Here is a 72089-nt window from a genome sequence, read left to right on the forward strand (position 1 = left end):
ACTATCTATATCCATCCATGTATAAGCAAATTCCATTACTTCATTTTTCCTAACAGCTGCGTAGTTCAATGCTCTAGCTTTTTAATGCAAAGTGGAATTGTATGTTGCTTCAAAAATCATAGGAGTTTCGGGACGGAGCAATAGTCCAGCAGATAAGGCCATTGCCTTACATGTGACAAACCCAACTTTGAGTCCCTGCCACATGATACGGTCCCTGGAGCTGGTCTGAACTGATCCCTGGACACTAAATCAAGGGGTAAGCCCTGAGCACAGCCTTACAAAAGCAAAAAGAAAGAAAGAAAGAAAGAAAGAAAGAAAGAAAGAAAGAAAGAAAGAAAGAAAGAAAGAAAGAAAGAAAGAAAGAAAGAAAGAAAGAAAGAAAGAAAGAAAGAAAGAAAGAAAGAAAGAAAGAAAGAAAGAAAGAAAGAAAACAATAATAATGGGGAGAGGTTCATCAAAAGACGCACAGGTTCTGTTTCAGCTGGTACCTGCTATAAGACTATCAGTGATAGAAACACCCCCCTGTGTAGCTAGGGCTGAAAGAGTGTAAACATATTTGTGTGATGTTTCTAGAGCCCGGCACTGCAAACATCATCCAGAAATCTGCAGCTCCTTTTAGTCATCCCACAAAGAGCTGCTGTGTCTTCGGTTTCAGTGAACAAACAATTTGCAATGTGAACAGCTGAAGCAAGCTGTGTCAACAAGACAGGGTTTGAATTATGACATGCTGCTGTGTCTATGAAAGCAGAAGAAGGGAGTACATGATTACGGCCTAGAGCATGTGGTTAGGAAGGGAGTAATGGTAGCTATCCAGCATTAGTTGTTGATGGAAAACATCTGCTTGCTTCCTTGTCCCCTTGAGAGAGTCTCTTGGGAAATTGGCCCTTGATGCTATCACTGTGAACCAGGTCATTCTCTCATCAGACTTGTGAGGCAATATTTGAATCTGTTGAGAAAATCAGGGGAAAAAAATAGAACAAATAACGTAGTTGATAGAATAAAAGGGGATGTGAGAAGGAAATGTGAATGCTTACTGCATTCTCAGCCTTAAAATATCATCTGTGCTTTAGCTCCTAATTTTCACACTTCACAGCTGCTAATGGATCTCAGCGGAATTAAAGTAAGACTGTTGAAAGACAGATACGTCTTTTTGTCATCTCTGTAATGTTTCTCTCCTGATTTTCATCTAGAATTTGCTCCGTTGGCTTTATGCCTCTTGATATCAGCTAAGATCCTTTTTTATCTTTCTTTAAATTTCTTTTTTTTCATTTGAGGCTCCCTCTTTAAAAATGTTTTCTGCAGCCAAATGAACGAGGTGATGAGGATAAATAACTCCCCATGTCTGGATTTGTATGAGTCAATAAAAACTAAACAAGGTAAGGGATCAGGAGTTCTGCCCTGGTTATGCCCTGCTACCATGAGCTTGAGGCAAATGTTCCAGGTGTTGGGGACCTCAGAGGCCCCATAACTGGGACGCTTCCAAACAAAACAAATTGCACTTACATTGTTCTCTGAAGATTCTTAACCAGGGTTAGGCAAAGAAATTTCAAACTGATTCACTAATAGCACGAAATCTAAGGGATCAACAAGAACTAGAAACAGTTCATTCTCCAGAAAATTTGATGACATTGTATGATGATAGCCAAATTTCATAGACTCCTGGGGTTTCTCAACTGAACAAAGTTCTAAATTGCTTTCTTCATCAGTTGGTTTCCCTTTAATATGATGGAGTTAAAATGCCATTCATCTATTGGCATCATCTGATTTTCACTTTGATGGATTTTCACCATAAAATATAATAACTCCATGCCCCCAAATTTTATTTCCTACATGTTTTTTCTTTCATATATATGTATATATAATATTTCTGTGGGATAGTTATTGCTGATACAGTAAAATAAATACCAGCAATTTTTTCTTTTTGCTTTCATACTGTTTTTATAGACTACAGTGATGGCACAGCAGGTAGCACATTTGCCTTGCATGCAGCTGACCCGGGTTCGAATCCTCCATCCCTTTCAGAGAGCCCAGCAAGCTACTGAGAGTATCCCACCCACACGGCAGAGCCTGGTAAGCTACCTGTGGCATATTCTATATTCCAAAAACAGTAACAACAAGTCTCACAATGAAGACGTTACTGGTGCCGGCTCGAGCAAATCGATGAACAATGGGATGACAATGCTACAGTGCTTTTATTGTCTTGGTTTGCCTTCTTTTGTTTTCTGCACCCTAAGGATGAGGTCCCATTTTATTTGCAAAAAGCATAAGTGGAAAATTTTATGACTTCTTCTAACTAATTACCATTTGCTATTTTTCACAGCATTTTCTATCAGATTAACATGATATTTTCTTTTAAAAGATCGTTTTACTAAACGGTCAATATTTAATTCACTGTATCCAGACAATAAATTTTTAAGATATTCTTGTTTTATTACTTTGTTGCTTATCATTTTGAGTACCATTTTATTTTACTCTTTTGACATATTTTTATCAATCATTTGAGCTTTATATATTTTAAAACAAATAATACTACACAAGTTTAAATTGTGTGGAATTTTATAGGTCATAATTGTATTTGGGGGCATGATTATAACAAACCAGAAAATATATTCAGAGCAACCAAATTTAGCTGGATAAAAAAGTTTTTTTCAGAGTATAGCTAGAAAGTTAGGCAGACTATTTACATATAAATACTTGAAATCATATTACACCAATTCAAACTCTTTTCATTTAAAACAATCATTTCACAAGTATTTGAAATCTTCTAGGTCTAATGAAAGGATTATGAGCTTTGCAATCAAAGATAGCTGGTTTTGATTATCTATCTGACCTTGGAGATTTAACCTCTCTGAACCTCAGTTCTCATTTATTAAATGGATTTAATAACAACAACTGCAGAGTATGGTTGTGAGGATTAAATGAATTTAGATAACATCTGGCACCCAGAAAACTCTCTGAATATATAATATTTCAGGAACTGTAAATAGCACAATTGAAAGATGTCTACTTCCCTTCTGTCAATAAATATTTTTTATTTAATATAGTACCTGACAGCAGGAATTTTGCTACATGGCATAAAACTAAAATGACATTTGTCACCAAATACCAGTGATGTTATCAGAGAAATAGAAAAAAAGCATGTCACCAAGTACTCAGTAAATGTTATCTGAAAAACAGAAAGAAAGAATAGTTTAATAATTAGGAAATAGATGCACAATGAATTGAGGCTTGTTTGGTCATGAATAATACACATAATTAAAATGGACCATATAAGAAAGGGTCATTGACATGAGATAAACCCATTAAAGAGGGTTTATTGATAGGATTGCTGTACCATATCAAGGACAGTGCAACCTATGTGATGAAATGTATTGGACTTAAAATAAGGCTAGTAACTGTTTGGCCAACTTTCTAAAGAATTTCAAGATATTGAAGAATACAATTGTGGTACATTATTTTTATAGAAAAAATATTTTGATGGCAACTGATTACTATCAAATCCTTCTATTATTGGATTATATAATATTATAATGGGGTAGCATCTGCTTAGAGTGTGTCTTCATTTTAATTTCTATTGTAAGTAAAGAATTAAAAGTGCAGATCATCAAATGATAGAAAAGCAAATTCCTTGTATTTACAGAGTAATAGCGATTATCAAAAGTAATAAATATGTTAGTAGAAGTAAAGTTGCTGGGATTTACAATGCACAACAATGAACACTTTTCTTCATGCATTTAATTTCTATAAATTATAGATAAAGATCCAAATGTATTGCATCTAGAAGTCCTAGAGTTGGATTTATAGAAATGTTGCACATATAAACAGTAGACATACAGAAATGAAATAGATATAGAAAGCAGGAAAATGAAAGATGGAGATACAGACTCAAACTATAGTACATAACTAACAAACTATAATGTGCAACTTCACCAGTTAGACAAATATTTTGTCAAAGTTTGACTATTTTATTATGGTAGAATATAATGCATGGCTTGTTCATTTTCTGCTTTGTATGCATTTGTGTACGTGAGACATTATTGGTGGGCAAATAGAATATAATTTATTTTAAATCTTAAATTGTTTTCTTTTTGCATCTTAAAATCTCAATGAAAGAAAATCTGTATTGGGGAGCAAGTATTTGGGTGAGGTGAGTGTAACTGCTATGACTAGTCATTATGCCTTTTGAAAAGAAGATCAAGATGAATTAAAGATAATCCTTCGAAACAAGGGGTAGGAATATCAATTGCCTTGGAAGTTCAAAGAGAAAAATATGGCCATTAATTTTGATGAAAAGTTCACAGATAGATTTCCTAAAAGCAATTACCACAAAGGACAAGAGTAGGTAGTTACGAGTCCAGTGACTAATAATTCATAATTATTCGATCATAGAAGTGGGAAGTATTTTCTGCAGAAAAAATGAAAAGAAAGTTGTCTTTATTTTGTTTTTGAGAGAGAAGATCTGAGTAATCTTGCAAAAATCATGAAACATTAATGCAAATAATATTGGAAATACAGGGAACATATTGGAAAAACATGCTCTTTGTAGAAGTCAAGATGAAAAGGGATTAAAAGCATTGAAGTATTAATACAGGAAAACAGGTGAGTCTTTTCCAAAGAAAAGGAATTTCCTGACCCCATCTACTCCTTTTAATGTCTTATCTAATTCAAGAACAGACACTGAAAATGCTAAAAGTTATTGTAATAACAACTACTGTTAAAAAAATGAAATACTAATGCATTTAGTATTTCAATACTAATGCAAAAAGTAAATATGTTGAGCTGTAACTAGGACTCTGAACATAGGTATAGTAATTATTACATCCAATTAGTAATGATATGCCTTTTGATATATCATTATAAGCAAAATGGAAGAGTAAGTGAGTAAAGAAATCACCAGGATATGTGGTAACGTCTTGAGGAGTGCAATAGAGACCAAGTAAATGAGTGAGTTAAAGGTTCATTCAAAAGGATATTGAAAGAGCAGAATACAATACCCAGTCAAACCAGAGAGGTTTAGTGGATTCAGTAGAGTTTCACAAACATTTATAGGAGGTCTCCAGTTTCAAGGCTGGGTACGAGGCCCCTGTAAGTGAAGAAAGAAAAAGCCCAGGAAAATGAGCAGGTGCTGAAGGATCAGAGGTCACCTTGAGAGCAGAGGCAAAATGTCTAACAGCAGATGTGAAAGTGGAAAGTGGAGAGAAATAAAAGCTGTAAGTAGCTGGAAAATAATTTAAGTTCCAATTGTAGACAAGGTTTGAGGTTGAGATTTTCCAGTTGACAACTATTTAATTGTTCATCTCTGCAGTCGAGAAGGTCAAGGATTTGTGATGCCGCAAAATGATGCCACATAGATTAATAAGATGCTCAATAAAAAGTATTAAAGTAGAAAAACAAAATACTACGAGGAAAGAAGCTCATCAATGAAATCATCAAAATATACCTAAAGAGCCAACAATGGTAGTCATAGGTTTTAGAGGGAAAGGGAGACATCTTTAACTTCTGAAGAAAAGATTTGAATTACAGTAGTAATGTTCTAAACCAGCAGAGAGTGATAAAAGATAAACTATTAAATCCTTTTGATTCGATATCTTAGAAGTACTGTATAGAAAGGGTGGTTGAAATTTATCCGAAGCTGAAAGCTGGCAGTTGTTTACATGATTCTTCTGGGTTAGCAAAACAAAAAACAAAGTCTTTGTGTGTGAAATGATAAAAGTCATAGGTAGAAATATTATTTTCTCTCACTAACATCTATCTTCTTTGTTGTCTTTATGTAAGCCTTAAAATGTTATTCTTTAATTAGTTATTGAACAATATAAACAGGTACTCACATACACCACAGATAATACATGTATGTAATCTCTGTAGTACATATCATGAGGAGTGATTAGTACACATAGAAAAGTTTGAACAGAGTAATAAGTTGGAGCAAGGTCATCAAGCTTTTGCAAGACAAATTGCAAACTAAGGACAAAGAGAAAAGAATGTGCTTTTAACAAAACTTTGTCTTATTCAAGCAATTTGCCAGAAACAGTCAAAGTAGACAGAAGCATTAATTTTCTAGTTTTATAGTTTGAGGTGAATTGCTTTAAGGAATGCAGAACTAAGGCTCTTTTAAGTCTTTGTAGGCAGTATAATTAGAGGGAGACTGATTACCTCAAAAGGAGCAACAGGATTTTGTATATAACAGTAAAAATGTGATTTTTGTTGATTTTATCATCACATGAAACACATTTTAAAGTAAATTGTTAAAATGATTAATTTAGTAATTATAAATAAAATGGTATAAAGCAGAGCATAGAGATTGAAATGAGTTAGCATTAAATAACCTAGCAGAGCAGACGAATAAAAATTAATTTTGGATCCAAACAGCCTTGGGGTATGGTAAGTTTTTACTGCTTTATTAGAAATGAATGAGCTGAAATGAATTGTTTAGGTCATTAAATAAGTTATAAACAAAAAACAATGATTCTCTAAAATTATTAGGTGAAACATTTATGTAGGTGATTATAAATTTTACATAGCTTCTCAAAAGTATGAATCCTTTTGTATTTCAGCAACATACATGTGATAGACTGGAGCAATAACACTGCGGGTAGGGCATTGGCTTGCACGTGGTCGACCCAGGTTTAATTCCTTCATACCTCTCAAAGAGCCTGGCAAGCTACTGAGAGTATTGAACTGCTTTATAACACACACACACACACACACACACACACACACACAAACACACAAACGAGTTTTCACGTGATTTGTAAGCTAAGTGGAAGCTGAGAATATTTTATTGTAAAACACTGCATTTGATGCAAAATTAAATTTTAAGAGATGTTACCAAATGTAAAATGTATTATTTTTTTCTAATTTTCTAACTCAATATTATAACAAATGCTAACAATGTATAATAAGAGAACATGATGAAAATAGTCACCAGTAGCATTTAGATTTCTAGTCAATTCATAAGAAAATGATTTAGCAATTTATTTAAAACTACAACATCTGCCCATAAACTTCATCTAGTTATGCTGAAACTGCTCTCACATTTATTTAGGGTATTATTTCAAAAGTTGGCAAGTGACCAAAAAAATTGTTTTAAGTAATAGCTTTCAACTTAAAATAGTCCATTTGTCAACAACTGATAAAAATAATATTAGTTAATGTTTTATTAAAATCCAATGTTAATATTAGTATATAATGATGACTAATTGAAGATACAAAAAGTGCTAGTCTATACTCTCTCCTCTTGGATTCTCTGTGGTTTGGAATACGTATTCTAGTAGACAATATCTTTCTATACAGCAAATATGTTCAAGTTGGTGCAATCATTTAAATTACAGTGGCTGTCTTATTTTGTAAATTTGATAGCAGATCTCAATGGTAATTCTTATAAAGAAATAAAATTAAATCAAAATTAGCCTACAAAGTTATTTCATATGTATGGCATTGATGTCCTACCCAGTGGTACTCAGGGATCACACCCAGTGGTAGTCAGGGATCACAATATTCAGGAAGGCATACGTGATGACAGGGATCAAAAATGGGTCAATTGCATGCAAGACAAGCACTGTAACCCCTTTGGCTTCTCTCTGGGATTCAAGTATACTTTTGTTGTAGTTATTATCCTTGTGAAGACTCATACAAATGATATTGTTTTTCTCTTAGGAATGTCCCTATTTTTGCTTCTTCCAAAGTCATTCTAAGAGGTCAAGAATAATTTCCTACGGAATCATAATTTTTCATGCCTATATACATACATATCGAAGGTATTAGAAAAAGGGGGAAAACTCCTTTCTTTCAAGGAAAATCTTCAATACCTCTAGAAAAGTTAAAGGATATTACTAGGGGGCCCATGATGCTTTATTTTAATCCCTATAGAAAAGTTAAAGAATATTACTAGGAGGCCCATGATACTACAAGGCAATTCAGAAATAGGTATTCATTTTATAAGTGCATTTAGTTTAAGCACTAGAGATTCCTGTTTTATTAAATAAACTTTTGAAAACAAATCAAATATGCAGTAACTATAGCCATATGAAAAAAATTTTCCCAATGGGAATAAGATATTCTTTTGTTGATAAGAGAATGCTTATAGAATTCAGCAAAATTTCAGCCCACAACTTGAAAAAATAAAGCACATATTTTACTCATGTCTAACCATAGTTCATTGGAGAACATCATATTTCACTACAATTTTTAATTTCTTAGGCTAGCTATATCGGTAGGACAGCTAGATAGTCCTGCGAATGTGGAAATTCTCATCTTGGATTATTCTGCACCAAATTAGCTGTTGTTTCCTCACTAGTAAGCCTTGACATTAATTTCTTAATAAGGAACTTTAATGCATTATTTTTATTTGGTTTTCAATCAACTTCATTAACATATAATTTCTCTTTTTTTTTCTTTTTGGGACATATCTAGCAATACTCGGGGGTTACTACTATCTCTAATTGCACTCAAGAATTAACTGCTGGTGGACTTGAAGGACCATATGGTATAATGGGGATCAAACCTGGAATGCCTGCGTACAAAGCAAAATGCCCTACTCACTTTACTATAGCTCTGCCCAACTGATATATATATATATAGGTGTATATATATGTGTGTATATATATATATATACACACACAATTTCTTTTTTTTTTTTTTGCTTTTTGGGTCACACCCGGCGATGCACAGGGGTTACTCCTGGTTCTACACTCAGGAATTACCCCTGGCTGTGCTCAGGGAACCATATGGGATGCTGGGATTCAAACCCGGGTCGGCCGCGTGCAAGGCAAACGCCCTACCCGCTGTGCTATCGCTCCAGCCCCTCACACACAATTTCTTTTTTCTTTCTCTTTGGGTCATACTCAGGGGTTACTCCTGGCTCTGCACCCAGGAATTACTCCTGGTGATGCTCAGGGGACCATATGGGATATGGAATGCTGGGAATTGAACCCGGGTCGGCCGCATGCTAGGCAAACACCCTACCTGCTGTGTTATTGCTCCAGCTCCTGAGATATATATATGTATAATATATATATGTATAATATATATAATTTCTATACAAAAAATTTGTACCCAATTTATATGCACAGTTAAAAAAGGTGTTTTTTTTTTCTTTTGATTTGGTCTTATTTTGGTTTTGGTTTTGGGGACACACCCAATACAGCCCTGGCTCTGTTCTCAGGTGTCATTCCTGGTGGACTCGGGGGACCATATGGAGTGCCAGAGAATCAACCTAGGCCAGCCGTGTGCAAGGCAAGTGCCTACACACTGTATTATTGTTCCAAACTTCAGTTTCAAAAACTTCATAGGGTTAAAGAGATAGTACAGTGGGTAGAATACTTGCCTTGCATGAGACTGACCAGGGTTTGATCTCCCCCCTAAGCCCTGAGCCCTGGCCCGTGGAACTTTAATGTGATTTTTATAGACACAGATTTTGTCTGTCATTATATATTATAAAGACCCCCCAAAAAGTTATATTATAAATAATTCTTAATAATTTGGATATAGGTACAGCATGTGAACATTTCAATAGACATTAAGAATAAGGTGACAGGTATTCAATAATAATTCCTAAAAGTAGATTTTATTCTGTCAGAACTGGAGTTCAGATCTTTTGCCTTCTATGTTTAGCTTAGGGCGCCAACACCAAATCAAAGACAAAAATGAACAAAGAAACTCTAGAGACTTCATCTTCTCATTTTCCCAAATATTTGATCATACAGTAGGTTAACTAGTAGATGATAACACAAAGGTGCTTAAGCGGGTTAATTGGTGGTTTAAAAAAATGATTAGAGTGTTTCTGAGTGAATTTCTTTCATTTTCAAAGTATTTTAGGCTGGATGGAATCTTGCCAAGCCTTCAAGCTTGTGAAACGATTCATGGTTATTAAGAGCAAGTGCTCTAAAGAGATTAATCTGTGCTATCCCAACAAAATGACCTTTCCCAAAGACAGTAATTTAATTATCTCCTTTGAAAAGCACAGTTATAGTAAAATTCAAAACCTGATTTATAGATATATTTTATATTATCACCTATAATACATGTAAATAAAATTATTTTAATATACTTTATTCTAAGACGGTTAAATATGCACTTGGTAAATAATAAAATATCAGCTATTTCTAAAAACACTTTAAATTATGTGTTTTATAGTGTGTCCTCACTCACTCTTTCCTTTGCTATTATAAATAAACAGGTGAATTCTATAGTTTGTGACTGTATGACAGACCTTGGTTAGTATGTACATTTAAGCACAAATCAATAAAATTAACATCATGCTTTAATTTTTACTTCATGATTCATATTCTATTTCATTCGCTTTGTCATAGTCAAAATTCTTCATAAAACAAACTTGAAATTTTAAAGTTAATTTAAAATTGTAAACTATATTTTTAGGTAGCTGATTTAAATATTTACTAAAGATCCTTATTCCTACCATTGTACTGCCCCTTCCTATCAGAGGAGGGAGAAATTTGAGAATGTGCATGCACTTCTTTCTCTCTCTATCTTTCCCTCTTTCTCAAAGAATACATGAACCAGAAAAAAACAGTGTGTTTTCTTTTGTTTCTCTGCTTTCTTGTAGATGTCTTGCTTATTTTACAGCTCTGACTATTAATACATTGCTATAAGGTAACTGGGAAAATGCTTTTCTGGTTCTCATAAGACATCGCCCAGTGGGGCTACAAGTAATTATTTGTTCTAACTGTAGCTATTTCTATTAAAAAGTAGGTATGACATTTTGGACCATTTGCTTTCAATGGAACCTACTATAGAAATGCAGATGCATTCATGTAGATAAGAAAAAAAAAGTTGGGTCTAATGATCAGTGTGGGAAGAGCAAAGAAACTAAGAAACTAGCTCAACTCATACCAGATGGCGGACAGGTGCTTTCAAAATCCAGACATTGCTCAAGAAATAAGAAAGAAAAAAAATGGAGATGATCGTAGAACTCAATAGAAAGGAAACTGCAGCTTATAAATCACATACTGGGAGACAGATATTATACTTTATTGCTAAAAATTGAACTGATGCCTAGTAGGGTAGGGTTCTCCAAAAGTCAATGCGGTATTATACTCTACACTTATACCTGTGCATGCCTATGTATATATGAACAAATATATATATTTAAGTATATAAAAACATTAAAAATATTAAAAGTTAACAAGCTGTGTCCCTTTTCTTATAATTTTTTAAAAAGCCAAGGTTAGAAAGCTTTGTCCCTTGTCCCATAGAAACTTTCTTTTTCCCAGGGGAGAGTGCAAATATTGTCTCCTACTACCACAGTAGAGGTATGCAGCCAAGCAACCCACATTCCCAGAAATCTCAGGGGACAGCATATCCGGAATGCAATGGATAACACTTGCCCTGGCATAACCACCTTTGTGATCAAGGTGTCTCCCCTGCTAGGTAAGTAGAGAACCTTATTATTCAGCTCTAAATAAATAAATACAAAAGCCAACCTATACCACGATTGATGAGTGCTACCTGGAAGATGTTACCTCCATGAATTTATTTCCATCACACACAGCGTATTTATGGAAGCTTAAAACTGGTCACTTAGAGATCTCTGAAGTGTGTGAGCGTAAATTGAGAACCTAGAGTAGATGAGCGATTCAAAGAAAAAGAAATAGAAAAGTGAGGGGTCATTTTTCTTCCAGAACTTCACCATGTAGCATTGGTAACTGTATCAACTGATGAAAAGTTTGGGCACTTTTAGGATATTCTGATACATAGCAAAGGAGAGAAAAGCTTTAATATAAGTATATTGCCTACATGTATCATGTCCTCCATTCCCCCAAATTAGGTGCATTCAAGGAACATTAATTAATTAATTAATTAATTAATCATTTACCTTTTCAGTGTTCGGGGTGGGACCATACCTGGAGAGGTCAGAAACTACTCCTAACTCTGTTCTCAGGATCACTCCCAGTGGTATTTTAGTGACCATATGAGATGCCAGAATAGAATTAAGTTTGGCTAGATTCAAATCAAGCAGCTTAACCACTATACTATCTTTTTAGCCCCTAAAAGGATTATTTAAAATTGTCAAAAATAAATGAAAGGACAAAGGACAAGCTAAAATTAATTTAGTTTACATATATATGTTATTTGTGGGTTTTTTAATTGAAGTGACATTGACTTATGACGTTGTATATGATTCATGCATATAAAGTAACATTTTAATACTAAACACTTCCAACTTAAAGTCTAGTTTTCATCTTTTACCATACAATTCACAATAATTCACATTTACTTGTTTATCCACTTATTCTTTTAGGCAACCACTATAACTTTTCTTGTAGTCTAGCCATTTGTTTTTGTTTAATTTTGTTTGTTCATTTGTTCAGTTCTTTATTTTTTATTTTTAATAAAACAATTCACAATATTTGATTATATTTAATATTCAAACACCAATTCCACCACCATTACACCTCCTCACCACCATATTTCAACTTCAAATCCCAAGCACTGACCCCAAGGCAGAACTGAAATTATTTATTTTATATTGCTTGTTATGAATAATCCACAAAAAATGAGACAAAAAAGGTTTCTTAGAGGAAAGTGTGTGAAGATTGTTGTATTTCACCCAGGAGGCAGTAAGCCTGTCTGTAAGAGATTAAAGGTTGAATCTTGTTTGCTTAAATCTATATTTGTACAAATATATTTATCTCTGAGATTGGTTGCCTTCTACTTTAAACTTCATCAAATGTGGGTTGGTGCTTTGAGTATATCAGTGGTGTAAAGTATGAGATGTCCAGGAATAGACTGATTCATGAGTAAGGTTCGCCTGTGTGTGGAGCAGCCATGAGCATGGCAGTGGTTGAGTTGTGGAGGTTTTCAGCTGTCAGGGCTGGCTCCACTGCGGTGGGGAGGGGCCTCACCTGCCCCTATACAGGGTGCCCTGAATGAAATAGCCTGGCACTGGGTCTAGCAGCATGGCTTTGGTGCCCCGTTCAATTCTTTAAATGCCAAAAAAATCGAGTGAAATACTTTGATGCTTTTCTTTTTCCATTTGACATACACCTTTATATATATATATATATATATATATATATAATTATATATACTTAGGTCCAGGGCTGGAGCAATAGCACAGTGGTTGGGTGTTCGCCTTTCACACGGCCAACCCGAGTTCGATTTCTCCACCCCTCTCGGAGAGCCCGGCAAGCTACCGAGAGTATGGAGCCCGCACAGCAGAGCCTGGCAAGCTACCCGTGCGTATTAGATATGCCAAAAACAGTAACAATAAGTCTCTCAATGAGAAACATTACTGGTGCCTGCTCGAACAAATCGATGAGCAACGGGATGACAATGAAGTGACAGTGACAGATACTTGGGTCCATCTATGTTATTAAAAATAATCAAATATTTGCTTGTGAAAGGGTGAGTTCAATATCTGGAAATACATGTTTTCTAGGCTCATTAGAATACACCTCTTGAGCAATGATCCAGGAGTAGCCCCTGAATAATGCCCAAATAATAAATAAAAACATTTTTTGGACTAGTTGGTATCATATCATAATGAAAAGTATACAAATGTGACAAACACTTTGCCTTGGATTACAAAACTGATTAGCAGTAAGTGTAGGTAAAAATTAGGGGACTTGCAGTTACATGGAAGTGATATAGGGAAAGTGGTGGTGTATCTTACACACTTCAGTAATGGTGGGGTACAGTAACTTTGTATATCACTACCATAAACGTTAATACTGTTGGAACCATGTTCCTGAAACTAGAATCAAAACTTATCTTTTTTTTAACATATGGATTTGTAGAATAAAGTGGGATGTGAAACTCATATCTTAGATAAATGAGATATTAAATCAGAATGTTAGACTTTAAATGTTAGTGTGGGCTATGAAAAGAACCAAAATCATGGAAATGGAGGAATTACTTTAAAAAAGAGTATTCTACAGAGATGAAGAAAGGAAGTTTTGGAGCAAAAGAAATACCAAGTGCAAATCAGAATAAAATTTGCATATGCAACATTAGAGAGAGCATTGCAAAATTGTAGAATAATATTGAATAGAGGGTATAAAAAGCTTCCACAGAATAAAAGTAGGCTACTTTAAAAAGCAAAGAATTTTATTAATATAGTTGCATATTATATTTAGAACATAATATATAGTTCAATGGCAACACTATATTTTAGAAGTCTTTTAGAAGTCAGTAGAACAGAGCTATCAGTATTGAGAGAATTTTTTTTTCTGCTTTTTGGGTCATACCCAGCATTGCGCAGGGGTTACTCCTGGCTCATGCACTCAGGAATTACTCCTGGTGATGCTCAGGGGACCATATGGGATGCTGGGAATCAAAACCAGGTCGGCCACGTGCAAGGCAATGCCCTACCTGCTGTACTATCACTCCAGCCTCGAAAGAAATTATTTTGAATCTAAAGTAATGCATCTGTGCAAGCATTTTATAATTTATCAAGAAATATTAAAAATAATTTTAGATTTATAAGGAATCAAAATATTCATTGCCTTTGAATACACAAAACTGATGCTCTCAGAGGGCGAGCATCCCTCTGAGAGCATCCTTCTGAGAGCATCTGCAGGGGAAACAGAATGGCCCAGTCACCCGGCACACATTCACCACTGACAGGGACAGTGACCAAGAGAAATATGGGGTTACTGCACTGTCAGCATCCAAAGAAATGAGTTTGTAGGAACCAAAGTAAATGACCAAAAAGGGCTAGAGAAAGAAGGATCTGAAGGACAATGGAAACTGGGAAATGCTCCTGCCGAAGTTGATGAAGAAGGAAAAGACATCAACCCTCATATTCCTCAGTACATATCTTCAGTGCTATGGTACATTGATCCATCCAAAATACCTACTTTAAAGCGCCAGAGACCACAGCCAGAGAAACAGAAGCAGTATAGGTCATCTGGAGAATGGTACAAGAGGGGTGTAAAAGAGAATTCCATAACTACCAAATACCACAAGGGAGCGTGTGAGAACTGTGGGGCCATCACACACACACACACACACACAACACACACACACACACACACACACACACACACACACACACAAGGACCAGTTGGAGAGACTGAGGTGAGTCAGAGTAAAATTTACAGGGACTAATCTAGATCCAGATGAACATATTCAACCTCAGTTGATGTTTGATTATGATGGAAAGCGGGATTGGTAGAATTGCTACAATCCAGAGAAACACGTGAAAATTGTAGAAGAATATGCCAAAGTGGGTCTAGCAAAGTGAACACTCAAAGTCCAAAAACCTCAAGAAGAATTAGCCTCGGGAAAATTAGTGGAACAGACTAATTCTCCAAAACACCAGTGGGGAGAAGAGGAACCAAATTCTCAGGAGGAAAAGAATCATAACATTGAAGATGAGGAGGAAGATAAATATGCAGATGACATTGACATGCCTGGACAGAACTTTGATTTCAAGAGATGGCTCACTGCCTGGAATCTCAGGGTTTGAGAAGATATGGCAAAAATATTTGCGGAAATTAGATCCAAATTCTGCCTACTATAATCCCAAAACCAGAGCAATGAGAGAGAATCCCTATTCCAATGCAGGAAGGAATCTGAGAGCTTGCTTTTAAGTCTCTGGATGTTGGCCGTTGATGGGATTACACACACCTGGGTTCCTCTGCCAGTACCTTCATGCATGAGGCCTGTCCGAACGTGTGGAGAGGGGCCTCAAGCATGGCTGTGGCTAGGTTCCGGTGGTTTTCGGCTGCCGGGAGCTCTGCTCAGGGCAGAGAGGGAAGCTGGAGCCCATCCTCTCCGAGGGGCCCCAGGGAAGACAGCCAGGCGTGCGGGAAAGAGATTCTCTGCCGAATTGCACATAGTACAGCTTAAATTTTTTTCTTCTGGTACAATCACTCTATCTAGTTATGGAGACATATGCAAATGAACACCAAATTGAAAATAGATTTTATTGAATTTCATTTTTAGATTGTATACTAAAAGCACAGAAGAATTAATTGCAGTGGTAGGATAAAATATACTCTGCTAGTATAATTTATTTTTATTGTTGCTTTGTTTTATTTTGCACCAAACCAGTGAAGTCCAGCTTACTCCTGACTCTGTACTCAGGAATTTCTCCTGGTGATGCACAGGGAAACTTATGGGATGCTAGGGATCAATTCAGGTCTGTCATTTGCAAGACAACCACCCTACCCACTGTGCTATCTCTCCAGCTTGCTAGTATAATTTCTTTTTGCTACCATTCCCATCTGCCTATAAGTCTTTCACTTTGTACGGTTTATCAGGGATCCTGTTTATCTCTTACAGGTGTGTTACTAGATTCAGTAACCATTGCATAAATTCAGTAAAATATTTAAATTTTTCTTAATGATTTTTTATTTTCACAATGTAAGATGAAAGAAATAAACTTGATATACAGTTATTCAAGTATAAAGACTTGAGTGTTTTTACACTCATGTAAATATTTAAGTGTCTATGGGACACAGGTTTAAAAGCCAAAATGAACACAGTCATTAGAATTAAATGATAAGACTTTACATTAAAGATGAATTAAGCAAAAATAAGTAGGGCTACTTCATTATCTGTAAGCAGGAAAATAACTAATAATGTCAAATTATATTAAATTCTTTAGACATAAGACTACTGATTTTGGTTCACTAAAAAGTAATGATTAAATCTAACTACATCTAATATATAAAAATGATGATAAGGCATGATTTTTAATACTGTATTGTTTGATTTTTTAGTATGTAAATTTCTTACTTTAGATATATTTCACTTATTGCAAAATGTAATTAGTATGAATATAATCTTATTGATGAAGTATAATATAATGTATATACACACTATCTTGACAGAGATTCAAATATGACCAGACATGACAGGTTTCCAAGTGAATATGTAATTTTAAAAGCAACAGCTTGCTTAATCTTTGTCGGACATACAAATCACTTCTACTCATAGATTTTCTAACTTTATTTTAATGCCTCTGATAAAACTATTCACAATATCTTTAAGCATGATGTTCTTTCTCGGTATGGTTCTAATCACCTTTAGGCTCTTTTGTATCATGCAGCGAAAGCTACATTACTTTAACTTTGCCCAATTATTCTTGGGCTAATTACTGCCAAAATAATAATATTTGGATTTGAATGTCTTAGTAGAAATTCAATTCATAGAAATATTGCATCTCAAAAGTGGCAATAAAGTGCAGTTATACAAATTATACCAGTTTGTTAACAATTCAGTAAATCCCATTTAACCACTATAAATGAGCACCAAGGGATGCATCAGGTTTGTCATCTGGTAGAATCACTCTCCCCTGTTAACATAATAGGCCTTATTATTAAAGTGTACTATGATCCGTGAAGAAGTGCCAACAGCTTATTTTAATTCAACAGCAAATTACCTCTGTTACTACTTTAAGGACAAACAAAACTAAGAAAGAGCTCATCTAAATCTCCATACACTTAAAAGTGCCTCGTAGTTTATGGGAGATTTATGCTACCAGATTCTATTCTAAAATGTCTCTCAGTAGTAGTTAATCATTTGGATTCTATCCAGTATTAAAAATCTATGTTTACCCTTATTTCTTTTTAAATGAAACAAATATTTCATTGGCCTTTATTTTGCCTGCTTGCATTCCAAAGATAAGTAGTATGTCAGGGATATTTTCACATTAGTAATGTGTTTTTTTCAGATTATATTATGTCTGACATACATATAGCCTCTATAATATAATGTAAACAGAAGTCTACATTTATATTAAGCTATACAATTGTTTATAAACAAAGTTTTTTGTATTTAAATATTTAAAAATTTTTTCAATGTTAATAAATATAAATCAAAATGTTTAAATCATTCCGCCTAAATATCTTGGGCTCTTATGCATCAGTACATCTGCCACTGCTTATCAGTGGGTACCAAGTAACCAGCACAGCAAAGTCACTCTTGTTTTGTTTTGCTTTGTTTGGGGCCATACACAGTAATGTTCAGGGCTTACTCTTAGCGGTACTCAGGAGATCATTTTCAGTGCCAAAGATCAAGTCGGGGTCAGCCGTGTGCAAGGCACATTATCTCTCCAGCACAGCAAGGTGACTATCACTTTGGTTTCTACCTGAGAAAGTCATTTATTTTGAGATGCCAATGTCCTACTGACCCCAATTTCCCTGGTCTAGTCAACTGAAACCCCAAGATTCTTATCTTTTAAAAGTAGCTGGACAGGGCAAAAACACAATTTATTATATAAAAACTCAAATATTAGTGAACTTTTCAGACTTTATCCAGACTTTATCTCTTCATCATACACCCAAAAAAAAGAGAATGCTTAAAGCAGTATATCATTTATCTACATGTCCTTGTTCAGTTCCAGTCTTCTCTCTCACTAATATTCAGCTATAGGAACTGATCTATGATCCTCTATACCACTACATAGTGTTTTAAGAAAATATTCTTTAAATATAGATTCAGAGTGACCTCCCACCTACCAAAAAAGGGAGCAGCTGAAAAACATGAATCCAAGATTCTAAAACGGTGTTTTTCAAAGTGTGTGATAACAGCCTTGGGAAGGAAGGGTGCTGGGATGATGAGGGGGTGAAAATAGCCTGGCGTGCAATTGGCAGGCACTTTCTCATTATTCACTTAAAGTAGGTAAAAGGTAGATTTCCAGAGCATGATGAGTGATTTTTGATTCTGTAAAGAAGGTGGTAAAGAAAATAAAGGAAAAGGGTTGTAGAGTATACATTTTATATTTTACTGTTCAAAGAATTTGAACATCATTTTAAACATCATCAATGTATAGTTTTCCAGGATCAGATACACTGCAGAATTCTGAAATTAAAATCTTATTGCCAAATAGTATGGTTGAAAATGAGTTTATATGGATAAAAGAACCTATAGCAAAGTTCCATTATCTTAGGAACTGCTTATTTCCTCATTATTTCAAACCCTCTCTATCATGATTGGAATTCTTTGCTAGAGTTCTCATTACTAGTTTTTAGTCTTTGTTTCAAGATCGTTAATCTCATTAGTTATACTCAACTTTACAGAGTGCAAAATACCTTCTGTCTGTCTGCTTTGTTAGGACAAGAACAGCTTGTTCCATTCTAAGGATGCTCCCTCTTTGTGCATTTGTATCTGAGCATAATCTGCTTCCCTTTGCTCCTAGGAAAAATGCTATTTCCTCTGGTAATTTTGGCAGAAAGAGGCACTTCCACTTGGGGTCGGGGAGAGGAGATATATCTGGAGCATAGAATCTCTTGAGATATTTCTTGTGTTACACCATTAAACACTGTCCTAGCAACAGTACTTTAGGAACATTATTTTCCAATTTGCTCACTCACATAGTCATTAAGTCAAAATGAAAACATCCATAAGAGTGTGCAATACATTCTTTCTACTAGACACAAAAGATTTGAACATCCCGCTTTCTCTCAACAATGGACAGTATACCAAACTACAAAAATTAGACTTATGGAACAAGTAAAAGTAAGGGCCATATGTTAATGAAAAATGCCAAAGGGTAGCAGATGGAAATAGGTAGATAACAGTTGTTTGTTTGTTTGAAGTGTAAATAAAGCTAGGCAAAATGAAGGATCCTATTTTAGAAATAACTCCATCAATAGGACTTAATAATGGAGAATTTGCAAGCAGATGTGGAATTGGTGATTTTCAAGAAGAAAATGAAACAATGCACATCTGTGGAGACTTGCTAGCTGATTCAAGAGTATTTGTTCCTGAGATACCTAGAAGTGTTTGTGGCTAATGAGCATAACCTCATCTCTCTCCCTTTCTTTTTTTTTATTTTTTCTTAAATTTGATTCTTTAAGCAAAAGGACCTTTGAATATTGAAATATCAGGATGCTGGGGCCAGAGCAATTGTATAGCAGGTAGGGATTTTGGGTGATGGACCTCTCCAAGCCAGCTTCAGTCCTCACTGTACCTAGGTTTTCTTGCTTTTCAAACAGCAGCGGTCCTGCAAGGCCTTGCACATGACTGACCCCTGGTTTAATCCCCTGCATTCCTGTGGTCCCCTGAAGCATTGCCGGGAGTAATTCCTGAGTGCAAAGCCATGAGTAATCCCTGCGTATCACCAGGCTTGACCCCCCCAAACAAAAACAAACAAACAAAAAATGATATGAGAATGCCAGCTCTGTCTTGAGACTAATTCTGATTTTGCAAGCCAGGTGAAAAGCACACTTTATAATATAGGTACTGTTCCTTCCTTGTAAGTTACTCTTCATAAATTTAAGACTCACACAAATATCTACTGTAACCTAGTAGATATTACTCCTTCAATCCTTCTATTCTTGGATTCCATATTAAAACTAAAAATTTCTAGCCTTTCTTGAGTCTTGGACTTCTAAAAATGTGTTTGTATTTTAAGCATTATGAAACATTTATATTTGAATAATAAAACAATCTATAGTCAAGTATGAATGAGTCTTCGAAGAAAAGATGGCACTGCACTGTAGCACTGTCATCCCGTTTTTCATCGATTTGCTCGAGCAGGCACCAGCAATGTCTCCACTGTAAAACTTGTTGTTATTGTTTTTGGCATATCGAGTACGCCACAGGTAGCTTGCCAAGCTCTGCTGTGTAGTGGTATACTCTCGGTAGCACGGAAGAATCACATGCAAGGCCAACGCCCTACCCGCTGTGCTATCACTCCAGTCCGAAGAAAATATATTGAAAAAAAATAACAAAGCAGGTTTATTCTGCCTAAAATGTAGAACACCAAGCTTTCATAAATACTTAAGCCTACATACTGAGAATAAGAATTTATTCTAAAATTTCAATTTCATTTAAAATGTTATGTCTCAAATAGAATATATCATTCCAAATTATTCTCACATAATCATCTAGATACTTGGTCTTCTTACTGAGTTCACATTAACTTTGCCGCCCCTGTAATGTCCTCCCTTTCTGCTTCATTTTGCTTCATAGGAAGCTTCTGTGTTTACCCAATGGGATTCCTTTCTTAATGGTCTGTTGAAGATTGGGAGTCTGAATATGGGACTCCTTTCCCTCAAGGGTCTGATCTATAAGCTGTTCTTGGATTCCCACATCCAGACAGTTAAGGAACTAAGAGGCCAATATCTGAATTACCTATCAAGTGAAAATTGCGTACCTGGCAAGCTGGCACTGTAAGTGCCTGCTGAGCTATTGACTCAGATGTCAGAAAATAGTGATGTTGTCAGAAACATGAGTGCTTGACTTCTCATCATAATTATCTGTGCTGCTTTCAGCAGAAATAAAGACTTCCCTAGTATGATGTCCTTAGCCAGTCTTTTTCCTTTCACCAGGAAAGAACAAGGTGTAAAGGGAACATAAAAGAACCACATCACAGATTGTAAAACGTGGTTTGCAGTTTTACTAGGAACTGAGGCCAATAGAAGAAAAAAGACTAATAGGAAAAGTTGTTCTATTCAGACAAAGCAGTGTTTGGGGTATATTAGGTCAATAAAAATATCATAGTGGTTTGGGCTATTGCACATTTTCACAACAGTGCATTTCTTCCAATAATTGTATTCATATTCTATTTGTTAGGAAAGATTTTTTTCCTTTGTGAAATAAGTGCATGTAGTATAACAACACAATATTTGATACAGATTTGATTTTCTGATCACTTGTTGTAAACCTGAAGTATTTTCAATCAACACAAATCAGCTGTGTGATAAAAATAAACAGTCTATCTTTCAAAGGATGAGTGTAAATTTGTTTAATTTCTATCTACATAGAAATTTTTCACCCTATCCTTTAATAAACATGTAAATTAAAAAATATGCTGTTTCTGGATAATAAGATGTAGTGACAGTATTTTAGATACTTTCATCTAGTGACAATTTTAGATCGTTAAGAAATGAATCTAAAGTAAGATTAAAATACCCACAAGACAGTGGATATCATGGGAAATGATCAGTCTTTAAAATGACTTCAAAATACCTATGTTTAGAAAAAACTGCTTGCCATCACTAATGAATAGGGAGATACAAATCAAAAGAACAATGAGATAACATCTCATGACACAGAGATTGGCACACACCAAAAAGAACAACAAGTGTTGCTATGGATGCAGAAGAAAGGAACTCTCATTTGCTGCTGGTGGGAATGTCTACATGTTCAGCTTTCTGGAAAACAATTTTACATCTCTAAAAAAGTCTAGGAATTGAGCTTCCACTTGACCCAGTAACACCAATTCTTTAAACCTAATCCCAGGGACCAAAACAAAATTGAGAAAAGACGTGTGTGCCCCCTATGTTCCTGATAGCACTGTCTACAATGGCCAGAATCTGAAAACAACCCAAGTGTCCAAGAATGTATGATTGGATAAGCAAACTATGGTACATAAACACAATGAAATTCTACTCTGCCATACAAAAAGATAAAGTCATGCAATTTGCTACTATATGGTGGGGCCTTGCGAATATCAAGCTGAGTGGTTAGTTAGAGGGACAGAGATCAACATGGAATTCTCTGCCTAGTATTTGGGTTATAATGGGTAATAGCAAAGGCCCAAAGATAATGGAAACAATATGAGAGCTGGAATTCATAGGAAGCATGCAACCTGAGACTGCCAGGTAATAGGGCAAGGAGAGGGCATTGGCTGTGGCGGAGGAAAGCATTCAACAAGGAGGAAGAGATAATGCCGACAGGTGGTAAAGTATGAAATCCTATCAATAACAATATTGTAAGTCACAGTACAAAAATTTTATATTTTAAAAGTCTTTCACATAGAGGAAGACTGGTGGTTGGGAAGTAGAGATAGGTAGTGTTGGGATTGGAAGAGTTAAGTGAGCACTGGTGAAAGGGTTGGTGTTTTAACAACCTATGCCTGAACCCAATTATGAATAACTTTGTAATCTCATGGTGACTTAAAAAAAAAAGATGCTTAAATCTTCCGTCAAGCATCATTCGATAAGTTATTTTCCATAGTAAATTTTCTTTATTCATAAACTTCTCATTTTTTTGCAGAGACCTATAAGAACAAAAATAGATTTTAAGTCTTCCAGTGGCAGAGTCTCTTGCCTGCACACCTGGCTCTTTCCCAGGGCCCATCAGGGCGGATAGCTCCAGCTTCCCTTGCCACCCTGAGCAGAGCTCACGGCGGTCAAAGACCTCCGGAACTTAGCCAAAGCCCATGCTCAAGGCCCCTCTCCACACTTTCGGACAGGTCTCATGCATGAAGGTACTGGCAGAGGAACCCAGGTGTGGGGGACCCGTGGCTGAGACCTCCAAGCCTGCTCGGATGGGGACTGGGCCTCCTCTGCCCAGATTTCCCATTTCCCAGTAACTAGGTGGTCACACCCAGGGACTTCCCCCAGCGCCATGTAATCCCATCCACGGCCAGCATCCAGAGACTTGAAAGCAAGCTCCCAGAAGCACACAGCCGATTCACGGCCAGGCAATATCTAATAGCCTACTTCTTTCTCCTCTGCGAAAACCTGGAAAACTACCAGGAGTTTCCTGCCCATATGGGAGAGCCTCACAAGGCCCCCACGTTGTATTAATATGCCAAAACCAGTAACAAGCTGGGTCTCATTCCCCTGATCCTGAAAGAGCCTCCAATGCAGCATCATTGGGAAGGACGAGTAAAGAGAAGCTTCTAAAATTTCAGGGCTAGGACAAATGGAGACATTACTGAGACTGCTTAAGAAATTCGACAATCAATGGGATGATGATGATGATGATGATGATGATGATGATGATGATGATGATGATAATGATGATGATGATGATGATGATGATGATGATGATGATGATGATGAAGTCTTCCAGTACATAGGAAGAATTCAAAATGTCCTATAAAGTTCCTTTTATTATTTTGTCACTGCATTGTGGGAGCATGGATCAGGATATTTGAGGTATACTTATTTTACACTTCTGCTGTGATGATGTCACCTAAAATCAGCAACTTAAACAATGTAAGTTTATTTTCTTCTAGTTCTGAATATTAGAAGTTCAAAACATCTGAGAGGGCTAACCTGAAGTTTCAGCTTGGCAAACTTCTTGATGCTGTAGGGAAGAATCTATTTTCTTGATTCTTTAGTTCTAGCAGATATCTACACTCCTTTGCTCTTGGCCATCTCCCTTCATCTTCAAAGTCATCAGTGTCAGTTAATGCATTTTCATATTGACATATTTTTGACTCTCAATTTTAACTCCCATTACTATTCTTAAGGACCTTATGATTACATTGACCCAGTCTAGGTAGTTCTGGTTAATCTTTCTATAAAGTCGCTTCATTAGAAACATTAATTTCAGCTACACTTTTAATGCTCCTACATTTGAAATGTAACCTAACATTTACTACTCCAAGAATTGAGACCTGAATGTCTCTGGGGCTATTATTCTGCTAATGAAATGTGTAAGCATTTCTATATTGTACAAATCAAATATCACATATGTGATTCCAACAGTCACTGTGATTATTTATGACATGAATTATTGTTAAGCAACAATTTGGTTTAGTTCTGGTCTCAAGAATAGAAGATACATTTTCTTTCTTTTTTTGATGATTAAATCATAATTCCACATTATAGTGATGTCCCTATATTTCAATAATATGCCTATTTTAAACATATATAACCACCAAAATATCTGTCCTTTTAGTATAAATCAATATTAATTTTCATTTTGTGGTATTTTTCAGATCAAAAATAAAAGACGGATACAGAGTTTTCCTCTCCCTTTTTTTGACCTTCATTTAAACAAGTTTGGAGAAAAAATAAATCTATTGGATATATACTTATGTCACGTAAAAAACAATGAAATGTAAGTTATATGCTCTTCTAAGCAAAATAACAAGCACTAACTTTGAATATTCTTTAAGAGAAATAAGTGGCCATCTTTCCTTTTTATTGAATGTACTAATAACTTTCATCATCCTGTTTTCCAACGTGTTATGTAGATCTGAGTTGATTACTCACATTTTCTGTCCACTGAGGATAATTATAATAAAAGCTTTAACTGCAAATGTGTTTGTGGTGTGGCAGAGGTAAAAAGCAATTTCCTTAAGCTACAGTTTTTATTGTGCTTGTCTTTCTTTTTGTTCTTTCTTTTCTTTTTAAGACCTTATTGTATTTGAGATTGTTGTTCTACTGATACACTTCTAGTCTTTTTTATTTCAGGCATAGTGACAAACCTGAATTGAATAGCTATCATAGGTATATTATAGATATTTTTGAAAAAACATTCAGATAAATTCTTCTTTTCCTGTACTCCTGGTTGGAATTGACTTTAACTTGAATAAATTCTGTTTGGTTTTGCTTATTTTTTTTAAATATCATTTCCTATCCTGGAACACTCTTATGCTCTTAGGTTTGAAAATATTTTAGAAACCATAACCAACAGTCCTATCTGATATTTCAGAATAAAGTTAAGACTATGACCAGAATAGTATTATGTGACAGGCCAATTTCCATTTTAAGAAAATAACCCTGATTTCACAAGATTTCTCAGAGACCAGAGATGCAAACAGACCAAATAGCACAGTCGGACTTAATGTAATTATAACATCCTTTCTCACCTGTTTTATCAAGATCAGTTTTTATGGTTCCTCTGCTGGATTTGTTTTACAGGTGGTAGGATATATTTTTCATAAGACAGTGATCTCAGTAATTCCTCACCAGACACCAAGTTTATATCTTAGCAATCTGTTGAAAATTACCAAAGATAAAACATTCTTAAATGATTGGTCATAGATTTATGTTCAAATATGTAATTAAAACTAAGATGCCTCCTTTTTTCTGATTTTTTATGAAATTATGTATTGCAAGCAGATACACTCTACATAATAGAACAGTACATAATTATAATAAGCTATTTAAGTTGAAAAGTAGTTACTTCATTTATGATATATTCAAATTATGTAATAAAATAAACATTTTTTAAAAAATTCTCTTACACATTTCAAATTTCAAATCAAACTGATAAAGATGTAGTTACCTGTAATAAATTGTACCTACTTTAAGAGTATAGTTCTATTTCTGTAAGTGTTGAGAAATGTGTACAACTAGAGAGCCATTATCACAACCTAGAATATAACTGCGATTCCAGAAATCTTTCTTTTTTTTAATTTAATGAAATAAGATAGATCATATTAAATGAAACTTGCTTAGAAAGATGTAAGAGGAGAAATAAAGCAGAAATGTGTGTTTAAAGAGAACTCGGGCTTCTCCAGAGTGGAAATAGTCAAGCAAAGAAGCATGGCAACAAATAAGTAAAACACATGTTCAAAAGAGAATATGGGATTGAAAATCCGAACCAAAAAGCTTTTCTTTTCATTAATTCTGGACCAACTTAGAGCTCCAGTAATTTGATGAATTATTTACTCAATTACATGTTGGATTTATTTTTTTTCTCGATGAATCATTTTTGTCTGGTTGTTTATAATAATATATTGATCACTCACTAAAAGTATGCATTAGATTATTTCATTATTTTTCAATGCTGATAGTTATTTCTATTTTTTAACTAAGTAAATATTTAAGCACATTTTTATTTTTTTTAATCTTTTTTAAATTTATTCTTTTATTGAATCAACATGTGGGAAGTTACAAAGCTTTCAGGTTTAAGTCTCAGTTATACAATGCTCGAACACCCATCCCTACACCAGTGCACATATTCCACCACCAAAAATCAGAGTAAACTTCCCCCCCACCCCCCCACCTCCCCAGCCCCCCACCCCGCCTGTGTAACTGATAAATTTCACTTTATTTTCACTTTACTTTGATTACATTCAATATTTCAACAAAAAACTCACTATTATTTTTGGAGTTTCTCCCCCCTAAAGTCGGACGTGCTGAAAAGAAAGCATTTGATAATTTGTTCTCCATTGCCGAGAGTGAAGAGATATGATGTTGAGCAGCTGCACTAGCAGCCTCACGGTTTTGGATTTCTGAATTTTAGTAACTAAGTCCAGAGAAATATTTGCCAGAAATTGCATTATTGCAAGTCGAACATTTTTAATACATTTATAGAGATTGAACTGGACTTGCCTTTTTCCCTACAATGACAGGTGAGAATTCAATTTTTGATCAGTAAGTTTGATGTTGACTGTCAACACTGTAGCACTATTGTCCTGTTGTTCATCGATTTGCTCTAATGGGCAACAGTCATATCTCCATTGTTAGACTTGTTGTTACTGTTTCGGCATATTGAATACACCATGAGTATCTCTTTACATACTTTCAACACTCAGTTCTTGTCCAAAGTGATCATTTCTACCTATTACCATTCATATATGAGATATACATGATAACGTTTCAGTATCTGTATTGTAAACCATCTTGCCTAAAGTGAGAGAAAGAGACAATAAGAATGGTAGCCTACTTCTCCCTCTGGGAGAAACTGGCAAGCTTCTGAGAGTTTCCTGCCCACATGGGACAGCCTTGCAAGCTTCCCATGGTGTATTTATATACTAAAGCCAGTAACAAGCTGGATCTCATTCCCCTGACACTGAAAGAGCCCCCAGTGCGACATTGGGAGGGCCAAGTTGAGAGAGACTTCTAAGATCAGGGAAAGGATGAATAGAGACGAATAGAGAGGTTACTGAGCCCGCTCGAGAAATCGACGATTAACAGGTTTTTGTGATTCATGTGATTTGTGACCATCCATATTGGTTCATTTTCTATCCTAACTGCCCTTTTCCCCATATACACTTGTGGGAAACTTTGAACCATTGACCAGTCTTCCTAGCCCCTGTTTTTCCTGGCCTTGGATATTAGTTTTATGCCACTATGACATGTTGGGTCCATGGAACTAGTGAGAGATGGTCATGGCAGTCCATCTAACCCCACCTGGTGTGTATGGGACAGGGAAGGAAGACAGCCCCTAGAGAGAGGATGTCGTTACAAGCCATATGTAACGACAAGAGAGACAAAGGCAAGACACACACTCAGGGAGCCTCTACAGGGAGAAGACTCACTTTACTGCAGTCAGGCGTAGGGTTATATACCTTAAGAGAAAACTGAGAACAATGGATGAGCACGTTTTGGCTGGGATTTCCCACACAAGCCCACGAGCAGTCAAACAGGGTGTTCTGTTTCCTCACTCTTCCTGGATGGCTGGCAACTAGCATGCTCAATGGTCCCTGACATTTTGTTTTAGATACAGTGACTGGACGTTCTATCCTCCCATTTGAGGAGAGAGGGAAGAATCACTGCTGGAAAACCAAGGGACCCTGCTGTCTGCTTTGGCCAAGGCACAGGGGCTCACCCTTGATCCAGTGTTCCCCCAAACATTTCCTGCAGTGCCCCATAGTCTCATACTATTTTTGTTTAATATTTTTTTTAACAATTGTGCCTCAGAAAATCAAGTTCCTCAGAATCAGTTCAACTAAAGAGGCTAAGGATCTATACAAACGAACCTACAAAACACTACTTCAAGAAATAAAAGAGAACATGCAGATTGGGAAGATTAACATTGTCAAAATGGCAATACCGCCCAAAGTATTATACAGATTCAATGTATTCCCTATAAGAATATATATAGGGACCCTCTGCACCTAAAGACTTTGATTGCTGAGGCCTAACCCATTTTGGCATCCAGCGCAGCTTCTTACAGCAATGCACTGGGACTGTGAGCTGGGCTATGCAATTTCTGGCAGAATTTTCCCTGGACTTTATACAGAAATCCAAAACCGACTTAACATCTCTTAATTGTCAGCAAAGTGAAATGGTTCCTTTTTAGCAGGTCTGACTTTGGGGGGAAGCTCCAAACAATAACTGAGTTTTTTGTTGAAATATTGAAGGTAATCAAAGTAGCAGCCATTTCTCTATACTGTGAACTAAGCAATAGCCCCACGCCGGCCGAGAAAGAGGAAATATCCCTCTTTCCTGGTTGTTTCCCATTTTCGGGGAGAAACGTGGCGTGGCATCCACCGTACTATGAGGTGGGAGAAGGGGGAGGAGGGAAAAAAAAAGGGAAAAGAAAAAAAAGAGTTATGTACTTGGAGCAGTGGGTGTACATATTCTCTTCCTTCTCAGCAGTGGAAAACTAATTATCAAATGCTTCCTTGGTAGTAGGGCTGTCTTTCTTGGGGGGAAACTCCAACAACAATAGTGAGTTTTGTGTTGAAATATGGAATGTAATCAAGGTAAAGAGAAAATGAAGTGAAATTCATCAGTTATGCAGTTGGGGGTGGGGGCAGGGGCGGGGGCGGGAGGTATACTGGGGTATTTGGTGGTGGAATATGGGCACTGGTGAAGGGATGGGTGTTTTAATATTGTATAACTGAGACATAAGCCTGAGAACTTTGTAACTTTCCACATGGATTCAATTAAATAAATAAATAAATAAATATTGAAAAAAAGAATGTATATAATATTTTTCAAAGAAACAATTTAAAAAATCCTGAAATTCACATGGAATAATAAACCTCATGAATAGCTTAAGAAATCTTTGGGAAAAACATGATGGGATGCATCATTTTTCCCAGCTTCAAATGGTACTAAGAAGCAGTAGTAATTAAAACAGCATGGTATTGAAATAAAGTCAGACCTGGAGATCAATGGAATAGAGTTGAATATCCTGACATAGACGCACAAATATATGATCATTTATTCTTTGATAAATGAGCAAGAACTATAAAGTGGAGGAGGGAAAGCCTCTGCAACAAGTACTGCTGGGAAAACTGGACAGCTACATGTGAAAAATGAACTCAGACCCCTGTTTAATGCAAGGCACAAAGGTGAGATCAAATGAATTAAAGACCTCAACATCGGACCTAAATCTTTAAGGTACATAAAGGAAACATAGGCAAAACAGTCAGGGATATTATTGAGTAAGGGCTGTGTTGCCATTTTACCATGTATGATTTGGATTATACAATTGAATATTTGGTATATATAAGTAGCCTTTCAGTAGTTCATTCAGGGTTGGTTTGCTTATCACAAATGTCACCAACTGTTGTTTGTCTGAGACTGTATCCCTCACTCCCATCTAAATAAGAGCTTTGTTGGATAGTGGAATCTAAGTTAAAAGTTCCTTCATTCAGTAATTTGAATATGTCATTACACTCTGTTCTACTCTGTACTATTTTGTATGGGAGATCTGTTGTAATTGTTATGTCAGTTCCCTTATATTTAAGGTTTGTCTTATCTTTTGCTGCTTTAAAAAAAATTTGGCTCTCCAGCTCAGATAGAGATTGGACAGCCAAGTAAACAGTATTTTGAGGGCCCGCTCAGGATGAGAGATGTGTGCCAAAAGTAGACTATAGACTGAACATGATAGCCACTCAATACTTGCATTGCAGAACACAAAACTCTAGAGGAGAGAGAGAGAGACAGAGACAGAGACAGAGACAGAGAGAGACACAGAGAGAGAGAGAGTAAAAGGAAATGTGCCTGTCACAGAGGCAGAGGGGAGGAGGCTGGGGGGTGGGGGGGATGGGATGGATACTTGAATATTGGTGGTAGAGAATGGGCACTGATGGAGGGATGGGCACTGGATCCATTGCATGACTAAAATGTAAGCATGGAAATTTTTAAGTCTGTAACTGTACCCCATTGTGATTCATTAAAAAAAAAAGAAATTTGTCTCTCTCTTTGGATTTTGCGAGTTTGATTACTGTGTGTCTTGGTGTTGTTTTGCTTGGGTCTGTTTTGCATGGTGCTCTTTTGTCTCCTTGAATCTGCTCAGCTGTCTCCCTACTGACCCTGCTTGCCTGGGCAAGTCCTCAGTTATTAGCTCTCCCAACCACTCTTTCTTCACCTTTCCTTTTTACTTCACCTTCTGGCATTCTCTTAATTCAAATATTTTTTTTCTGTCTTTGTTTATTAACTATCTAGCATAGTCTTCCATTCTTTTGTTTCTCTTATCCTTTTTGACTTCATTATTAATGTTGGCCTGTATTTTGTCTTCAAATTCATCTAAATGGCTCTTCCTCTGTGAGACTGTTTCTATTGCTTCCTAGTGTGTTCTCTAGCTCCTTCATTTCCATTTGTATGGAATCTCTCATCTTCTGAAACAGTTTTCTTTCAGTTGGTTGAATTCCTCATGTAGTGATTGCTTAATTTCACTGGAAGTGCTTTGTTTAATTTCTGCTAACAGTGCAGTGAATATTGATTTTTGGTTCTCATCGACCGGGCTCAAGCTTTTTGGTAGGCTTGGGGAATTGTCTGGGTTTCCATCCCTCCCTATCTGCAACTTCATCTGAGTTCCTTAGTCTTTCTATTGTTCTTCGAGTTTTCTGGGTATTGATGGTGGAGGTTCAGATTTCCCACAACAGATGTGTTAGGGTGTTAGTTAATACTAGGCGCCTACCAGTACTACATCTACTGTTCAGCTTATTTTCCTTATCGTGTAATTTTTGTTTGCAGAGAGCCCCCCGAAATTGGCAGCTATTTACTTGCTTAAGTTAGCTGACATTTAAGTCAGTGTAGAGTCTGTGAAATAGAGATGCAACTCCCCACCGACCCCCAATACAAGATACGTAAAAAGTACTTTCTTCAGTAATTTGAAGAAATTACCATGCAGTAATTGACTTAAAGGTTAGAGTGACTCAAACTGATGCCAGCATCTCTCATAGGGGCAGGATCCAATGACACAGGACTGCAGATCAGGGCTCCTTGGCTCTTTGGGTGAGAGTGTGGGTTTTCAGGCTGTGCACACATCTGGGTTTGAGGTTAGAGTTACTCAAACTGGACACAGTGCCTGGCGTAGAAGTGGAGTCCGACAGCACAATTTTAGCTGCCTTGCTAATACTTTTATCAGTTTTTATTTTGTTTTCTTGAGGGAGACTTTCTTTTCATAAAATTTTGTTGTTGAGTACTCTGTCATTAGTGGCCCAGAAAATGAATTCATAATATTTTTGTGAATAAAGGAAGTGCTGAATTTTAAGAGTTAATGCTTGGCTATTAATTTTCTGCCAAATATGGGCTTAAATCAAAGTGAAAGAGATGGAAATCATTAGAGCTAAGTGAATCTTTGCAAACATGTCATGACAAATAAGTGACACAATAGTGGAAAATAAGATAAATGAAGGAACTAGGAAATGCAGCACTTGATCAGTGCGATAAAGGCCACAATACTAACTTAAGCACAGAATTTTTGTGTGTGTCTGATTTTAATTTATATGCAGTAGGACTTATACACTGCCACTTTACACATTGAGTAACATTCCATACCTTGAGTTATCATTTGAAGTGAAATTACTGTCAACAATATGTAAATACAATGTATCCTCAAGATGTGTTTGTTAAAGTCTTTAGGTTATTTTGAATTTTCTACAAATATTGTAACAGCTTATTCACTTTTGTAAAACTATATATTTTTCCATAATTTATGTAGATGATTTTTATTAATTGGTTGCTACGAACAATTCATATTATAATTTTTCTTAATGGAAATTTTAAATGTTAATCAAATTTTATGAGTCACATTTTGTTGAGTTTATATAGAAGCTCAAATAATAAGTTGATAGATAAAGTATCTGTGGTATTTTAGGACATTTTAAAAATTATTTAATGGCACATTTTGTTATAGTACATAAATTTTATTTTGATTTTTGGGCCACATCAATGGTACTCACGGCTTACTCCTGGCTCTACACTAAGGGATCGCTCCTGATGCAGCTCAGAGGACCATATGCAGTGCCAGGGATGAAACCTGGATTGATTGTGTGTATGACAAGCACTTCCTTGACTCTACTATCTCCCCAGCCCATTACATATTAGCAGTTAATCATGGGACATCTGTTTAAAATTACCTTGCATTTAATAACTAGTGTCTAATTATTAAAGCTCTTTATTATAACCCCCTTTAGATTGGTTATACAAACTGAGATAATAGTTTCAATAATAAACAGTTTTTTAGACACAGCAATCTGAAACAAAAATCTTCAGATAATTTAAAATTTCCATGGTCAGATCTGAAAATACTTATGAAACACTGAATGTTTCATGTTGTTGAATACAACCTGCTGACTTCCTAGTATCACATTACATTTCACCCTGGGTTTCTCACTTGATTCTCGGGTCCTTTTAATCTCATGCTGCTCCTGCACTGTCTTTGCTCTCCCGAGAGAACGGGCTTTCTCTTCCCATAACATCTTCCGAGTGTGTTCCATGTACAACAAAAGAACCATGATGAGAGTAGCAATTTACATATTTTATCAATGTTCTTAATTGATCTGTTCATTCACAAACTCAAATTATATAATTCGGCAAGAGCTATTGAATCTCATAGTGCCACAAGATGACAGACAGTTCTCATTCTCTATAACCCACATACTTGTCGACTTTATGTATGTTTGCCCACAAAGTATTCACTCAAACTTTCACAGACTGGTGATTTATACTATCATCACAAACTTCAAATGTGGTAAGGCCCTTATTAAATCATTACTATTGTCACATTGAAAAAGTCAAGTATGTTTTTAAAAATATACTGCCACACACTTCTAAAATTTTGATATTGTTTATGTTTGTAGGGAAAATGATATCTATTCAGAAAATCACACTTATAAACATTTCATGATCTACCTGATGGTTTTGAACATATACTCTGAAATGTGATAGCCTGAAAAAGACTCAATATCTAAAAAAATACCCAAAAATTGTGTTATAAAATTATTTTTTTTCTTAGCAATTCCACTTCTAAGAATATCCCTGAAGATAAAATGCCCAAAGGTTTCTGAAATCATTTTTCTTGTCGCTTCCATTTCAGGAAAAAATATACCCACCTCCTAGAAATTTTATTAACTATTTCTGTTTGTTTGTTTGTTTGGGGATCACACATGGCATTGCTCAGGGCTTATTCCTAGTGGGATCAGGGATTGAATATGTGTTGTTTGCATGCAAGACAAGTGCTTTACCTTCTGTACTATCATTCCTGTCCAGAAATTGTTTTATTTTTATCTTTATGGTGATTTTTTTAATTTCATTTCTTTTTTACTTTTTAATTGAGTCACCGTGAGAACAGTTACAGGGTTTTCAGGATTGAGTCTCAGCCATACTATGCTCAAACACCCATCCCTTCACCAGAGCACATGTTCCACCACCCCAATAACCCCAGCATATCCCCCCTCCACTCCCCCTCTGCCTGTGTGGCAGATGATTTTCACTTTACTCATTTCTTACTTTGATTACATTCAATTTTCAACAGGAAACTCACTATCATTATTTGGAGTTTTCCCCCAACAGTCAGACCTGTCGGAATGGCATCATTAGATTGCATGTTTTCTATTGTTGGTAACAAAGAGCATATGATGTTGTACCGTCTAGAAAGTGGCCGCTCAGATTTGGAATTCTGGTATTGAGTCCAGAGGTATTTCTGCCAGCAGTCACTGCATTTCAAGATTGATTTCTGTGGTGCTGGGATCATGGCTGTTCAGGAGCGGAGGAGCTGTCCATAGGTGACCGCTTGGGGTCTCATTTGGGCAGGAGGCAGGGTCGGTTCTGCCTTCCCCATCGCAAGATTCCCCATGCATCCCGTCCCATCAATGCAAACTCCTACCTCTCTGTCCAGTTGGTTCTGAACGGTGGAGGTCGCCATACTGTCCAGGGGGGAAAGGGCCAAGGGACAGAAACCCTTCCCCTCCCGGGGCTGCACGGGGTCATAGCTTAGTTCAGGGTCCTAGAGTATATCGGCCAGCAGCTGCTGCATTTCTGAGATTTGTTTCTGTGCCTCTGAGATAATTGACACTCAGGGGTGGCAAAGCCATTCCTGAGCAAATATTTTGTAATTCGGGAAAGGTCGCGCGGCTGCATAAGTGGGCCTCGTGGTTTAGAGATGTCCCAGTCCCGCATACTGGAGCCATGTTGGTTGAAGCTCAGTGTCGCCCGGGCTCCATCTAGAGAAGGTGTGCTGGCTGTACCTTCTCCGTCTGGTACCCCTGTGTTGTTGGCCCAGTCTGGGGTCCGGAGCAATCTCCAGCTTGTGGTGCCTTCCAGAATGGCCCGGATTCTTCCCTGTCCAAATATTTATGTACTTTATATGAGCAAACAGAAAGCAGCACTGTAGCACTGCCACTGTAGCACTGTCATTCCGTTGTTCATCGATTTGCTCAAGTGGGCATCAGTAACGTCTCCATTGTGAGACTTGTTGCTGTTTTTGGCATATCAAATACGCCACAGGTAGCTTGCCGGGCTCTCCAAGAGGGATGGAGGAATCAAACCCAGGTCAGCCATGTGCAAGGCAAACGCCCTACCTGCTGTGCTATCACTCTAGGCCAAACATTTATGTACTTTATATGAGCAAACAGAAAGTATTCTCCAGAATACCTGAGGACACTACCAGTCCTTGCATATTCCAGAGTTCATTCCCTTGGCAGTCTCTCCCACTTTGATAAACAATAGCTAAATCTTTTGAAAGTAATATTTTTATATTAGTTCATAAATTCCAGAATTGTTTGTAATATTGCTAATGTTTCAATGATTATAAAATGTAGACTAGTAGGGCAATAAAAAGAAAAACAATGAAAGAAAACTTAAAAATATGAATTAGTTCTGTTACTATCATACAATGAAATACCATCTACATTTTTGGATATTTAATGATTTCTTTCTTTGTATTCTTTCTTTTTTCCGTTTTCACATATATTTTGTGAGTGGTGACTTCTACAATTTATTTTAGGGGGAACAAAGGGAATGAATATAAGTAGATTTTACTAATCTGTGTTTTATTGTAAATAAATGCCTTCAGTCATTCAAATGACCAAATAAATTCTCATAACTATTTGAAATTTATCCACAGTTCCTAGCTTCAATTTATTTAAGCTTTCGAAATTTCCTGATTGTTGAGAATTTTAGAAGCTTTCCTGATTATTCTCAGGAAGTAGCTTTTGGAAAAAACACCTGAGACTGGGGAATGGTTGTCAGGCAAACCACATTGATGATTAGAAGATTAGAATTTATAGTCCCACCCCTTAGCCTTCAAGAAGGGAGTGCAGGATAGAGGTTCAGTAGAACTGCAAAAGGCAAATGAGTTCATCAGTTAAGCTAGCCAATGAAGCATCCTTAAGAGCTTAAAAAACAGGATTTATAATGTTTCCAGCTTGGTGAACTTGTGAGATTTTAGCAATATGACTCTCCTAGGGAGGCCATGAAACTACTTTTGTCTCCATATCCTGCCCACTGCATCTCTCACTCAAGTAGTGTCAGAATTAAATCCAACTGCTTATTGCCCTGCAGAAATTTACAGTTTCCTTGAAATTAAGTCAGGACACTTATAGCACATTCATTAGCCCTTAGAGCTAGACAGAGGAAAAATATCTTTTTATATGCAAAATACAGACCAAATAAGCAAATCACAAGTTCTAAATATTTGCCTCTAGGAGATTAAGAGTCGAAAACAAGGAAGACTGCCTAAAATCCTTTAGTACGAGTTCAGAAAATCCAGGATAATCTGTTCATCTTAGATACCCTTAATATAATCACAATATTAGTAAGATCAGGTAATATCCATTAAAGTAAATAATGATATTTGAAGGATATGCATGTTCTATAATGTTATTCATATTCATATAAATAGTACTAAAATTAAGTAAGTGGATAAAGGAGAATAAATAATTTTTCATTAAACATGAACCCATATTTTTCATATAGAAGAAATGGAGATAATAATTGCCATAAAAACATTTTTCCAAGGCTGGAGTGATAGCACAGCGGGTAGGGTGTTTGCCTTGCACACGGCTGACCCAGGTTCGATTCCCTGCATCCCATATGATCCCCTGAGCACCGCCAGGAGTAATTCCTGATTTCAAGAGCTAGGAGTAACCCCTGAGCATCACCGGGTGTGACCCAAAAAGCAAACAAACAAACAAAAACATTTTTCCTTCCTTCCTTCCTTCCTTCCTTCCTTCCTTCCTTCCTTCCTTCCTTCCTTCCTTCCTTCCTTCCTTCCTTCCTTCCATCTTCCTCCTCCTCTTCTTCCTTCTCCATCACATTCTTTTTTTTTTTCTTTTTCAGCATTTTTAAAATTTCTTTAAGAAAAGAACACTGATCAATACTAAAAGAGGTAGTGAGGGCCAGAGTGATAGCACAGCAGCTAGGGTGTTTGCCTTGCATGTGACCGACCTGGGTTCGATCTCAGGCATCCCATATGGTCCCCCAAGCACCACCAGGAGTGATTTCTGAATGCAGAGCCAGGAGTAAGCCCTGAGTATTGCTGCCTGTGGCCCAAAAGAAAAAAAAAGAAAAACATTTGGGGGGGCTGGAGCAATAGCACAGCAAGTAGGGCATTTGCCATGCACGTGGCCAACCCAGGCTCAATTCTCAGCATCCCACATGGTCCCCCAAGCACCACCAGAAGTAAATCCTGAGTGCATGAGCCAGGAACAATCCCTGTGCATCGCTGGGTGTGACCCCCCAAATATATAAATAAATTAAATAAAAGACAGTGAAATTTGAGGGGAAAAATAGACATTTTCATAATCTAAGTATATTTCTCAGAAGTACACTTAGATTCAAAATAATCAATTAAAAGTGAAAAATAGTAATTTTATGTGAAGGAAGCAAATAGAAATTACCATAACCAGGAGACCAAAATTTATAACACTAGTAATAAGTCTTGATATTCATTCCAAGTAGCAAAACTGAGTTTTGACATCAGTTCAAAGAAACACTCTCTTGTAATCAATTAATCTAATAACACTTGAATATTTAATTCTTATGAAACATAATTTCATCAATATTTCAAGTAACTTGTTTGTTATCTCTGGGCCTAACAAAATGACCTCCTAGGAAATATTTCAAGAGCTTTTTCTTTAAAAAAAAAAAAAAAGACTAAGCAATTGCACTCATCATTAAATGTATTTCCTGGTGCAAATTTTAGTTATTTTCTAGCCAAGTTATTACCATAGCCATTCTCTACTGTAGTATGAAAGTAGTGCTTTTGTACCTTTGAAAAAATAAGTAGCAATATAAACTAGTAAACTCTGTTCTTACTAGTTTTATACATTCACCTATATACATTCCCTGTGTTGCTAAATGTTTTTGACACATAAAGATTTGTTCCAGGTTGTACAGCTTGTTAGAGGCAGAATCCAGTTGTCTAATTATAAAATTTTTTTATGTTGTCCTTTGTCTCTGATTTTCATAAAAACTGTAAGCCTGATGGTTCACGAGGGGATGGGTTCAGGTGGAGGTGGCGGGAGGGAAATTGGGGACACTGGTGAAAATGTACAGTGGTGGAGACATGGGTGTTCAATTATTTATGACTGAAATGCAATCATGAAAGTTTTGTAAATGTATCTCATGGCTATTCAATTTTTTAAAAAAGAGCAAGAGATAATTGAGGGAAAAAGAGTATTTTTTGTGCAAACGATACCCAGTTCCTTCCTTCTCACTTTTTACAACAAACTAGATCCCCGCCCCATTCCAGAATTTTTGGTTATGACACATTCCTACTTGGACTGGTTCCTACAGAGTAAGTCAGCTTGTCCTTATGTTAGAGGGTCCTACCTATCTAAAAAACTAAGTAGTCCACAATCTGGAAGATTTAATAACTGAGAAGTTTTTATTGAAGTGGATTTTGTGGGTTGTAACCTTGCAAAAACATACCAGATGCTAACCAGCAGGGAGAAGAAACTCATATCTAAAATGTCTACATTCTGACCTAATGTTTGATACTGTGAAAAACAGGTGAAAAGCAAAAAGCAAAGATCCAAACAAATATTACCAAGGCATTTATCCTTTTTTGTTTTTTTAATTCATAGTGAGATTAAAAAAATAGAATGCTAGGATATTGAAATTTATGTAATTTAGTAATAATCAGATGCATATGACTCAGTCTTAGTTTAACAAGATTCAACACCTTCATAAAAAGAACACTCACAGTTAAACACTTATTTATACCTTATGTCGCTTGGGCACATTTTTTTTTAAGCACAGAGCTTCACCCTAGTAAATTTGCAGGCAGTACAATAAAAATCCTGATGAAGTAAGTAAATACTTCCTGGGGAATAAATATCTACATCTATGTAATGATTACACACTTACACAGAAAACTTCACTCTGTTTCTGGCATCTGGGATGTGTTAGTTCTTTTATTATGGACATGTGAATTACTGTCATGAAGTTTATGTGCCATATGACCAAACTATCCATTAGAGTCAGTTTATTGAAATGAAATAAATATACCTAATGTTTCATCACAACCATTCCTATGACATTCTTGTTATTTGTCCTTTCAAAGTGTGGGTGAGAAACCAGCATATATGATTATAAATGTGGATATATTTAACAAAGAAGGCTAAATAATTCAAAAGGTTAAATTTGAGGCAACTGAACCAATGCTGTAAAATCTATTAGAAACTGATAGCCCCCATTAACCACTCTGAGTTAGGTATGATAAACTCCAGTAATTTTTTGTTTCTTTTATGCTTTATCATGTAATTGTAACTCTGCAAAGTCCTCCTTATTTCTTTTTCTGTTTGGCACACTACTTTCTAAATGACCATCTAACGTTCTCCTTGGTATGAGTAGAAACAGAGACTAAAATGGCTACATTTCTACTTTTAAATTTTAGAGAAATTGAACAAACGGACTAAAGAAGATGTCACCATTTAAATCTGAAACACTGATACCTGTATCTAATCTATGTCATAAGGAAAAAAATCAATGATTTAAATTATGTCTTTTACTGGAAAATGTTATTAAGTTTATGAGAACCTATTGTATTATAAGAAAACATATATCATATCTATATTTCTCTGTGTCCAAGAAAACAAGAATACAATAAACTGTATATCCAGAACCTGTACATGTTTGCCTCACATCTTAACAGAATGATTCAATGCATATGATATTAATCTTAGGATGGCAAAAATCTCATTTACCACTAAAGGACATGCAAACTTGCATTTCTCTATATTATTTTTCATTATGCAGATTTTGGCATAAAATACCTTTAAAAATAGTTAATAAGGAAGCATCCTCCACCTTGTTGGTAAAGGGGTAAACTTCCCTGCCTGTCACTTAGGAGATCAGGATTCAATTATCCAACAGGGAGATGAGATGCCTTTAGGACAGAGAAATTGTCCTGAAGTTAAGGAGATTTCTGACCCCCAACACCAAATGTTCCCTTGAGCACCATCAGGAGTGACCCTGAGTACAAAATCCCCCTGAGCATCATTGGATATGGCCCAATGCCTCCCTTCCCCACTAAAAAGAAGCAGGAACTTACCTAATGGAGTCATCAGAGCATCAGAGAGTTGATAAATCTTCTCATGGCCTTTCATCTTCCTCCCATGAAGGACTTAAAATTTTTCTTTAAACTCTAAATAATTATATAGTTTACCTAATTTAGTGATCAGTAACATACACATAAATTGACTAATTTAACTAAATTTGGTTATGAAGGCACTTTTTCAAAATAACTTCTAGAACTATGATATTGATTCCTCAGATATGCTACTTAAGTTTAGTTAATAATTACTAATATATCAGAAATTGCAGCAAAGCACATAATAAGACGACATGCACAGCATTATTCACTAATACATAGTATATTTGTAAATGTAACAAAAATCAAGTTTACAGTAAGTGAACAAGGTATACAAAAAAACTTAATATAAGGCTTTTATTAGTAGTTAGACACTGAAAAGAGCCTCACTACAGACACAAAAAGACACAAATACACAAATGAGAAAATTTTAATGATTGTCAACAAGGGATAAATATCTTTAAATGTGTGCATATAGTAGAGTTAATCTTGATTTTTACTATGAAGAAACAGAAAAACTTAAGTAGAAGATGTGTATAGACAATTTTTAAAGTGAACTGAAAACAATTTTTGCTATAGATAGGTTGATTACAGGATATCTTAACATCATACATTATATATTCTCTAATATCTGTACTTTGCTTTTTAGCAAAGTTCAATATCGTCCTAAAAGAAACCTGTATAGTTTCTAACTAAAAATGAATAAAATAATTTGAGAGCTTTCCCATTAAGACAAATAACCAAAGTAACTTTGTGCTTTTTCATTCAGTTTCCTTATCTGGCAAATGGTTAATTTATACTATATATGAAGATTACTTGAAATAATAAAGTCAACTCTTCAATGCAGAGTACTGTTTCATAGTTTGAAAAATTCTGATTTGATGTCAGTTTTTAACTTTTGGAGGTGCATATTCAGTTGGGTCCCAGACGTATTACTAGCTCTTTACTCTGAGATGATTCCTGGCAGTGGTCAGAAAACGAGATGTGGTGCCAGGGATTGAATTTGGCTCAGCCATGTACAAGGCAAGAACCTTAATCCTTGAGTTAATCTTTCCAGCACTGGTGTAGGTTTGGGGAGGCCATGCCCACCGGAACTGGGCTACTCCCAGCTCTGTGCTAAAGATAAGGTGGCATCACTCCTAGCAGTGGAAGGGAACTAGGTGGTGTTGAGGATATTACCCAGACTTCTCAAGCAAATCATGTGCTCAGCTCATTATACTACTTTTCTAGCTTTTTATTTGAAATCTGAAATATTGAAATTTTTGAACTATGAAAATTGATGAACAACAGGGGGATGACACTGAGACAGTGATACAGTGATTGATAAAATAATTTTGCGTATCTTAATTCTTCATGGAAGGCATTGCAAAATGACTTTTACAAGATAAGGCACTGCCTTGTTAACATCTGGGTTTGACTCCTTCAGAGATAAGCTTGCTTTATTGGACAGTGCTGCAAAATGAATAAATCTCTTACTTTTAAAAATAAAACCTAAGCACTGGAGCAATAGCACAGCAGGTAGGGCATTTGCCTTGCATGCCGCCACCCGAGTTCAATTCCTCCATCCCTCTCGGAGAGCCCGGCAAGCTACCGAGAGTGTCCTGCCCACACAGCAGAGCCTGGCAAGCTATCCGTGTTGTATTCGATATGCCAAAAACAGTAACAAGCCTCACAATGGAGATGTTACTGGTGCCCGCTTGAGCAAATCCATGAAACAACAGGACGACAGTGAGACAGTGTGACAATGATGATAGTGATAATGATGGTGATGATGAAGATAATGCAACAGTAATATTCAATTCTTACTTTGCTATAAACTCATTATTATTTATAAGAGAGTTCCCAGTATCCCAATAATCATATTGATGATCTAGAGAGAAGGGAAAAAACAGGGCAAAATGAGTCATCTAGTGATACAGTATCTTAAATGTATGACTGGGTCTGGAGTGATAACACAACAGGTAGGGCATTTGCCTTGCACGCAGCAAAACCATGTGGTCCCCCAAGTACTGCCAAGAGTAATTTCTGAGTGCAAAGGCAGAAGCAACCCCTGTGCATGACCGGTGTGACCCAAAAAGCAAAACCAAACACACACACACACACACAAACACACACACACACAAAATGACTAAACCATAAAGGTCTATGTCAAATTCAATGGACTCAGTAATGGTAAATGATGTTTACAGGCAAAAATATAATAGTAATAAGACAGTAGGTGATAAATTCCTTAGATATTTTTGTCAAGCTTCAAGTGACTAAAAGAGTTATAAAATACTTACTATATTAGTTGTACTAATATTTGCTGCCCTTCACCCAAGGAAATTTCCATAATTATTATCAGGTATTTACATTACCAAATGAAGCTCTGTATTTGCATTGTGGTTTGAAATGCATACTGATTGTGATTTGATTAGTCATTAGCATACCAAATATGGAAAAACCAGGCTTTGGAAAGGTTGGAGGCTAGATTTATTACCCTCAACCTGGATGGTTTGTATCTTTCTTTTTATTCTTAATGTACTCAAGATGACCTTCAAATTTGAATGTCGCCCATATTTGTGTCTCCATAAATAAAAAACGTGTCTACAAAATAAAGTATTGGCATTCCATTTTGATAAGTGGAATAAAGTTTAAATTTTCATGTGTATTATGTGTCTACATTTTAATAGCTAGGTATAGTCTGAAAATTATAACAGCTTTATTTTTTAATTAAAAAAATTGTTTGTATTGAGCTGCACCTGCTTTGCTCAGGGCTTTCTCCTGGCCCTGTGTTCTGGATTATTCCTGCTGGCACTTGGAGGGCCATATGAAGTGGGCAGGTTGTCTTCATGCAAAGAAGCTGTACTTATCTACAGTATTTATCTACCGTACTATCTCTTTGGCCCCTGCTTTCTTAACAGTAAAGTGAAACCTTTAATTTTTTTCTAAACCTATTATTATTTTTTCTATAATGATTGATATTTTGCTTTCCATATTTTTTAAAGTTATGGTAGGTACTAAAAGTGGTCAGTTTGGGGAAATTTGAGATCAAATAAAACCGAAAAATTATAACGCAAAACTCATTTCCTAATTAAGTTTAATAGAGAAGAGAATTTTTAAATGCTGATGATATGCCATGCCACCCATATCACTGTATCACTGTCATTCTGTTGTTCATCAATTTGCTTGAGTGGGTGCCAGTAACCTCTCCATTCGTCTCAGCCCTGAGATTTTATCAGTCTCTCCTTATGCATCCTTCCAAATGGTGCCATATTTGAGGCTCTTTCTCTTTCAGGAGAATGAGACCTGTTATTGTTTCTGTATTTGGCATATAAAATATGCCACAGGGAGCTTGTAAGACTCTGCTATGTGGGCAGGATACTCTTGGTAGCTTGCCAGGCTCTCCAATAGGGTTGGAGAATATGTATAAGAGAATAGAAACAAATATGTTAAAACCAAGCACATGTGTGCTACTTTAGGTATATCAGTGGACTAGTTTGTGGGTGTGATTGCAAAGCTACTGGAAAATGGGGGATATGGGTAAAAGAGGACCAGTTCTGGTTCGAGCAGGCTTGGAGATCTCAGGCCACTCTACACATGTTCAGATAAGCCTTATGCATGAAGGAACCAGCAGAGAAACCCAAGTATGCGGGGCCTGAGGCTTAGATCTCCAAACCAGCTGGGACCAGGACTGGCCTCCTCCACTCAGATCCCCCATTTTCCAGTAGCTTCACAGTCACACCCACAAACTGCCCATGGTGCTATGTAATCCAATCAACGGCCAAGATGCAGAGGTTATTAAACAAAGCTCCTGGAAGAGAGCAACGCAGAATCTCATGCCCCTGCACCAGACTGTCCTCAACGGGGCCCCTTGGAGGGGTGTTGTTTGAGTTTCCCTCCCTGCCCCAAGCAGAGCCCTGGAAGCCAAAAACATCCAGAATCCAGCCACAGCCATGCTCAAGGCCACACACATTTAAAAAAAAAATCATAAGTAAGAAAGGTAAAGGTAGAAGAAAAAAAACAACATAAAAGAGACAATGTTTGAAATGAATAATCTAATACTCATTATAAAGGTGCAACACAATATATTGATAATTCAAATAGGTAAAATTCAAAGTACACTTATAATTTTAAGTATAAAAACATTACGCTTAATACTATTAACATAATCATACTAGTAATTAAAACTATAAAATATTAACAAAACTTTCATTAGTTTCCCATATGCTTGGAAACATCAAAGATGTTCAAACATTGGTTCGTTCCCGGGTTTCGGCACCAACAACAACAACAAAAAAAGATGTTCAAACATTGTTCATGAATCTAGGAATATACTTGCAACCACTGAGTGGGAAATATCCCCTACAAATATATTGCTTATGCTAGAAAATGGCAGTTTTTCTGGTTTTAATATTCTATTGAACACAGCAACTTCTAAAATGATACACACTATATAAAAGACAAGATGTATCATGATATAGACTTCAAAGAGAATTCAGATAAATAATGTTAATGGCAAGGTGGTAGGTAGTGTTGCTTTGCTCACTAATAAATGCCAAATTATCTCATAAATAATACAAAATGCCCAATGATCATGTGTAGAACTCAGTTACACATTAAAAAAGTAGTAAGCTTGCATTTATTAACTGTCAAGTTGGGAAGGATTCAAAACTCATCTGAAGAAAATTTTAAAGTCTCACTTATTCCAAACTGTTATTTTCTCTCTCATTAAATTTCTTTCCTACTCTAGTTTCCCTGATTGTGAAACCCAAGCTTCCTTTGAACAAAATTCAATATCCTTAACAAGACATTCTTTTAACAAATATCTTCAAAATTATTTTATTAATGCAGTTATTTTCTGATCAATTTGTAGAGACTTTCATATAAATTATAAGGTCACATTGTTTATGAATTTGCAGTATGATATGGTTTTTCTTATGAGTGGAAGAAATTAAGTTATTAGAATAAAGAGGTTGAGGAACTGTGCAGTGATTGAATCATGCCATAAAGCCATAAACTGCAAGAAATAAAACAGAGTGAAAATGTAGAACAGGTGTTGAAATCATTGAGAAAAGAGGAGAAAGTCTGGATAGTTTAATATATGACTCTTTTAATGGACAGAAACAAAACTTGACATTATGAACTAAAAAAAATGACAGAGTACAACCACTACAAATATCAAAATCAAGCAAATTATTCCTGCAGTTATGAATTCATGAAGAGCATATCTAAATGCCAGATGCAATATGATTTAGAGAAAGACAAAAAAGAAAAAAATACAGAAAAGACTAAGAATAAATTTCGTTACATATGATTACTGAATAATTCAGGGGGTTAAGAGATATAGCGGATAAGACATTTGCCTTGTGATTGGCCATGCCCCTTACACTCCTCTGAGTGCTCTACCCTTGATATATTTCTGAGCACAGAGATATTTCTGAGCACAGAGTCAGAAATGAGTCCGAAGCACCACCAAGTACAGCCCCCAAATACAACAAAACAATGAATATACTGATGTATAAATAGTTCAATTTTCAAAATAATAAGTGCACCAATGGGAATTGTTAGAAACAGATAATATGGAAATAGGGCTGGAGCGATAGCACAGCAGGTAGGGCGTTTGCCTTGCACATGGCCAACCCGGGTTCCATTCGCAGCATCCCATATGGTCCCCTGAGCACTGCCAGGGGTATTTCCTGAGTGCAGAGCCAGGAGTAACCCCTGTGCATCACCAGGTGTGACCCAAAAAGCAAAGAAAATAAAATAAAAAGCAAAAAAAAAAGAAACAGATAATATGGAAATAGGTAAACATTAAATGATTTTTTTTTTTTTGCTTTTTGGGTCACACCCAGTGATGCTCAGGGATTATTCCTGGCTTTGCACTCAGGAATTACTCCTGGCGGTGCTTGGGGGACCATATGGGATGCCAGGGATGGAACCCAGGTCAGCTGCGTGCAAGGCAAATGCCCTACCCGTTGTGCTATCGCTCCAGTCCCAACATTAAATGAATTTTAAAAAAGTAATACTGCACTTAATATCTGCACATGTATAGGCAATACTAAGAAGAAAGTATCAGCAAGGGCAGAGATAGGAAGCAAATAAGCTAGTGTATACAAGGATATGATGAATATATTGAAATAGGAAATAAAATTAGAATTTAAATATTATAAGAAATTCACTGTATCACTATCATCCCATTGTTCATTGATTTACTCAAGTGAGTGTCAGTAACATCTCTATTCATCCCAGCCCTGAGGTTTTAGCAGCCTCTCCTTATTCATCTTTCTCAACAATTTGGAGGCTCTTTTCAGGGTCAGGGAAATGAGACTGTTATTGTTACTGTATTTGTCATATCAAATACGCCATGGGGAGCTTGCCAGGCTCTTCCATGCTGGTGGGATACTCTCAGTAGCTTGCCAGGCTCTCCGAGAGACATATATTTTCCCTTATGATGATGTGTCGCACAGACGCAAATATCTAGATATCTAGACATATACAATATATAGAGAGAATTATTACATAATGATAGCAGATTTAAGCAAGTCTATGTGGGAGTGGAGAGATAATACAGTGAGTAAGGTGCTTCCCTGGCATGCATCTGACCAGGGTTCAATCAAATAATGGAAGATTAGTCAGACAAATTTTCATATTTGCAGTGAGGAGTGTTAAGTCATATCCAATGTTCACTCCTAGCTCTGTGATTAGGGATCTTTCATGATAGTGCTCAGAGAACTGTTTGTGACACTGCTGGATATCAAACCTGGGTTGGTTACATAACAGGAAAAGATCTCACCCTTTGTACTCTCTCACTGGCCTTGAATTTTGATATTCAGTTAGCTATTAGATATAATCATAACACTAGTTAGCAAATACTTAGAAATGCAGAACTATAACAACATGATTTTATAAAATTAACCCAGAAATTATTAATTTTTATGACACTGAGCTTACAGAATCAGACATTTAATATATCTGTAAGCTTACCAGACATTTAAATTACCAGACAATTAATTTTTCTAGGTTTTAGTAAGAACACTGATAAAATTAATATACCATTTGTACTGAGAAATTTTAAGCATATTGTAAGACTATTCTGTAACATCGGGATTACTCATATCAATGATTATGTAATCAATGATTATGTAGTGAAATACAGTGACATATTTGTAACTACATCATTTTGGTATGTTTAAGGTCCTGTATTTTTCAAACATTTTATCAACTGTTTTGAAGACGGCATCATCTTCAAATTTAATGAGCTCACTATCTATTCAAATCTTGGAAAACTGCCAACACATCAAGGCATAAAATTAGGATTCAAGTGTCCCTGGTTAATTGGGAACTGTTTCATCAAAAGTGTGACTTAAACCATAGGGATACACCCTCTTTATTTAGGAACAGAACTCTAGCTATTTCAGTGCAATCAATGCCATAACTAAAATAGGAAAAAATGTAAAAGAAATACTTTTTTGACCACTATAACTTACAATAGAAATTTCTTTTATTAAGAGGATTCATATGGCTTTTTTTTGGTCCAAATTACAGCATTGAATATCTCATTCTCTCTTTTTTCCATTTATAGAGGTCATCATAAACAGAGCTAGCAAACAAATACTTTAGAAAATATACCACATTTTATATTGTAAGTTAGTTTCACATATTCCCACGCCCTATATTTTTCAGACCACAAGAACTTGAGCATTATTTACTAAATGAGTTAATGAGTTGCAGAAACTATGGCAGCAGATTATTGAAGCAGCAATCACTTATGTCTACGAATTTATTCAATTAAATTATTTCTAGGTACATGTTAGACAATCAGTATACAGAAATGAGTCGTTCTCAGAAGAAAAAGGAAATATATAAGTACTATGATACAAAAATTTTATGAAATGCATGAAGGGCAGTATAGGATTAATTTGTAAAACTTTATGTGTTGAAACTTGAAACAAGAGTACAGCAGTAAACTAGGACAGAGATGATAATTTGGCTGAGGCAAATTTTTAATAATTAATGTAGGAGCTGAAAGTGTCAAAGATTGGCTATTCTTAACTATGGGGTGTGTTTATGTGTGTGTGTGTGTGTGTGTGTGTGTTTGTGTGCGCGTGCGCTCGAGTGTGTGTTCAGGAAGAGGAAGATTTTTTTTTTTTCAGGCAGAGGAAACAGAATTGGCAAAGATATATGAGGGATATTTCTAAGAAATTTACAGGCAATCTTTTTGTTCTCATTAGAAAATATAACACTGGGAACAAGATGATTTTAATAAAACCTAGAAGTACTTCAGTTAAGTATAAAAACTCAGTATTTTAACATAAGAATAAAGTACCCACATATTATTGATATTTGTTCCTAGAAGTTATTAAAAATGGAATTAAAAAATCTATCTTTGGAATGTCAGCAAAGTGACAAAGTACGAGATATCAGTCTTTGTAATCACCTCCCCACTCTGAGAATAAAACAATTAGATAGCTAGCCACATATAAAAATTGCGCTGAGGGGACTCGAGAGTCCAATTAAGAACCTTCAGCAAAATCAAGAGGTAGAAAGAAAGAAAGGAAAACCACATTGAAAAGATTGATAGTGAAATAGACTTTACACAGATGTCTGGAGCTGACACCGAACAAAGGAGAGTCTAACACTATCAGCTGCTGTTGGCTCCCAGTGGTCTGTTCTGTGAAAGACCTCAGCTTCTTTTGCCACTGAGAGCATCAACAGCTTCTGAAACTGACGACTCCAACCAGTTTCCACAGCATAAAAAACACACAGTCTTTGTTAGTCCAGACCCCAGAGGTCTGCCCTGTAGGACAGTGGCAGCCTTTTTCAGGCAGAGAGCTCACTGACAGCCATAACCTTTGTGAACACCCCAGGATAGCAGGTATTGTCATGCTCTAATTTTCCATCCAGGACAGTTCTAACAGTACCCAGGCACAAGAGCCACCAGAGGTCCCTTTGTCTCAGCTTCAGAGCAAAGAGTGCTGTGGGCCCATTTTTCACCTTCCACCTCAAAAGGCAATTCTGTGTCTGAATGCATTCCACATATTGCTTTTGAGGCCACTGTGATGTGTTCAGCACATTCCAGAATTTGCCACTGGCAGCCTCATACACCCTTGGAGTTCAAGTACTATAGTCAACACTCTAATGTCATAGCCATAATCCTAGACCCCCAGAGCTTCTCAGCTCCATGTGTGAATATGTTACAGATGCTCGCTTCATGGCTGTTGGTTGTATGCTCATATCTCATCCTGCATCACTGCCGTGTGTTAGCTAGCACTCCAGAAGTTGGACCATTGCTCCATTGTTATGCTCAAGCTCCAAACTTGACTTTGTGGCTTGCATCATAGGTACCGACATCAGGCACCAGTGTCATCAACACCATTGAGAGTTCCCACGAACTCTGCAACTAAAATGGGCACACCCTCCCAGCTGGCACCCCAGCATTCATCTGAACATCAAAGTCTTTCACCTACAAAAAATAAAATCAGGAGAAGGCAAATATTTTATCAAATATGCCATCCCCAACAAAGGTCTACAAGAAAAATACCCACTCCCCCCGAAAATCCAATAAACTAAGGCATATGATAATTACAAAACTTCAGGAACTGAATAACACAATGAACAGCACTAAAAATACAGTAGAGAACATCAGATGCATAACTAAATAAAAATACTGAAGAATCTGAGATTTCAAAAACAAACTATGAAGCTATATCTTATGAGAAAAAAAATTAAAGAGGAAAACAGTTTGATAAACACCTACATGAATTATGGCATGCACCAAATGAAATACTATTTGCATAATAGGAATGCCTGAAAGAAGGAAAGAGAGAGCATGAAAGAGGGAGAAAGATTTTTTTTTTATATTTCATCCAAATCTGAAAGTAGAATTTATAAGACAGTGAATGGGTGGGTGGTGGGCTGATGAAATGAACAGAAACTTTTCCAAAGAAAAAATCCGAACGGCTAAGAGGCACATGAGAAAATGTTCCACATCACTAATCATCAGGGAGATGCAGATCAAAACAACAATGAGATATCACCTCACACCACAGAGACTGGCCCACATCCCAAAAAACAAAAGCAACCGGTGTTGGCGTGGATGTGGGGAGAAAGGGACTCTCCTTCATTGCGGGTGGGAATGCCGACTGGTTCAGCCCTTTTGGAAAACAATATGGACGATTCTCAAAATGTTAGAAATTGAGCTCCCATTTGACCCAGCAATACCACTCCTGGGAATATATCCTGGAGAGGCAAAAAGGTATAGTAGAGATGAATCTGCATTTCCATGTTCATTGCCGCTCTGTTCACAATAGCCACAATATGGAAAAAACCAGAGTGCCCGAAAACAGATGATTGGCTAAAGAAACTCTGGTATATTTACACAATGGAAAACTATGTAGCTGTCAGGAAACATGAAGTCATGAAATTTGCATACAAGTGGATCAACATGGAAAGTATCATGTTGAGTGAAATGAGTCAGAAAGAGACAGTCATAGAAAGATTGCACTCATATGTGGAATATAATGTAACTGAGAAGTACAAGTTGGCACCGCTAAGTGTTGAACCTGCAAACCATGTTTGACGCAGTTGAACCCATCTACCTTCTCACTTGTTCACAGCATTTCTCTTAGTTGGCCTCAGAATTATGAAAGGAATGGAGAAAAGTGAATGGAGCAACAAAAGAAGATAACATAGCATTGTCACTGTCATCCCATTGCTCATCAATTTGCTCAAGCAGACACCAGTAATGTCTCCATCGTGAGACTTCTTGTCACTGTTTTCAGCACATCAAATATGCCACGGGGAGCTTGTCAGGTTCTGCTATGCAGGCGAGATGCTCTCCTAGCTTGCTGGGCTGGGATTGAATAAACATGAAGGACTGGTAGGCTGACTTTTGTTTATTTTGACAATAATTTCTTGCTATCAATCAAATTAACTGAGAGAAGATTCCATTGTCAGAGGTGAAGGATGGGTATGATTAGATCACTGGTTTGTCCTGAAACTGTTCTTCACACAACCCTATCATGATGATTTCACGTTATAATGAACACCACCTCATAGGAACAAAGCAGAGAGGGGATGTAGCTCATCACGTGAGAAATAAGTTTCTTTAATTAAGTTCTCCAGAAACTAAATAATTCAAACTTAGACTGCTGAAACATTAAACAAACAGGTTTTTAGTAGTAAATACTACATCTGTTCTTACCTCTTAAAATGGCTAACAATTCAAGCTTACTGAGGATTAGAGTATAAACTCCTTAAGCATAAAATAGAGCAAGTCGTTGTTAAGGAGACTCCACTGGAATTCTTGCCAGTTATCTGATTTCTTTCTCTCTACATATGCTTAAATCAGCCCAAGTAGCATCTGTCAGCAGCAACAACATTACTATTATTTTGTTAAAGAATTCTAATAATAGGTTAAAAACTCCAAAGGATAATTGTTATGCATCATGTTTCAATCAGAAATAATATATAAAATACACATATATTCCAACATGCAAATCTATGAAATTTTGTGGTTGTGACATATTGTTCATATCCATCAATGCAAGGATATACTTAGAAAAATATTCTCTGCTTATAGGCATATTGATAATTTTTTTAATTCCAATATATTTTCAATGTTCAGGGACAGAGTCAACTATGGTGCCATATTGCAGCGAGTGTTCAGATCCTAGAAAATGAAACCATATCATATTTAAAGAGATAGCAGAGGCGAAATAAAATTATTACACTATATGTAATGCAAGCATCGTGGATGCAATCTTTTCTCTCCACAACCCACATCCTTTTAAATTGCCTTTTGTGTGACTGTATTTTTCTCTCCAAAAGCTATCTAGATTTTACTCAAAGCAGTTGTAATGTACTTGAGGCTTTTGAAATGAATCATGTGACATCTTTGGATTCAAATCTCTCCATTGACAATAAACTTGTATTTTGGTATAAGGTTTGGCAATAACATTTAGGAATATTTAATAAGGAGTCTCCAGGCCCCATGAGAATTCTGAAATTGCCCCCTGAATGAGCTACTAACTCCTCAGGATCCCAGTCACTAGATCCTCAAGGCCCCCACCAGCCCATCCGACCCACATCCACCTGCTATGTCCATATGGTCAGCAGCACAGCCCCCAGGGACACCAGTCTCATTCACTACCCAGAATTGCAGCACTGATGTTAGTGGTGGTAGAGGTGGTAGTGATGGATCCTCCCAGATGAGCCCCAGCCTAAACTATGTGTCCTCTAGGAGGAGGAAGTCTCCACATGCCAAGTCCCCATCAGAGCAGTGGAAGCAGAAGTCCTTGGCTGATGAAAAGATGACAGTGAAAAATCTGGGGTATCAGAAACGGGCTATGACTGAGAGGTGCCGCCCAGTGAGGTGCAGCTGCTGAAGAGGACAGCACTGTGATCGGCAGACCATAGCATGGTGATGTGGCCGCGAAGGTGCTCAAGGTCGCTCAACCCACAGCAGAGCAGGCCCGGGTCGTCAAGAACCAGATGCAGGTGCTCAGGAAAATTTTACCCATCAACACCTTGCAGTTCATGGACTTCATGACCCAACCGGGATTTGCCATCATCACACAGTTGGTGTGAAGGCTCCAGCCTGTACTCCCATCTTTAAGCAGCAAACACACGCTTCGACCTGGTGCAGTTCATTGATGTGGCCAGGCAGACTGCCCAGAGCACGAACTACCTCCAGAACAATAGCATCATCCCCCAAGATCTCAAGTCCAGCAATATTTTCCTCCATAAGGGACTCATGGTGAAGATTGGTGATTTCGGCCTGGCCTTGGCGAAGATGCGATGGCGCCAGGCCTGGCCCTTGCAACAGCATTCAGGATCTGTGCTAGGGTTACTGGCTGTGGTGATTCGAATGCAGGACCCAAACCTGTGCTGCTTGCTGTCCTGTGTCTATGCCTACGGGGATGTGCTCTATGAGCTGATGATGTCAGCCAAATCTCCAGCCACTGTCCCATAGACAGGAGAAGCCTGCTGTATGACTGCCTCAAGTTCAAGAGGGAGGAGTGGCCCCGCCTGGCCCAGATCCTGGTGATAGAGCAGCTGCAGTGGTCATTCCCCAAGACTGAGCAGAGTGGCTCCCAAACCTTTTTGCATCGCACCCAAGCCGAAGAGTTGCCTGCCTGCCCACTCAGCACAGCTCGCCTAGTGTCTGACTTTGGGCCCAAGCCACCAGAGGGCCAATCTCAGCCTACCACCCCGAGGAGTCCTGCCCACCGACCAATCAGTGCACCCTCTCTGCTCAGGCTGGCCTTAGGAGTCCTTCATCCCTATCCTGGGAGATGAAAGAGTCCCCAGTTTCTTTTTCACGATCACGATCACAATCACTTCATCCCGTTGATCTTTGAGCAGTCTCAGTAATGTCTCCATTCATCCTATCCCTGAGATTTTAGAAGCCTCTCTCTTCTTGGCCTTCCCAACAATGCCACATTGGAGGCTCTTTCAGGGTCAGGGGAATGAGATTCAGCTGGTTACTGGCTTTGGCATATAAATACACCATGGGAAGCATGCGAGGCTGTCCCATGTGGGCAGGAAACTCTCAGTAGCTTGGAAGTTTCTCCGAGAGGAAAAGGTAGGTTGTAAGATATTTTCTCGGAGCTTGCTTTTAAGTCTCTGGATGTTGGCTGTTGATGGGATTGCACACACCTGGGTTTCTCTGCCAGTACCTTCATGCATGAGGCCTGTCCAAAGCTGTGGAGAGGGGCCTTGACCATTGCTGTGGATAGGTTCTGGTGGTCTTCGGCCGCCAGGAGCTCAGCTCAGGGCAGGGAGGGAAGTTGGAGCCCATCCCCTCCGAGGGGCCCCGGGGAAGACAGCCAGGCATGCGGGCAAGAGACTCTCTGTGAGGATATGAGGGCGATCTGGCTGCGACATCTGTCACCCCATTGATAGCCAGGGTTGATTCAGCTGATCTGGCTGGCTAGGCGGGTGGCCCCTTCCTTCCTCACTGCTCCATGTGCGTCCCTGCTGAAGCTGCGTGCTAGATTGAAGAGGACGGACTTTCCCAAATAGAGATGGACCAATCTTCGGTCGAGGGCATATGGGTAGCTGTGCTCCCCTGCTAGAACCTCCAAACAAGCTCTCAAGATCCTTTTCTTTTCCAATGCTCTGGAATTAGAGATCCCCAAAGACTCAGAGTCCTGACGCCTCCATAATCTGACTTCTTCGCTTTGGGAATACTTTAAATTTGGGGAGATCCTTCATCTCCAAGGACTGGGATTTGGGACTGGGATTCCACGCAGTCTCACTGGACTTTGTACCTGAAGAGCCTCCCGCTAGATTTTGGGGTCCCCAGAACCTGTATGGGTCTGGGGATCCTCTGTGTCTTCCCAAAGACCTTCCCATGGCTCTTCACCAAGAAGCACAGATTTCTGCTGGGCCCCAATTTTTTTAATTAAAATTAATATATAAATATTTATAGGAGTATACAATGGGAAATTGTTATAAAAGCATATCAATTTAAATTGACTTTCTGGGAGAACCTGGCAAGCTACCAAGAGTTTCCTGCCCATATGGGAGAGTCCCGCAAACTCCCTATGGTGTATTCATATTCCCAAACCAGTAACAATGCTGGGTCTCATTCCCCTGACCCTGAAAGAGCCTCCAATGCAACACTGTTGGGAAGGACGAGTAAAGAGAGGCATCTAAAATCTCAGGGCTAGGATGAATGGAGACATTACTGAGACCACTCAAGAAATTCAACAATCAATGGGATAATGATGATGATGATGATGTTTATGATCGGCCAGAGTTTCCAATTTGTCATGGATAAAAACAAGGAGACCATGACTCCACAAAACAAAATTCACTGTTTTAGGTTTATATCTGAACTTTATATGTTTTTTGCATTCTTGCAACTCTAAATAATTGGGAAAATCACCCTAAGAGTAAATCTCTTAGTCTATGATTATCAATAATTTCACATATAGACACATGACCCAAGGAATTAAAATTTTGGAAAGTAAAATCTGAGCAGTCTACAATCTGACTTCCAGTATCTAAGAATTAAAATTTGATATCTGCCTCATTTTATTTGTTCCCTGTGCTTGATAAGCATTTCATGCCTCAGTTTCCTTGTTTGTGAAATGTGGTTTGAAAATAAGCTGGTTCCTTGAGACAGAGTAATAGTTGAGGAACATGATGAAGTGTGAAGTACATGCTGAGTGAATTCTTATTATGCATATAACCCAATTATGCCCATGTTATGCAAAAACTAGCCAATTTGTAGATTTGCAACTATCATCTCCATGTAAAAAAAACATCTTTCCAATTGCTATTTTTAAAGTGAGTAAGAACAAAAATTATTTCAAAAGGTTTTAAATTTTATGTATTTTTCTGTGCATTCTTGCTTTTAGCCAATAATATAGGATATTAGTCAAACTTTAATTTATACCAAAATTGACTAAATTCACCCAGCTATTCATCTATATATTATTTATTGCAATACCTAACACATGAATATATTGATTTTTGTGCTACCTCTGTTCTTGTCACAGTTTTATAATGCAAATTAGCTTCTCCTAATGCAGTATCTTTGTATGCTTCGCAAAATATATTGGCATGTCATTATAATTTGACCTTTACATGTTCCAAGGAACTGGGCCATTTTGGGGTTGAAAGCCATATTTTGCACTTTATATTTCCCCCTTCAATATTTTACTTACAAAATATGAGACATGCACACTGTAATTATTTTTGATATTATTACTGAACCCAATATCTTGTAGCCTACTGCTCCCTCTGGGAGAAACTGGTGAGCTTCTGAGAGTTTCCTGCCCACATGGGACAGTCTTGCAAGCTTCCCATGGTGTATTCATATGCTAAATCCACTAACAAGCTGGATCTCATTCCCCTGAAACTGAAAGAGGCCCCAGTGCAACATCCTTGGGAGGGCCAAGTTGAGAGAGACTTCTAAAATCTCAGGAAAGGACGAATGGAGAGGTTACTGAGCCCACTTGAGAAATTGACAGTTAACGGGATTTCATGATTGTGATCGTGATTATTACTGAACACATTTTTGAATATGAAATGTTCAAAAACATTTCATATTTTTAAAAAATGATTAAACAATATTTTAGAGAGAATGGTGGCAGTAAGCCTGTTGATGGGGGAAATGTGTGAAATTATAAAAATTGATAATTTTTTTAAGATTTACGGAAATACTTAAATGATGGACTGGGGCGATAGCACAGCAGTTGGGCTTTCACCTTTCACGTGGCCAACCCGTGTTTGATTCCTCCACCCCTCTCAGAGAGCCCGGCAAGCTACCAAAAGTATGAATTCCGCACGGCAGAGCCTGGCAAGATACCTGTGCATATTGGATATGTTTTAAAAACAGTAACAATAAGTCTCTCGATGAGAGACGTTAGTGGTGCCTGCTTGAGCAAATTGATTGAGCAACGGGATGACAGTGACAGTGACAGTGACTTAAATGATAAAATGATTTTTTTGTTATTAACTCAGAGTGATGTTGACATGGTATTTTTTTTTAATTTTGTGATTCAATGTCCACAATTTGTGATGCAGAGTAGAAAGATTAGTGTATCTTTCTAAAATTCAATAAACTTTATTCTGGTTGCATATGTATGTAGTTAGTAATCAGGCTGGAAATACTTGCCTACTAAAACAGGCTTGGAGACACAACGTCAGAACTATAATTGGTCATTCATTCATAAGATATTCATGGAATATGATTTTTTAAATTCTGTGATAACTATTGATTGATGTAATCTTAAAGAAACTTGATCAATTTCATTGTAGTTTTTCTCTCGATTTTGTTTTCAAGCCTCACCTGGTGATGCTCAGAGGTTGCTCCTGGCTCTGCAATCAGAAATACTCCTAGCAGTGCTCAGGGGATCATATTGCATGCCAGTGTTTTAACCTAGGTCTGCGGAATGCAAGCCAAGTACCCTATCTACTATAACATCTTTCTAGCCCTTTGATTTCTTTCTAAACTGAGAATATGTACTACTATAAGGATTCACCTCAGTATCAATTCAAAACTGTATTGGTGAGGGTAGAGAGACAAAATAAGGTTAAGGCACTTGCTTTGTATTCAGCCCTGGTTTGATACTTACACTATGTATGGTCCTGTGAGCACCAATAGGAGTGATCCTTGAGCACAGCCAGGAGAAAGTCTGAGGACCACCAAGTGTGTCCCCACCTACTACCACACACCAAAAAAACATATTTATTTGATTGGTTGTAAATGCATTTTAACATTTGCTTTGGTTTACAAATGCAAGTCTCTTGCTCTTATACACACATACAACACACACATACACACAAATTAGCCTACAAGTGATTGGAGGATATAGTAATAAACAAAAAGATGTTTTAATTAAAAAAGATACTTCTTTATCCACTTTCCAGGATTATAAAATGATCACTACTCTACCAGCCTTCACTACAAAAAATTTAAGCAGTTCTGAGTTGTTGGGACCTTGCATAGTATTGCGACAATCTTTGTGACTATACTTCTGGATGTTTGGATAAAGTTACATGAAGAACATGATTACTTCTGGGAAACAACTATATTTCCTTTGGGTATAGGGTTAAATTCTACTGGAATTGTGATCCCTGGTAAAAAGAAATATGAATTCCCTGTACAGAAAAGATGGGTCCAAGAAAAGTCTTCAAAAATAGTGCCTTGCAGTTTTTCACGTTTCTTAATGCCACACAAAACTAGACACAACTGTGCTAAGATCCAAATCTTGGAAGCTGAAGGCTGATTTTCTCCAGGTTTTCTCCCATGCACCTTTCTTTTATCTCACTATTTGATTTAGGGACATTATAATAATTGGGGCTGGAATGTGGCTCAGCAGTGGAACACTTAGTTTGGTCTCTGGATTGGTCTTGGATTTCAAGCAAGCACCCTGTTTTAAAAAAAGAGAGAAAAAGAAGAATTTCTGTCAGCCCTAGCAAATCAGTGACTCTGAGGGTGATTTGGGGACTCCAGAAACTCTATAATAATCTTATTTGAGGCAGCGGAAAGGAAAATGAACAGAGGAGGGGGAAACCGTATCTCAAATCCTCACACAACATCTGCTTGAGTCTCAGCTCTCTTCTCTATCTTTGTCTTCATCTGGGCACAGTGCCCAGGGTTCAGTTGGCAAGAAAAGGAAAACGAATATTAGGCAGCCAACCAGCTGTGTTTTTGCCCACCCAAACATCAACATGTACCTTTTATGCCCCTGTAATATGCAAGAAACACAACTTTCTCTCAAATGAAAATAATCTCTGTCTCGAAAAGTTTCTGCATCGAGTTCAAGGTTCATAAATCTCTGTGTTACATGAAGATATGTATATATCATGTCTGGGTGTGGCTCCTATGACTTGTAGCTTAAAATGCCATATGATTTATCAGGAATAGTTCATAGTAAAATATCACCTAATAAAGTAACCTAGCAGACTGCCTCTTTCAGAAGAATATATTATTTGATTATCCAATCTGACAGGAACTGATTCACTTTTGCATAGTTTATACTCTATCAATTTCCCTCTAAGACACTGAGGTTGAACTCTAGGAGAATTTTTTTCAGTATTTCCCCACTGATTCTGCGATGATTATTGAAATGTGCATCTTTCTTGGGGAGCTAGAAGAATTGCAGCTGACATTCTACTGCTGGAATTTTAAAGACCCAAAAATTTCTTTGAAAATTGAACTGTTTACCACAGTGAAATAAATACTTGGTATTTCTCTAACAATAGATTTGCCTAAAATAAAATATGGTTCTCCTCTCTCTGTTTCTAATCATCATAGCTGGATGTCATGTGGATGAGTTACTTTTATCTTTGCTTTTGTATTTCATTCACTACTTATAAACTTGGCATAAAAGTAATGTTAACATACAGTTTGTCTAACCCTTTAGAAGCTTATATTCTACTTCATAAGATTGCACAACAATTAACAAAACATTAAAAATAGTAGATATATAACTACAAAAAGCACATATACTATATATAATATATTAAACAATTATAGCTATAATACAATTCAAAGAATATCGATATCTCTGCTAAAATAATCCTAAAAGGTTTTATGAAATGAGCAAACCCAGGTTCAATTCCTCCACCCTCTTCAAGAGCCCGGCAAGCTACCAAGAGTATCTGGCTCGCATGGCAGAGCCTGGCAAGCTACCCATGGCATATTTTGATATGCCAAAAACAGTAACAAAAAGGATATTACTGGTGCCCACTTGAGCAAATCAATGAGCAATGGGATGACAGTGACAGTGACAAAATTATATGTATTTTAAATAATTAAAAAAGTTTAAAAAGATATTATAATACTAATTATAACTAAATAGATAAATGTTGCTGAGAGCTCCCTTAAGAAAAACAACAGGGGACAGAGTGATAGTACAGCATTTAGGGCATTTGCCTTGCATGTGGCCGATCAGGTTTTAATCCCTTGCATCCTGTATGGTCCCTCAAGCACCACCAGGAGTAATTTCTTAGTGCAGAGCTAGGAGTGGCCCCTAAGCATTGCTAGCTGTGACCCCCCAAAAATAAATTAGTTAATAATTCCTTTAGAAAAGTAACATTATATACTGTGTTATATTGATCTATATATTTGTCTCAAAAGGTGTCATTGTTTAGAAAATTTAGTTCAACATAGGTAAAACTTATAGAATATAACATTTTAGATAAAAATTTGCTTTCTTTTGAATGAATGTTTTTGTGTACAGGGGTAGATATTACTATGGAATAACGTCATCATATTTTAGCTCATTTTTAAGTTTTCTAATGGTCAATAGACACATGAAAGAAAGCTCATCATCACTTACCATTATTGAAATCCAGATGAAGATAACAATAAGATGTCATCTCACACTGGTCATAACGGCTATCTTCCTGCTGCTCATCAATTTGTTCAAGCGGGCACCAGTAATGTCTCCATTGTGAGACTTGTTGTTACTGTTTTTGGCATATTGAATACACCACAGGTAGCTTGTCAGGTTCTCCAAGAGGGGTGGAGGAATCGAACCCAGGTTGGCCGCATGCAAGGCAAACACGCTACCCGCTGTGCTATTGCTCCAGCCCATAAAAAAATCTTAGATGTAAAAAAATTACCAAATATAAACAAACCATTAATTCATTATTAAAAAAGTAAAAAGCCCTTCGCAAGGTAGAAACAAACATAAGAAATCATTACTTGGTTTCTTCCCTTCAGTTTCACTATCAGTACTTTTTGGTTTGTTTTTGTTTTGGGCCCACATCTGATGGGGCTCAAGAGCTACTTTCAGAAGTTCTTGGGAGACCAAGTGGTACTGAGGATTACACTGAAGACTTCTAAATGCAAAGCATGTTCTTCAGCTTGTTGAGGTCTCTCTCTGTTCTTCACTGTCTAAGTTCTTTGGTCACCAGGGGCTAAGTTGAGGGGAAAGTGGAATAGAGGAATAGGGGTAACCTTTTAGTTTTGCAATGCCAGACTGACCCCCGGGAGTTCAAGCTTGGCATGCAAGTCTACCAACAACCTTCATGCAAGCCCATAAACCTAGCAATCTCTTGCTGAAATACTTCCCTTTGCAGAACAAAATCCAAATCCCTTGGCATAGAATATGCAGTCCTCTTCAACATGGTTCCAACTTTCTCTCCAGCATCGTCTTCTCTACCATTCCCTGTCATCCGTAAGTCACCATACCCAATTAACATCACAAACACATAAAGTATTCTGGCAACTTAGTACCTTAGCATGATATTTTGCCTAGATTATCTTTCCCCTATTTATTTGTCTGGAAATAACCAATGCACCATTTCAGGAGAACTTGGACATATTCAAATGAAATTTTTCAGGCTTTCTTTGTTCTTCAGTAATACTCCTTATGCCACTATTATAGCCCAACATATTTTATAAAACTGAAATTATCTGTTTGCTTGTCTATCACTTTCATTAACTGACAACAGTTTTAGCTTTTCAGATTGGGCACATCTGAGTTCTAAATCAGTACATGCCAAGTTACCATTATTTTAAACCTGGTTAAAAAAAAGTATTTTAATCCTTTAGTTTGGCAGTCAAACGTGGTTATTATAGCCTTAATTTAACTTTACTTTTTTTCTTACTAGCCATGTTGATCACTTTCCATATTTAAGAGTTATATTTGTGGTTAATATCTACATATTCCTCACAAACCATTGTTTTGGGAAGAGGCATATACAAAGGTACTAACCTTAAATATCATAAAATTAGTGACTAAATAAAAAAATCAGTGAATTCAGAAACAGTGAATACTGTTTTGAACAGGTGCAAAATATGACCAAATTAAACTTCTGTTATAATTATAGTATTATTAAAGAGAAATATGCTCATTTTTTGTTACCTTACAATGTTTAGTGCTTTCAACTTTTAAAACCCTTACATACATATCCTGTTTTTTCATTTAATTTTTTACATATTCTCTCATCTGATCTTAAAGTGACACCTGTGGAGTGAAATAGGTGGTTTTGTTTTTGTTTTTTTAATTTTGGTTTTGTTTTTTATTGAGTTGCTAGAAGGACAAAATTGTAGATCAGGTCTATGGGAACCTTTATCCTTTTGATCATTTATTTTGCTCCAGCATGCAAAATAGTTCATTTGTTAATTTATTGCGATTCTGCAGTTTGCAGTACTGTTAGTGATTTTTGTTTTTATATGTTTCCCATTTCTAAATATTAGAAAAATAGTTGCATTCAACTTAAAGTAACCCCCAAAAAAACATTAATAGCATAGGTGACTATATAACTGATCTCTTGAATTGGAAAACTTCCTAAAACTAAAAGCAAAGAACGAAAATTGAGTTCAGAGCTGACTACCAAAAATCAAATCAGAAGATCCTAAACTTAGTTGGCTTACTGTTCCCTCTACAGGAAAAAATAAAAAGACTCAGCACACACCTGGAAATCTATCTTCTTTAAGCCAGCCTTCTTGAGCCACTGAGTCACAGCCGGTCCACACACATGTAGAAAGGTTGAAAATCATTTGTCTGCAACTTTGGTAAAATTGGCGGTGTGTGTGTGTGTGTGTGTGTGTGTGTGTGTGTAATGGTATGCAGGACAGGTCCTAGTCCGTGGTGTAAAAGGTTGAGGAATGCTACTATGCTACTTTAAGTTATCAGAAAGTATCCTCACCCACCCTGCAACTAAGGCGTCTCTAGCCCCCTGGATTTTTCAAATATTCTCTGGGGGGATAGTACTGCCCATTTTGAGAAATGCTGAAATTTTTTCAAGCACTACACAGTCGGTGCTACCTTTATCTTTAAGGGAAAGATGGGTCTTTATATATGCCTTATATATGCCTCTTCCCACAATGATGGTTTGTGAGGAATACGTAGGTACTAACCACAAATATAGCTCTTAAACATGGTCATAACAGCATTTACCAAAAATAGTGGGAGCAATTTGTATTGGCAAAGATGTGTTGAAAATGAAATTTTTATCCACTGCTGGTGGGAATGTTCTTTTTCTCAATCCCTATGGAAAACAATATGGAGAAATCTCAGGTAAAAGTCACTGAACAGTATTAAAGTTGCATGCAATAGTAGCACTGTAGCACTGTAGTCCCATTGTTCATCAATTTGCTCAAGCAGGCATCAGTAACATCTCTACTGTGAGACTTGTTGTTACTGTTTTTTGGCATATTGGATATGCCATGTGTAGCTTGCCAGGTTCTGTGTACGGATGGGATAAGCTCAGTAGATTGTCGAGCTCTCCAAGAGGAGCAGAGGAATCTAACCCATGCAAAGAAAATGCCCTAGCCTCTGTGCTATCGCTCCAGTTCACATGCAATAGTAATATAACTAAATTATTTTATGAATAATAATATTAAATAAATAAAATTAAGCATCCAATACATTAAGTCTAGGCTATATATAATACACTCATTATGTACATAATTGAAGGACTTTTAGCAAATTGAGTATGGTAAAATCGACAAACAGGCTTAATCAAAATTTTCAAGTACAACATTATTTACAATATTAAAATAACTCTTCACTTAGTATACAAATGATTACCTAACTTGAAGCTTAACATTAAGTGAAAGTGTTAATTAGTCCAGTGATTAATTAATACTTCTCCTTGGAAAGTGTCCTTGCTTGCTTTCAATTATGTTCGTTTGTAGTTGTTCAAGATATGAAGGTTACCAAAGTTAGAATGGCATTAACAAAAGAAAAAAAAACATGAAAAAAGACACAAACAAAAAACAAAAAACTATTTATTGTAATTCTCTTGAAATGTGAATGAGGATGAACATTAAGGATCTAGATCTGAAACATTCTAATTAAACAAAATTCTTAAAGGAGTCCTTGAGTGATGGTCTTACATTTTCCCACAGTATGCAAATAATTGAGTCTTTTCTTTTCTTCTAAACTTTCTCTTTCATCTTCTCAAAGCTCAGGAGATGAATATGAAGTGATTTCAAATTTCAAAGAACAGATTCACCATGGTGTTTGCTTTTTATTTTCCTATCCTAGTGAAAATAGACTGGGTCATTTTATTGTTAGCATAAAATTCCAGACAGAAATTATTAAAAGTAATATATTATTTATCAGTTATTAGTATAAACTACACTTTAAAATTCCTCTGGAAAATAATTATTCAAAGTAAAATATTGAAGAAGGAATGAGTATGGCATCAGAATTGATTTCATTCAAGAGCTCAAGTCTTAGAATTTAGATGAACAGGGTTAGCTATTAGGGGGTAATAGCGATTCTTACCATTCTTAGAGTCAGCATCATTTCTCTTATGCCTTTACTTGTATATTGCACTGTAGCACTGTCAAGTCTTGTTGTTCATCTATTTGTTCGGGCGGGCACCAGTAATGTCTCCATTGTGAGACTTCTGGAGCCATAGTACAGCGGGTAAGGTGTTTGACTTGCACATGACTGACCCGAGTTTGATTCCTCCGTCCCTCTTGAAGAACCTAGCAAGCTACCGAGAGTATCCCACCTGCACGGCAGAGCCTGGCAAGCTACCCTTGGAGTATTTGATATGCCAAAAACAGTAACAAGTCTCACAAGTCTTATTTGCATACAATTAAAAAGATATATAGGAACATATATGTTGCTCTATCTATTTCGGCCCAAAGTTTAGATATCTGTATCTATAGCTTTCTAGTTGCTCCTCTTTTCTCCAACTTTCTTTCTCTTTCCCTCCAGCCCACTCACAGACACAGTAAATTAAATGATTATAGTTATGATAGAATCCTCATGTTGGGCTGGAGAGATAGCATAGCGGTTGGGAGTTTGCCTTTCACGCGGCCGACCCAAGTTCGATTCCTCTGTCCCTCTCAGAGAACCCAGCAAGCTACCCAGAGTATGAGCCTGCAGGGCAGAGCCTGGCAAGCTACCCATGCTAATTGGATATGCCAAAAATAGTAACAATAAGTCTCTCACTGAGAGACATTACTGGTGCCCACTCCAACAAATCAATGAGCAATGGGATGACAGGGTAAGAATATCCTCATGTTCAGTCACCATTTATTAATTTAGTCAACAGGAGAAGAAAATAAAAAGAATAATAGCCGAAGAGAGGGTTCCACTTCTCACTCACTCTCTCTCTCTCTCTCTCTCTCTCTCTCTCTCTCTCTCTTTCTCTATCTAAATTATTGTATGGCATAAGTGTTTGAGTTTGCATAGTGTTGAGAATGATATAATAGAAGATTAGCCATAACAAAACAAACTTCAGTGCTCCTTTAAATATTGGGTTTGTAACTTTCTGTTTCCCATAAGTGTTACCTATCTTAAGACTTCATTTTAGTATTTCTCATGAAAATTTATATTAAGTTAATTTGGTAGGATGTGTTTCTTATTATTATGTTTTAGTATTTGACAGTTATCTTCAATTGGCCATACATATCTCATTATAGTTAGTGAAACTAGGAAATCAATCATCAGTTGGTACATCAAAAGATTGTACCAAGAAGTTATGCAATTAAAAGAAATATCTGAAATGAAGGTAATTATAACCTTTGAGAACTTAACTAGCCATCAGCATCTTCATTTATGCAAAACATTGTTTTTATTTTAATTTATTGAACAAATATTTATATTATGCATTCTATATATTAAATGTCTAATAAATTCTTAGTCTTCTCTTAATAGGATAGTTGAAAGAATTCAAGCATTGAACTACATTATCCCTAACTACAGATTATCCTGGGAACAAAATATAGGAACTGAAAGAATATAAAGAAATCTATTAAATATAAAGAAATATATTCTCAGGAGGCATTCAATTGATTTGTGGTGCTACTCAGGTCCTATAGTCCCAAGGACCAATACACATCTGCATTTATATTGGTCATGACTTTCTACTCTCTTTAATTTGCAGGAATGATTATACTTTCAAACCAATCAACTTGGCTTTGGTTGGTTCCCATAGATAATACAGAGGGGAGGGCACTTGCCATGGACACAGATGACTAGAATTCAATCCCTGACTTCCTATTGGGTTTGTTCAGTTCCACATAGAAACCAGGGATGATCTCTGAGTAGAGAGCCAGAAGTAAACCCTGAGCCCCATCCCTCACCTGGGAAAAAAAAAAACATAAAAAAAAAGAAATTGATGCCCATTTTCTCTATTGTCATGGTCTTTCTTCATGGGTCATAATCTACCCTATCTGTGACTCCAAATGTTTCACACTATTTTGTCTCTGTGCTCAAGAAGTAAATATTTCAATATATCCATGATCTTATACACAAAACGAATAATGTCTAACTGATTTTTTGATATCTGTAATCTTGTACAACTACATAATTTTTCTCCGATTTAATCAAGGTTCTCAACACAATTATTTCCTTCTCCAGTTTCACATCTTAATTCCCAGTTATTTTTCAATTTAGTGTAATATGTATAGATTCAATTTCATCTCTTTAAGTGGAAAATCCTCCTAGGAAATTTCAATTTTTCTCACAGTACTTATACTAGGGCACAATTTTATCTTGATATTTTCTTGATGGCATGTGTACTGTTGGGCTGGAGTGATAGCACAGGGGTAGGGTGTTCGCCTTTCACGCAGCCGACCCATGTTCCATTCCTCCACCCCTCTTGGAGAGCCCAGCAGCTACCGAGAGTATCGAGCCCGCACAGCAGAACCTGGTAAGCTACCCTTGGCGAATTGGATATGCCAAAACACAGTAACAATAAGTCTCACAATGAGAGGCGTTACTGGTGCCCCCTTGAACAAATCAATGAGCAATGGGGTGACAGTGACAGTGATGTGTACTGTTAGAATATCCCATATTTCATTTTTAACACTTTAAATACTCCCATTTAACAAGTCCATCGTGAAACAGTCCTTCAAGACTTTTATTCTCTGTTTTGAGATATTTTTTTCTCCATGACTTAACTCAGGGCTTTCTCTCAATATTAACAATGTTTTGTGTCATATACCATTCTTTCTTGGATTCCATTTTCTTATATTCTGCAAATACTTCTAGTGAACTTATACACTGTCTTCATATTCTTATAACCAAAAATATTGTGAAATGAGAGTTCAGCTTAATATTTCTCTATTCTTAACTTTTTAATATTTTGTCTGGAATGTGGAATAAGATAGTGAATTTGTATATGGTTAATGGTTTATATCAACCCATGATTATATCAACACGGGTTGATATAAACAACCAATGTTGACTTATTTCTTACAATGTGCTTTGAATTGAACTCATCATATTAGCTTATTTTAACTTCTCAAAATCCCCAGGGTCAAATTCTATGATTTCCCAAATTTTACTAAGTAAAGAAACTGTACCATGAGGTGTTTAACATTCTTCACTAAGGTCACATCTTTAATAACTGGAGAGACTATTGAATTCCAACAAGTCCACGATCTATGCTTCTTATGACCGCATGGAACTTTGAAATCACCACAAGCAGCACATTATTTTCTATGGATAAATAGTAATGTAAAAAGTCCAATGTAAAACACTAATTTGAAAGAAAATTGTGAAAGATAGAAAAAGTGCTCTTAAAATAAAGTAGTCACAGATGCATAAGGGTCAGAAGAAATCATAGCATAAATGATAAAAAAAACAACATATTTTTTTAAAAAGGACTTGGGTTGGAAAAATAGACTGCTGAATGGGCTAAAAAGTATGCTCTGCATGAAGAGACCCTAAATTTGTTTTCTGCACTATATGGTTCCCTGAGCATCAACAAGAGTGACTCTTGGCTATCAAGGCAGAAGTAGCCCCTAAATACCACTGGATATAGAAGAAAAACATCCAAAGCAAAATAAAGATAAAAGGAAGAAAGAAAAGAGAAATGGGGTTAATCTATAGTGTTAAACTATTAAAATGGTGAAGATAACTTTTTCTAAAAATTGTCAATTTCTTTTCATCATCAATTATATTTGAAAGTATAGTTTTGTTATTATAGGAGTGTCTACTAATAATCTGGGTCACAGCATTTAAATATATTATATCATTGTTGATAGTTCTCAAAATAAAACTCAAAAATTTTGCAAACTTTCAATTTGGCTTTTATGCTAACAATAAAACACACTTTATTTGCTACTAAAATAGCACAAATAAAAGAGAATACTGAAACCCTGTCATGTTATTTTAATAACTATTTCAATATGAAGAGAATAAAACGTAATGGGAAACACATGTTTGTTTGGTGCTAATGACATAATGTTTGCAGTTTTATAGATAAAGCAAAATGCATAATTTGAACCAGATGTTGAAATATTTTAGGATTAGTATCTAAGGGCAAGTACTTCAGAAAATATGTGGAAAGGTAACCACACATTTGCTACTGGGAGTCCTCCATGCAAGTGTCTTTATATTGCACTTTACTTGGTTTCTTGAAATAAAATTATAATATGTTCTCAATTGTAATATATATTTTATATATACACATATATAATATATAAATATATTGAGAGGAGAATGGCAATTTAGGGTGGTGGTTAAGAATTCAAAACAGATTCTACAGTCACATTTTTGGTTTTAAGACTTTCTGGCTATAAAATCTGGGGAAAGAGTCTCCAAGAACCTCAGCTTTATCATTTATAAATTAAGATTGATAACAAAGCTTGCTTAAAGAATGATGTTTAGATTTAGATAATATATCTGTAGATCTTTCCACTGGCAAGCAGTCTTTCCTAAAAAGCAGCTAGTATACTGTCACTATTATTCTTACCTTTTTACACTATTGTTACCAATTATACCATCCAAAATTATTGTTAATCTCTGAATTGTTTTAGTCTCCCTCTCAATATCTGTTTTCAGCTTATTCTTTTAATATTTTGAAATTTCTTGGCATAGAATAACTCTAAAAAAAATAGAAAGAGAAGCCAGGGAAAAATTTAAAATACAGTTGACCTACAGTGAATTTTATTACTGTTCTTGATATAGTCAAGCTTTATTCTCTGGCTATACTACTCTGATTCCCTGTATATTTTTAGCTGAATTGAAAGATTTCTGTGTGTTTTTTTTCTTTTTCTGCCAGAGCTAGTACTTCCAGAACTCCAGAGAAATACTTCTGTCAATTCAGTACCCATCTACTTCAGCTGAGACTGTTACACCTGAATTGATACTAATGTCCGTGAGTGATTTTAGTTCAGACTTGCATCAAAAATAATGTTGAAAAGGGTAGTGTCTGACCACTACTATACAGCATAGTTTGTCTCTTGTAGATGAATCTCCTTTCTTGATCGCCAAACAACACTAGGCGGAATCCTGTGTTAAACACCTTTGAAACCAGTGAAGAGAAACAGAATATGGCAAAATCAATTCACAATGTATTGATTGACTTATTAAAGCCTAATGCAAAGTAATGCTATTACTTATTGTGAGAAAGGTAATGGTTTTGTCTCTCTTTAATTCTACGGATTTTAGGGAGCTGGAGCGACAGCACGGCTGGTAGAGCATTTGCCTTGTATATGGCTGACCCGGGTTTGATTCCCAGCATCCCATATGGTCCCCTGAGCACCGCCAGGGGTAATTCCTGAGTGCAGAGCCAGGAGTAACCCCTGAGCATCGCTGGGTGTGACCCAAAAAGCAAAAAAAAACTCTGTGGATTCTTTCCACATTTTATGCTATTGTTGTTGTGCCTTTTATTCTGCAAACATAACTGAATCTAGGAAATTCCTAAAAAGTAAGGAAAAACAGTGTGACCTATCCAAAATAAAAGGATCAGCTATGGAACAACGTGTAGTCCTCCAGAATGTCTCTCTGTGGAAAAACAAAAGATTGCAGTAAAGATGTGGACACTCATGTGAAAACAAATCATGCAGGTCTCTTAGATCTCTTAGACACTCCCTTAGAAGGTAAAGTTCTCATTTTATAAACCAAGTAGTCTCAGTTTTTAATATGTAGTGGCCTATAATCTGGTTTGTGACTCATATTATGTTTAAACTATTGTTCATCTTCTTTATTTAAATATGAAATTGTAATAGTGGAGAGGACTGGAGCGATAGCAAAGCAGGCAGAGCATTTGCCTTGCGTGCGGACGACCCAGATTCGATTCCTCCATCCCTCTTGGAGAGCCCAGCAAGCTACCAAGAGTATGTTGCCCGCACGGAGAGCTTGCTTGCAGAGCCTGGCAACCTACCCATGGTGTATTCAATATGCCAAGAACAGTAACAACAACAACAACAGTAACAAGTCTCACAATGGAGACGTAACTGGTGCCTGCCCGAGCAAAATTGATGAACAATGGGATGGCAGTGCTACAGTGCAATAGTAGAAAAGAATTTTGATGTTAAGATAACATTTCTGCTATATTCAAAGTAATTTTAGCACCTTTGGGGAGAGAAATAGGCTTAATATAGATTCAAGAGGGTATTCTTTTACTCATCTCCTACTCCCGTGCCAGGCTGTCTTAACCAGGGCACCTTCGAGAGGGCGGGTTGAGTTTCCCTCCCCACCCCAAGAAGAGCCCCGGCAGCTGAAAACCTCCAGAACCCAGCCACAGCCAAGCTGAAGGCCACTCTCCACACGCTTAGAGAGAAAAAGTGGAGAACCAACAGAGGACCCCAGCTATGTGGGACCCGTGGCTGAGATATCCAAGCCTGCTCTGATCAGGACTGGGCCTTCTCCTCCACTCAGGTTCCCAGTTTTCCAGTAGCTTGGCAGCCACACCCACAAATTGCCCCCTGCCATGTAACCTCATCAAAGGCCAAGATCCAGTGACTATAAAACAAAGCTCCTGGAAGGGGCTGGAGTGATAGCATAGCGGATAGGGTGTTTGCCTTGCACGAGGCCAACCCGGGTTCGATTCCTAGCATCCCATATGGTCCCCTGAGTACCAACAGGGGTAAATCCTGAGTTCAGAGCCAGGAGTGACCCCTGTGTATTGCCAGGTGTGACCCAAAGAGAAAAATTTAAAAAAGAAAAAAAAAGTTCCTGGATGACAGCAATGCAGAATCTTGCATGGCAGAGCCGGGCAAGCTACCCGTGGCATATTCGATATGCCAAAAACAGTAACAATAATGGGCCTCATTCCCCAGACCCTGAATGAGACAGGGGCGAATGAAACATTACTGGTGCCCGCTTGAGCAAATCGATGAGCAATGGGACAACAGTGATAAGGTGATACAGTGATTCTGAAAAATGTTAACAATATTTCTTTTTAATTTAAGACCACATTAAAGTAAAAATATAAATTAAATATAGAAGCAAGAAGCAACATTTTAATATACAAGGGAATGATGGGTGTGGCGTAATAACACTGAATACCTAAAGCAACGATCTTAACTAACACTAGTGTATACAAAGTTGCCTCACAAACAACAAAAATTATAATCAATTCAAGAGAGTTATAAACATACTATTTATATGGCTCAAAATGTTGGCATTTTCTTGGTCTTTGCCAAGCAGAAAACAATCTTGTGTCATATACTATCAGTCTTATCATTCTGATGTGAAAATGAAACTAAAGGATATTACAATTTTACTACTGATGTTCAGATCTCATATTCATATTGAGGCTGTGATTTTTTGTGTATTATTTGATCTTTAAGTTCCTATATATGACAATATCCTGTTGCTCTTAGACAACTTAAAAATGTTTAAGGGTTCAGAGGTCCCAATTAAAAGAAAAAAAATCGTTCTTCTTCCTTTATAGTACATAGTTGTTCTTTGGTGTTTTTGTTTTTGTTTTCTGGAGGTTGGGGGTTGCATACCCAAACAGTGCTCAGAGTTTATTCCTATCCCTGTGTTCAGGAATAATTTCAGCGCTGGCTGGTATCAGGGTACCATATGGGGTGTCTGGGATGGAACCGAAGTTGGTTCCAGGCAAGGTAAATGCTGTACCATCACTTCAGTCCCCTGAACAGTTGTCCTGATAGGAATAATCTACAGGAAAATCACTGTAATCACTGTCATCCAATTGCTAATCGATTTGCTCGAGCAAGCACCAGTAATGTCTCCATTGTGAGACTTTTGTTATCTTTTTTGGTATATCATATCAAACACTCCATGGTAGCTTGCCAGGCTCGGCCAGGCTCTGCCCTGCGGGAGGGATACTCTCTGAGAGGAGCGGGGAATCGAACCAGATCTGCCACATGCAAGGAAAACACCCTACCCACTGTGCTATCACTCCAGCCCATATCAAAATTAAGACTTCCCTCAAAAATGTCCATTTATTATAATAAATTCTGGTAAAGTTGAGACTTCTGTATTTACAGTTAATTCTTTGAGATGATAGTAAGTTTTGATGAGACAATTTCTTCTTTAGATAATATAGAATATGAGGTCATGATTATTCCTGATCAAGGAATTTTGCCAATTGAGTTTATGACCATAGATATTGGGCCGGCAACTGATTCTCAACAATTAGTTCATTGTAAGAGGAAATATACGCATCTCTTTTTCTCTCTTTACTCCAATCTGTGATGTCCTCATTCTCTTTTTCTTTGTCTCATTCTTGGTTTGGCGAACACATTTGGGTCAAAATATGCTCTATTGATATATGGCTGCTGCAAGGTAATGTTAGATTAGTAATGCAGTCAGAAAATCACAAGTGTGAAAATGATTATGTAATAAAGGAAAGAAAAT

The 72089-nt window shown here is 36.7% G+C and overlaps 1 non-coding gene and 1 pseudogene across 1 annotated transcript; one reads left to right on the forward strand and one right to left on the reverse strand.

Annotated features, from left to right (window-relative positions):
- Positions 1-11228: 11228 nt before the first annotated feature.
- LOC129402652 (U1 spliceosomal RNA) lies at positions 11229-11396 on the reverse strand. The gene has a single exon (XR_008628758.1). It is a non-coding gene; the product is annotated as a U1 spliceosomal RNA (small nuclear RNA).
- Positions 11397-19528: 8132 nt separating this feature from the next.
- On the forward strand, positions 19529-53388 carry LOC101555376 (serine/threonine-protein kinase A-Raf-like; annotated as a pseudogene).
- The last annotated feature ends 18701 nt before the right edge of the window (positions 53389-72089 follow it).

This window comes from Sorex araneus, chromosome 2 (genome assembly GCF_027595985.1).
Source record: "Sorex araneus isolate mSorAra2 chromosome 2, mSorAra2.pri, whole genome shotgun sequence".
Classification (NCBI taxonomy): Eukaryota; Metazoa; Chordata; class Mammalia; order Eulipotyphla; family Soricidae; genus Sorex; species Sorex araneus.